General features: G+C 35.6%; 2 protein-coding genes and 2 long non-coding RNA genes across 4 annotated transcripts; all 4 read left to right on the top strand.

Annotated features, from left to right (window-relative positions):
• Nucleotides 1-1,830: 1,830 nt before the first annotated feature.
• LOC140004985 (uncharacterized) lies at nt 1,831-4,882 on the top strand. The gene is made up of 2 exons (XR_011812807.1): nt 1,831-2,070; nt 4,696-4,882. It is a non-coding gene; the product is annotated as an uncharacterized lncRNA (long non-coding RNA).
• Nucleotides 4,883-10,150: 5,268 nt separating this feature from the next.
• Nucleotides 10,151-13,188, top strand: LOC140004986 (uncharacterized). The gene is made up of 2 exons (XR_011812808.1): nt 10,151-10,389; nt 12,992-13,188. It is a non-coding gene; the product is annotated as an uncharacterized lncRNA (long non-coding RNA).
• A 9,254-nt stretch (nt 13,189-22,442) lies between these two features.
• LOC140004567 (uncharacterized) lies at nt 22,443-32,848 on the top strand. The gene is made up of 2 exons (XM_072046247.1): nt 22,443-23,029; nt 28,923-32,848. Exon 2 carries the CDS (start codon nt 29,001-29,003, stop codon nt 32,511-32,513), a length of 3,513 nt encoding a protein of 1,170 aa, XP_071902348.1. The 5' UTR covers nt 22,443-23,029; nt 28,923-29,000; the 3' UTR covers nt 32,514-32,848.
• Nucleotides 23,029-28,695, top strand: LOC140005360 (uncharacterized). Its single transcript, XM_072046248.1, has 2 exons — nt 23,029-24,399; nt 27,148-28,695. The coding sequence occupies exon 2, from the start codon at nt 27,148-27,150 to the stop codon at nt 28,648-28,650; it is 1,503 nt and encodes a 500-aa protein (XP_071902349.1). The 5' UTR covers nt 23,029-24,399; the 3' UTR covers nt 28,651-28,695.
• Nucleotides 32,849-72,089: the final 39,241 nt, after the last annotated feature.

Raw genomic sequence — 72,089 nt, forward strand, 5'->3', positions numbered from 1 at the left:
AGAAGTATTAACAAATAATCTAACCAAATAATGCTAGGGATTTTTCTACTGGGCACTTGCTAATATAGATAAGAAACAACCTACTTAATTAACACACTAATTATTTCATATCTTGGAAAGTTTTTTTTTAAGGGATTCACATACTAAGTATTATACTTAATTTTTTTTACCTAAAAATAAATATCACAAATCTTTTGTTGGCACTTATCTCAAGACTACTATTGTAGTCACACCCCGAGCCTGCATGTGTCCGTTACATGACATCCGCCATACTCCCAAGTCCCACTCAGAAATATAAGGCTAAATTAACTAATTAACTTTGACAGTACGAAATAATTTAACTAAATAAAGTGCGGTACGAATTACATATAAAAGAAAGTCTACGAATAATCAAGACGTTCGTACATTTATTCTCCAATAGAAACAGCGGAAACAAAGGTAAATAAGACCAACAACTGGACGTAGCCAGCCTAGCAACCTCTATTCATCTAAAACTAATAAAAGTCATCCTCAGGGTCTTCTACGTAAACCAATTCATACTCTTCAGAATCTGCAAAAATGGTAAGAAGTGGGTTGAAGGACACATCGCTCAGTAGGTAATATTTACCCCTCTGTTGGACCATGCACTCTCAATTTTATAGATACATATATATATATATATAAGTACAACTCAAATCGTTTGCATATCATTCACATCCGTAATTTTTTTAAAGTAACGCTATTTATAAAGCAATCAGTAGTAAAGAATGACAAGCAATTTAAAAGCATCTTATTGATAGTTGTACATGGGAAATTGTAAAGTCATAAATCATTTCGTCTCAAGTCGCAAATCTCTTCATAACTATTCGTAAATCAACTCATATCAGTTCATAAGTCTCATTTCAAATCAGTTCATAAATCATTCCGTCAGATCAGCTCATAACAAGTGTGAGGACCCGAAAATTTTCTTATTTTTATAGAATATTACTGGAATATTTAAAAGATTATTCACTCATTTTCTTCGAATTATTTATTTCGACCATTTTAAATTCATTTATATGGAATGACGCCTCTTTATAATTTTAAAACATTTTGTTGGAAAATTCACTTTTCAGAAATTCGTTTAGTTCGAAATAACAAGTACACGTTTTCGAGGCTATACTTGAATCAGGAGTGTATTAATATTGGAGAATTAAAGATGATCAATAATAGATTAAGAAATGTTAATTGAGGAATTAGTACTAGACTCCTGTGAGGACTCGCGAAATTTATTATTTTAAATTCCTATTTTCGAGCTCAATTGTAATTTAATTGCCCATTTATTCTGAATAATATTTTCTAGCCTTATTAGACCTAAGTACGTGGTTTTATAGTTTCGTTATATTTTTAAAGCGCCTCATTTCAAAAATTATTTTCTTAAAAGCTTGATTAGCGAAAAAATGAAAACGTGTCTAAACACTTTAGCCAATTGGGAGTACAATAAACTCAAAAATTTGAGACATATACAATGGTCCTAAAATAGGCAATTTTAGGTTTAAGTACTCAAGTGATAACTAGTGGTACGATTGTTATAAGAATTTCTCAAAGGTTTTAATTTTTATTGCGCCTAAATTAGAAATACGTGTTTTCACGTGCGCGCTTAATTGAGGGACTTTGGACCATTATTTTGGGACAATTAAGAATGAATAATATTTATATGAATGTAAGTGCCCTAGAGGTTTAGTGCACTAGTGCAACAAACGTAAGAGAAATCGGACACAAAACGCGCGCGTAGGGTACTAGTTATAATTGATTTGACGTATTTAATATAATAGACGTCAAGCGTCTTTCGTACGCAAAGGAAACCAGAAACCGCATTTCCTTTCCTTCTAGCTTCATGGTCGGCCAGCTGCTGCAGAGGAAACAACCGAAAACTTCTCAAACATTTCCTCTACAAACTTCACCTCAAAAATCTTGCCAAACCTTCATAGATTCACCACACAAGCTCAAGACAACTTGGACAATCACTTGGACAAAGAAAGAGCTGCACATTCACGGATCTTCTTGGAGTTTTAGGGGCACCAAAATCTGACTTTGTAGCACACAAGTAAGGTAACCATGATCCACTCTTCAGATCTTGTTCAATAAAGGCTAACTTACACTTAAGAGCTTGATTATGCTTATGGGTAACTTATTATCGTTGGAAATTGTTAAATGTGGGCTCTATGAACTCCCACTTTGGGTTGATGGCTGTGATGATATTTGATGATGATTTTATTGCTGAAATACTGCTTAAGGAAGTAGATTAAAGGTGCATTATTTCCAGAAACGTTATTGAGTTCTTGAAGCAAAAAGTTCCGATTTTACCCCTGCTCTGTTCGGTCACTTTACTGCAGATAATTGAGGATTTAAAGGCTTGATTATGTTGTTTACATGTTGTAGAAGTTGTGTACAAAATTTCGTTGAAAAATATTGAGTTTTGGTTGCTCAAACGAAATTATTTCGAAAACTGGAAATCTGGAAAACGGTTTCGCCGTAATCCAGACCAGTGGTTGTATTTTGTCCATAACTCCGTGCTCCGACGTCGAAATCAAGTTCCGTCAGCGGCATTTGAAACTAGACATTCCTATGTTTCCAACGGTGTATAATGAACATTCTGGTTCTATGTGTGTGAGCCACACCATTCATCTGAAGTTGGCTGTCCTGTTTCTCCGTTCTGCCGAAATGATTTGATGATGCTGCAAATTGAGGCTTGATTTTGAACCAGTTGCATGCTGAAACTTGTAACGATTTCTTCTGTGAAGTTGTAGCCCTGTGAATGTATTTTCTAACACTATCAACCATTTCCAATTTCGAGTTAAATTGAGGGAGTTATGATCAATACACGGCAACTGCCTCGTTTTTGAAAACCTTAGCTTTGGACAGATTGCTTTAAGGATTTTTCCAAATTTTGGTTGATTGAATGATTACCCTTCCGAGGGTATTTTTCCATGAAATTTGATAGAAAAATAACCTTCATATGGAAGTATTATACTGCAAAATTTGGTGTCAATCCAAGTCCGTTTCGGCACTTAACTAAAGGTCCAAAGTTGGAACCAAATCTGGAAATTTTGTAACAATCCTGAATTTTCCCCAACTTCGAGCTGCCGTATCTCGGTACTCGAAACTCCGATTCTTGAGCCGCTTGTTCCATCCAAAACTTTGCTTGCAGATCTAATTGAGTTATAAGTTTCAAGGGCCGGTTTCCAACGAGTGATTTTTGCCGAATTTCCAAAGTTAGCGAAAAACCAACCCGGCTCAATCCTAGCAATCTAGAACAGCAACTTTAGGCTCATTTTTGAATGCCTTCCACTTAGATTCATGGAACGGTGTCTTCTAAGAACTTTTAGTACTTTCAAAGATGATTCCAACGGTATCAAATTCATCAAGTTTCGATTAGTAGAAAAGAAGTTATGATTTTTCAAAGATTTGACCAAAAATCGAAAATTCTGAAATTTCAAAGGAAATCCGCGAAGGAACAATTTTCCAGAATCCGGCCTTGAATCCGGCCAGAAACTGGCCGGATTGTCGGCCGGATTGGTGGCCAAAATTGAAAAAAAAGGAGGTTAGCCACTGCCTCCAATCCGGCCAGAAATCCGGCCGGATATCCGGCCAGGTTCCGGCCGGATTGTGACGTGGCCAACCTTCCTTCGATTTCGATCGTTCGTTTTGCAATCTTTTCGCTTGTACTTGTTTCCAACCAATGATTTTAAGGATAATAATCCAATTTTTGTACTTAAGTTTTACACCCTTTTGAGAATTCAACTTCAAAGGCAAGTCAAACGAAGTTTCAATTATTTTCGAACCTTACTCGTGTTCAATCTTTCTCACCACTTGGGGACCTACAGTAATTATCTAAAATACGATGTTCAGGCACGCACGAGGACCTCCAAGAGGACCCTACTGTGGAAGTTTGAACTCTCCCTCCAACCTACTAGCTTGCATAACTTGGTGAGTGTCAAGTGTATGCCTACTTGAACTCTAAAGACTTGATTCATGCTTAATTCACCTGATTTCATGCTTAGCTTAACTGATTTTGACAAAATGGAGTCGAGTGTGTACTTGATCGCACTCGTTCTCATTTGAAACGAATGACTCATGCGTAACATAATTTGCTTGATTTACATGACTTGAAATGTCTGCTTAAACCTATCAAATGATTGAATACATGAAATGGTATGCTATGATTGCATACGTCGATGGAGTGAATCTCCTCGACATTTACATGACAAATGGGGGACGCCCAAACTCATAGGCCGACCTTGGAACTCGAGCCGGCATGGGCTTGGTCGGGAACCTCGGTGAGCCATGAGATTCAAATGATAAGCTTGATCTATTGAGAGATCTCGCTTGGCATACTCGTATAGTATCGCCTTATAAATGTAGTGCGGGCCCGAAGTGGTGTATGGTGGACGGATGGGAAGTAAGTGGTGAACTACGGATATGAAAATATCAATCCGGTTGACGGAGAGTCATCACGGAAAGATATATAAATGGTATCGGCAAATGTGGAACTTAGCTCCTGAGAGCTTCTATATCCTTGAATTGTTTCTGGTTACAGTTTATTGGTGTTATTAATTACTTGCAAGCAAATACCTGAATTGTTATTTGTACTTGTTATCTGAACTATGTGTTTGCATGTGTGTTCTTGGCCTCACGAGCGTTTTGCTCACCCTATGGATTTGTTTTCCTTAACAGGTTTGAACTCGGAGGTAAAATGGAAAAGCCCTCCTGATGTATTTTCGTTTTAGGGTTTGCTATTACTTTTGGTTATGCCTTTGATTTTGGGATTGTACTTTTGGTATGGAAATGTAACCTTTGGACGAAATGTATTTTGTATACTGACGTGTGGTTTGGAGAATGGATGACTATTATTAAGTTTGAACATTTCCGCATTTTATTGTATCTAAGTTATTGGCTTGTATTGTGTGGTTCGGCTATAAGTTGAATGGAATTGCTTGAGTCCTGGCGAGAGCTAGGCAGGCGTCCCGCGGATACCCTTTGGTTCGCCTTAGGGAGAAGTGGGGGCGTTACAGTTGGTATCAGAGCCATATGCCGACAGTTGGGACTTTACGTCCTTCGTCTGGAAAAGCCCCGAGCCTCTCGTTCGTGAAGAGTCACGAAGCGAAACTCTCCGTAGGGGATGCCCGCGTGCGGGTGGTAAGCTGATAGGTACCCCGTGATGTGACCCTGAGAACTGTCACAGTTGGTATCAGAGCCTAGGCTTTAGATCTTGTAGTGTATCCTAGGTTTAAAGTTTAGGATGCCTGACTGTGGGATTAATTTGAATATTTTGTGAACTAGAGGGTCTATTGTATCCTACGGGTTAAAGAAATTGGTTACTTGAGAGTTTCTTACTTGGGACTTGTAGAAATAAAAATTGAGGAATTAGCCGATGTTATATTGAAGGAAAATATGGGATGAGAGACTAGTAGTGAAAGATTGGACGAATTTGAATTATTATTACACTTGTAAGTGTGGAAAGAAGTGAGACAATTATTAGTGCTGGCTAAAGCGGATAAGAGACCGAAATTTGATGGTCGAACACTATGTATCGTGATTGTGAACCCAGATAAAAGAGTTTCAAAGGAATAAAATGCGTTTTCCTGCTCATTTACCTCCTAGAGAATTTATGCTTTGAAATTCTAAAGGAAAAATGAGGATGTACTAGTTTTATTTTCAAACGATGATTGGAAATAATATATATATGCTTTAAGTAAGTGTAATTCTTCGATTTTGGTAAATATGTGAATTTTACTTGAATTGCAATTTAAAAATTTGTGAATAACTGATGAGTTTGTTGAAATTTTGTATGTGATGGGTTGATACAAGGTTAAAATTTCCTAAACTAGACTTTCCTTCTTGATTGTCTACTGGTGTATTCTCACACTTGAATTCATCTATGCTTTAAAAAAAATAATAATAATAATAATATTTTGAATTTTCGAAAGAACGGCGAACTTATGTTTTTATAATGAAGATCTTGAACTTGATAAGATTTTTGTTACTTTAAATACTCTTCTTATCTTTTAAAATTCTTGGTTTTCAAGAAGGGTGAGCCTATCTTTAGGTGTATGGATTGAGGGAACTTTGAGATATAGAGTAACTGCATTCAAGAACACGCAGTTAGTGTGAATTGACTTGGTTTCCATTTGACACGTAAGTTAGCAAGTTGTACTTAATTCTTGGGTTTGAACTTGGAGCTTGAGGTTTTAACTATAAAACCCTAAGACTAGTTATTCTTGAAGATGATGGTGCTCTGGTTGGTGGCTTGCTTATTAAAGATTTTGAATTTCGAATGGATAACCTTTGGTTTTCGCTTGTGTTATGGTTTGATTGGATCTAATTTCGTAAAGGCATGTGATCTGATTGGAATTAGTGATATTCGGACCCATTGGTTTAATTAAAGACTTAGGAAGGGTGGTGCACGCCGTGAGACCTTTTGTATCCCGCTTGCATATACTTCTACATTTTGTGACCCTTAATTGCCTATATACAGTATTTGACATATTGGGCCTGTTTTGTGACTTCTTAACTCATACTATAACCTTCGATACATGTAAAGAATCATGTCTTGATTCTAAATATTTTTGCAACTTGTTCATGCATTAAGTTCTTTTATGATTAATTATTCCTTTCTTGCGCTTATAGACTCCTATTAAGTATGGTAGCAGGAATAGGAAAAGGGGTCGTGGCCGAGGATTTAGACAACCTTGTACTCGTGAGAAAAATTGATGGATGGTCTTATATAATTTAATGAGATCCTAGTACTGAATATGAATCGAGAATAAACCAGAAGATTAGATCTACCAGTGTATAATGGATTAACCTAGTTGGGAATTTAGTGAGATTTTCCTGTGTGAAATTTTAATAGCTGCTTTATGCGTATATTATGATTGGTCATGTGGCCATATTTCAACTTTTGTGAAAGTTTGAACTCCAAAAGTATTTCGTGGGTTTGGTGAGATGACTTGAACTCATTACCAATTTGTTCTACTTGAACAAAAGCGCTTTCAATTTTACTTGACTAATACTATACCCAGATTCACTTATTTTACTTTTCACAAAATTTATATATATATATATATATATATATATATATATATATATATATATATATATATGTATACACATTTTGAACTCATTTGAGACTCGAAATTAGATAGAGTTCAAGTTCGAATCTTTCTTAGGAACATGAATGCCTATTTGTTATGAATCAAGTATTAGAAATGATCGGATTTTATGTACCAGTAGAGTTAACTCTTGGTTGGATAAAAGGGTGGTAAAGGTATTGGATCACAGGTTATGCGAATATGAACCTACATGTTTACCTATCTTTCTTAAAGGTATTTTCTAAAATATACGCCTTACTCGAACATAGATTTAACTCGAAACTTTGAGGAAAAGTGTTAGAACACCCTCCATGTATATGTTATGATTATTATGTATATGTTTTAAAAATCATGCACTAAGTTGCATGATTAATATTGTTAAATCTATTTGAGAGATTTTAAATATGTATTGATGATTGTGGTTAAACATTATTTGAAATCTCTTACTAAGAAAATTTAGTTTTGGGTCGTGAAGAAAAATTTGTATCTTTAACTCTAATTTTGAAAATTTTGAATCGCATTTTGCCACAGATACATTCAAAATACATCAAAAGTCTTGACCTTATCTTGTAAGTCATGATTGGGTTGATTTAGACAAAATTTTGAGGAAAGGGATTTTGGTCCTGCTAGTGCGTAACAGTTTTTTTTGTTAGGATTTGGAACTTGTTTCATATGGCGTGTAATTTATGGTTTCACTACACACGGGAGTAAGACCTTAGAATGAAAGTACATATCATTATACCAAGAGGTATTACTTTAGTCGTGTGTGTGGATTTTCTTAAGTATCATTCGAGGAGAAGGAAGAGTAAATATACCTGGATGACTTAGATGCGTGAGAATTTACAGGTTGTGGATAGTTGAGTTTCAAATTCTGATTTGCTACTTATTTAGATGCTTGAGCAGTTGATAAGCTAACAGTCAGGATTAAGAAAATGGATGAATGAAAAGTTTGGAAGAGATGCGTATAGAAATAGAAGTTCTTCACAAGAAGTTGGAATTCCAAACTAAATTGGCTGAATTCTGGGGAAAAAAAAAAAAAAGAAGGTCGAGAACTTAGGGTTGAAAATGGGATCCAATGTTTGATCGCCAACTTGAGATATTAAAAGTTGTGAGATTTGGGTGAGTGAAAGGAAATATTTGATGGCTTGAATGAGTCTAACGATTAAGGACCGGATGTTATATTTGGAATGGACGCTTGAGGCTATATATACATAGATTATTGAGATTTGAACGACGAGACTATTAAGAACAAATGCTCCATAGTCTCACATAAACGAGAATTATAATCAAGGGTCAGGAGCAGTGAATAAGGAATTTAAAGTAGAGTTACTACCAACCGGGAATTCTAGAAACTGATGTGCTTAAAACCACTTCCAATTCAAGATGGGGATGCTTGAATTTTCAGTTATGCCATTTGGGTTGACTAATGTATTAGCAGCAATTATTGCATTAATGCATCAAGGTTTTAAATCGTAATAGGATTAATCTGTGATGGCAGTTATTGATGATGTATTGATATACCCTAAAGTTGAGAAGATCATGAAAAAAATACCTGATGGTAGTTTTACAAACCCCGAGAGAATGCTAACTTTTGTTAAGTCCAATAAATGTGAGTTCGATGGAAAGAAATAGCCTTTCTAAGTTATATAATATCTAAGGAAGAAATTTTTGTTAACTCAACTTAAGTGGAAGCTGTTTAAGAGGAAATGACTAGAAAATCCTACCGAAATTTGGAGTTCTTAGAGGTAGTCGAATATTACCTTGGTTTGATCAGGGACTTCTAAGGATACGAGACTTGGCAAGTTATTTGAGATTCTAAATGTGAGGAAGAATTTGAAGGTGAAAATCGTTTAACCAGTGCACTTGTGTTGGCTTTACCGAGCGGATGAGGTGATTTTGTGATTTATACAGATGGTTCAAAGGATGGTTTAGAATGTATATTAATAATATATGATGAGATGATTGTATATGCCTTCTGAAAGTTAAAATTTCCCGGAAGAAAGTAATCAACTCATGATTTGGAATGAATTGGAAAATGTAAGTCAATGATTGATCTGATAGGCTTAACCATGAAGGGAATGATATTGTTCTAAGTATGAATTTCGAGGACGAAATTCCTTTCAAGGAGGGGAGGATGTGAGGACCCGAAAATTTTCTTATTTTTATAGAATATTACTGGAATATTTAAAAGATTATTCACTCATTTTTTTCGAATTATTTATTTCGACAATTTTAAATTCATTTATATGGAATGACGCCTCTTTATAATTTTAAAACATTTTGTTGGAAAATTCACTTTTCAGAAATTCGTTTAGTTCGAAATAACAAGTACACGTTTTCGAGGCTATACTTGAATCAGGAGTGTATTAATATTGGAGAATTAAAGATGATCAATAATAGATTAAGAAAGGTTAATTGAGGAATTAGTACTAGACTCCTGTGAGGACTCGCGAAATTTATTATTTTAAATTCCTATTTTCGAGCTCAATTGTATATTTAATTGCCCATTTATTCTGAATAATATTTTCTAGCCTTATTAGACCTAAGTACATGGTTTTATAGTTTCGTTATATTTTTAAAACGCCTCATTTCAAAAATTATTTTCTTAAAAGCTTGATTAGCGAAAAAATGAAAACGTGTCTAAACACTTTAGCCAATTGGGAGTACAATAAACTCAAAAATTTGAGACATATACAATGGTCCTAAAATAGGCAATTTTAGGTTTAAGTACTCAAGTGATAACTAGTGGTACGATTATTATAAGAATTTCTCAAAGGTTTTAATTTTTATTGCGCCTAAATTAGAAATACGTGTTTTCACGTGCGCGCTTAATTGAGGGACTTTGGACCATTATTTTGGGACAATTAAGAATGAATAATATTTATATGAATGTAAGTGCCCTAGAGGTTTAGTGCACTAGTGCAACAAACGTAAGAGAAATCGGACACAAAACGCGCGCGTAGGGCACTAGTTATAATTGATTTGACGTATTTAATATAATAGACGTCAAGCGTCTTTCGTACGCAAAGGAAACCAGAAACCGCATTTCCTTTCCTTCTAGCTTCATGGTCGGCCAGCTGCTGCAGAGGAAACAACCGAAAACTTCTCAAACATTTCCTCTACAAACTTCACCTCAAAAATCTTGCCAAACCTTCATAGATTCACCACACAAGCTCAAGACAACTTGGACAATCACTTGGACAAAGAAAGAGCTGCACATTCACGGATCTTCTTGGAGTTTTAGGGGCACCAAAATCTGACTTTTTAGCACACAAGTAAGGTAACCATGATCCACTCTTCAGATCTTGTTCAATAAAGGCTAACTTACACTTAAGAGCTTGATTATGCTTATGGGTAACTTATTATCGTTGGAAATTGTTAAATGTGGGCTCTATGAACTCCCACTTTGGGTTGATGGCTGTGATGATGTTTGATGATGATTTTATTGCTGAAATACTGCTTAAGGAAGTAGATTAAAGGTGCATTATTTCCAGAAACGTTATTGAGTTCTTGAAGCAAAAAGTTCCGATTTTACCCCTGCTCTGTTCGGTCACTTTACTGCAGATAATTGAGGATTTAAAGGCTTGATTATGTTGTTTACATGTTGTAGAAGTTGTGTACAAAATTTCGTTGAAAAATATTGAGTTTTGGTTGCTCAAACGAAATTATTTCGAAAACTGGTAATCTGGAAAATGGTTTCGCTGTAATCCAGACCAGTGGTTGTATTTTGTCCATAACTCCGTGCTTCGACGTCGAAATCAAGTGCCGTCAACGGCATTTGAAACTAGACGTTCCTATGTTTCCAACGGTGTATAATGAACATTCTGGTTCTATGTGTGTGAGCCACACCATTCATCTGAAGTTGGCTGTCCTGTTTCTCCGTTCTGCCGAAATGATTTGATGATGCTGCAACTTGAGGCTTGATTTTGAACCAGTTGCATGCTGAAACTTGTAACGATTTCTTCTGTGAAGTTGTAGCCCTGTGAATGTATTTTCTAACACTATCAACCATTTCCAATTTCGAGTTAAATTGAGGGAGTTATGATCAATACACGGCAACTGCCTCGTTTTTTAAAACCTTAGCTTTGGACAGATTGCTTTAAGGATTTTTCCAAATTTTGGTTGATTGAATGATTACCCTTCCGAGGGTATTTTTCCATGAAATTTGATAGAAAAATAACCTTCATATGGAAGTATTATACTGCAAAATTTGGTGTCAATCCAAGTCCGTTTCGGCACTTAACTAAAGGTCCAAAGTTGGAACCAAATCTGGAAATTTTGTAACAATCCTGAATTTTCCCCAACTTCGAGCTGCCGTATCTCGGTACTCGAAACTCCGATTCTTGATCCGCTTGTTCCATCCAAAACTTTGCTTGCAGATCTAATTGAGTTATAAGTTTCAAGGGCCGGTTTCCAACGAGTGATTTTTGCCGAATTTCCAAAGTTAGCGAAAAACCAACCCGACTCAATCCTAGCAATCTAGAACAGCAACTTTAGGCTCATTTTTGAATGCCTTCCACTTAGATTCATGGAACGGTGTTTTCTAAGAACTTTTAGTACTTTCAAAGATGATTCCAACGGTACCAAATTCATCAAGTTTCGATTAGTAGAAAAGAAGTTATGATTTTTCAAAGATTTGACCAAAAATCGAAAATTCTGAAATTTCAAAGGAAATCCGCGAAGGAACAATTTTCCAGAATCCGGCCTTGAATCCGGCCAGAAACTGGCCGGATTGTCGGCCGGATTGGTGGCCAAAATTGAAAAAAAAGGAGGTTAGCCACTGCCTCCAATCCGGCCAGAAATCCGGCCGGATTGTGACGTGGCCAACCTTCCTTCGATTTCGATCGTTCGTTTTGCAATCTTTTCGCTTGTACTTGTTTCCAACCAATGATTTTAAGGATAATAATTCAATTTTTGTACTTAAGTTTTACACCCTTTTGAGAATTCAACTTCAAAGGCAAGTCAAACGAAGTTTCAATTATTTTCGAACCTTACTCGTGTTCAATCTTTCTCACCACTTGGGGACCTACAGTAATTATCTAAAATACGATGTTCAGGCACGCACGAGAACCTCCAAGAGGACCCTACTGTGGAAGTTTGAACTCTCCCTCCAACCTACTAGCTTGCATAACTTGGTGAGTGTCAAGTGTATGCCTACTTGAACTCTAAAGACTTGATTCATGCTTAATTCACCTGATTTCATGCTTAGCTTAACTGATTTTGACAAAATGGAGTCGAGTGTGTACTTGATCGCACTCGTTCTCATTTGAAACGAATGACTCATGCTTAACATAATTTGCTTGATTTACATGACTTGAAATGTCTGCTTAAACCTATCAAATGATTGAATACATGAAATGGTATGCTATGATTGCATACGTCGATGGAGTGAATCTCCTCGACATTTACATGACAAATGGGGGACGCCCAAACTCATAGGCCGACCTTGGAACTCGAGCCGGCATGGGCTTGGTCGGGAACCTCGGTGAGCCATGAGATTCAAATGATAAGCTTGATCTATTGAGAGATCTCGCTTGGCATACTCGTATAGTATCGCCTTATAAATGTAGTGCGGGCCCGAAGTGGTGTATGGTGGACGGATGGGAAGTAAGTGGTGAACTACGGATATGAAAATATCAATCCGGTTGACGGAGAGTCATCACGGAAAGATATATAAATGGTATCGGCAAATGTGGAACTTAGCTCCTGAGAGCTTCTATATCCTTGAATTGTTTCTGGTTACAGTTTATTGGTGTTATTAATTACTTGCAAGCAAATACCTGAATTGTTATTTGTGCTTGTTATCTGAACTATGTGTTTGCATGTGTGTTCTTGGCCTCACGAGCGTTTTGCTCACCCTATGGATTTGTTTTCCTTAACAGGTTTGAACTCGGAGGTAAAATGGAAAAGCCCTCCTGATGTATTTTCGTTTTAGGGTTTGCTATTACTTTTGGTTATGCCTTTGATTTTGGGATTGTGCTTTTGGTATGGAAATGTAACCTTTGGACGAAATGTATTTTGTATACCGACGTGTGGTTTGGAGAATGGATGACTATTATTAAGTTTGAACGTTTCCGCATTTTATTGTATCTAAGTTATTGGCTTGTATTGTGTGGTCCGGCTATAAGTTGAATGGAATTGCTTGAGTCCTGGCGAGAGCTAGGCAGGCGTCCCGCGGATACCCTTTGGTTCGCCTTAGGGAGAAGTGGGGGCGTTACAACAAGTACATGCAATGACCGGCTACTTAGTACTCAACCTAGAGATTAGACCCCTTCTAGGTGGGCGACCAATAGATTTCATGACTATCGATTGATCTCATTTCATTCTTGGGTCAATCGGCCGGATTTCATACTAGGCTACCATGACCTTGCCAGTCGGCCGGACTTTATACCAGGCTACCATGGCGATTAGACAGGACTATAGCCCATATCATCTATTCCATGACTGCTCTGAGCTTTACTTGTCAAAATTCATTTCATATTTCGTGTACATAAATCTTTGCTTTCATACAAGATTCAGCTCATTTTGTATATAAGAAACATATCAAAACATTTCAAATAAGTCACATGGTCCATTTTTGTATAGTAAAATATAACTTTCATAAATATCCAAGCAAAACATTTAATCAAACACCTTTCGAGTCAACACAACAAAATAGGATTGAAAACAAGAATTTCACGTTGCACATTTGAAATCTCAGAAGGGTAAGTACCACCTACCTCTGTTTGACTGCTCGAGTGGAACTACCTTAGATCCTTGTATCGTACCTATCAAATGCATAAACTTCCTAATTAGTTGTTATTTCCTATAGATGCATAAATATACAAACTCGTTTCATGTCTAAACCATTATATGAACCCTAGCAACCTTTTCCTAAACTGAACAATTTCTATTTTTGGAAAGTTTCCTGAATTGGAAAGTTTCTATTTTAGAAAGTTTCTTAATTCGAAAAGTTCTCCTTTTTGTAAAGTTTCTTAATTTAAAAGAAAATAATTATTCATAATCATGTTTATTATCTTGACTACTATCTTACTATATTTACTTATAATTTATAATTATTCATTATTATTATTATCGTTCTTGTCGTCGCAAATTTATTTTATTACCACTTATATATATGTTAAATAGTTACTATTATCTTTCCCTTTATTTCCACTTTTATGCGTGTGTAGGTGTTATTATTATTTATGTATATATGTACATATATATATTGACTTATTATAATTATTATTGTCTTAGTTTATTCCACTCGTATTTATATTTTTATCTTTGTTTATATCCTTAATTTATTTCCTCCATGCCATATTGTTAATATCCTTACTATTATTGTCTAATAACTATTGTTTACTATTATTATTATTATTAGTGTTATCGTCCGTATTATTATTTACTACTACTACTACTATTCTTATTATTATTTTAAGCATTTCGTTTAACAACTTAGAATTTATCTTACATTATCTAAATTAACCTAGTAAGGCTAGATTAAGATGTTTTCAACTTCCATTTCAGTATCTTAGACTTAGTCAATTAAGTATAATTTTGCCTGACTAAATCTTCAATTCTAACAACTACTATAAGTTGGGTCCTGAATTTTAATACCCATGATAAACTATAAAGATGGCCTAGCTATTTCTAAAATTTATTTACTGTATATTCACTAAGCCCATACTATCTTTCTAATCCAAATATACTCGCCATTATATATAATCGTGTGTGTGTATATATATATATATATATTATTATATTATTACTATTATTATATATATATATTTTTTCCTTGGCCATCCCTGCCAGGCCCTTTTTGTTTCTTACTTCACCTAGCGTTGCCAAGCAGCGCCGCCACTCTTCACTTCAAAATTTTTATTTTGGTCTTCTCGGATTGGCCAAAAGGCCAATCCTTTGCCAATTGCTTCCTGTCGCCAGCCATGTGCTGGCGACTTCCTCTTTTCCTTTTTTTTTTTTTTTTTTTTTTTTTGCATCGCTGAAGCTTGGCTGCGGCAACGACACAGAACAGCAGCGGCTCCCCACCTTTTTTTTTAATAACTTTTCAATAGATTTGGGTAAACCCTATTCATCCCATAAGTAAAATTTAATACCTTAATCATACTAATTCAGATATGAATTCTCCTAAATCTCATATACAAACATATATCTTTATATGCATATAACATAATACATATCCGTTAAATCTTTAGAATAATTAATTCGACTAATAGAACTTAAAAAAGAAGTTTCACGTGAATTTGAGACTTACAGGTTTAGAAGCATGGTCGTCTGATCGATTGACGGTGTCACCTGCTTCTCTTTCTCTATTCTCTGACGGCTTTTGCTCTAGGGGAGGCAAATATGAAGGGTAGGAGAGATGTTATTTTTTTTTTCTCTTTGTTGTTCTGATAGGTATGCTAAACCCTAATAACCACCCACTGGTAGGTGGTTTAGATAGGGGTTTTAACTGTTGTAAACGTTTACTCTTTCTTACCTCATCCTATCCCTTAATTAACCTTTTAACCTAACTTGCAATTATTTTTGCTTTTACCATGGGTAAATTACCATTTAATTTAATTGGGCAAGATAACATGAGCCCAAAAATCGTGGGTTTTACATTCTACCCCCCTTACAAAAAGTTTCGTCATCGAAACTTATGTACCTTGATAAAAAGATGGGGATGTCCATTTCGCATGTTTTCTTCTAACTCCTACATTGCCTCTCATGGTGTATGGTTCGTCCATGGCACCTTCACGTAGGGTATGGTCCTTCTCCTTGGAACTTAATCTCTATGATCCATGATTCTCAAAGGAAATTCCTCCACTGACAAGTTCTCCCTCACCTCAATGGTTTGATTTTCCAATATATGACTCGAGTCTGATACATACTTCCTCAGTTGGGAGAAATGGAACACATTATGTATCCTCGACAAAGCAGGTGGGAGAGCCAGTCGACACGCCAGAGGTCCAACTCTATCCAGTAATTTCGTAAGGTTCCACATATCTCGGACTTAACTTGCCACTTCGTCCAAATCTCATTACTCCTTTGGTAGGGGACACTTTCAAATATATCTTTTCTCCCGATTGGAACTCCAAAGGTCTCCTCTTTAATTCCGCTCAACTCTTGTTTCGGTCTTAAACTATTTTCAGTCTTTCTTGAATAACCTTAATTCTCTCCAAGGTTCTTTCCACCAAATCGGGGTCAGTGATTAGTTTCTCACCTACTTCATCCCAATATAAGAGTGATCTACACTTTCGCCCATACAACGTTTCAAATGGTGCCATACCTATCCCTCTATGATAGCTGTTATTGTACAAAAACTCCATTAATTTCACCAACCTATCCCAACTATCCAAGAAGTCTAGAATACAAACTCTTAGCATATCGTCCAAGGTCTGTACAATCCTTTCTGACTGTCCGTTCATTTGGGGGTGGAAGGTGGTATTTAGTCTTAGGTATCAATTCCTATAATCTTTTGGTAGGTCGACCAAAATCTAGACATGAATTTAGGATCCTAATCCGACACTACTTTCACAATTCATTTTTAGACTGGATATCATATTCTCTTCCCCTTTCAAAGGTTTCGTCCTCGAAACCTAAAAGATATAAACATTAAAATAAATTAACAAAATTCTCGATGTTCTTGCAATTCACCTTGGGAATTATTCTTACAATGTCCAAATCGGATTCCCTTATTTGATTCCATCAAGCTTCTGCTGTGCACTCTTATTTTTGTCAATACCTTCCATCTTCATATTTATATAGCTCAGATGAACATAATATCTCTCACAAATCCAGCGTTCTAAATATCGACTTCTAATGCTCTATAACTATCCACCTATAGAAAAGATACCAGAGACTCTAACAGTATCATTTCTTCTTTTGTCACACATTTTATCACAACTTAGTTATCCACTATCACAAAATAATCCGTATCTCGATATATGGGTTCCTACCCACTGTATTTGTAATTGGTGATGGAAATCCCTTATTTCCCTCAAATTTCATATCTATCTTATTTCAAATTCCAAAGAGATCAATAATATCTCAAATAGCATCACTCCTATTTTCAGATCTTATGACCTAAAAATGTCATGGGAATCTTATTTCCTTTGATCATTTTTTTTCCTAGCTCAATTCAATTTTCGAAAATATTAATATCTCAAATATCATTTCACAAACTTCTTGATGATACAAAAATTTAGAAAATTTTATACAAAAATTATTGTCAAATTCTCATATTTGAATATAATAACTTTATCATAACTTTGGTAAAATATTTATCTATGTATAGAATTTCGAACTCATACAGGTATACATAAGTCAACTAACTATACTTCTTACAGCATTAGAATTTAGAGTACAAAGAGAATTTATCAAGAATTATTGTTAGATTTTTCTATACGATAAGGAAAATTTTTTTTTGTAGAATACTTTTATCTAAAACTCTTTTGAGATTGGGTGAGGATAAAAAAAAATATTTTGCACAAGATTGTAGGATATAATTATTTAATATAGTTATTCTTTTTTTTATATAGATATATACATATATATTTGGAAACTATATTTACCAAGCAACTGTAAGGTAAAGGTACATATTTAAAAATTCTGATTAAAACTATTTGTGCAAATAAAATTTTGGTTTCACCGTTTATTCATTTTTTTAGGTAAAAAGTATGTAAAATTATAAAATATTTATTGCCTGATCATGATGTAATAATACCAAAACTAATGATATCAGCTAGTTTAATAAATGTCTTGAGCATTAGATCTAATTATCGTAAACCTCAAAATAAGTCAACAAAATTCCAAGATCCAACGTGTATTACTTGCATTCGATGACAACATATTGTTGATCATTCGTACTCTCGTTGTGCACTCTAATTTCCTCAATATTTTCAATTTTCTCTATACTAGACTTCAACTAGACATAAGATCATCCATAAATCTGACATATAAATGATAAACTTGAAATGTACTATAGAGATCAAAACTTACAAAAAAAATACCCTAAATACCCTTTTATTATTATTATTATTTTTTTTGGTAAGTGTCAATCATATCTGGCAGGTGGGCTTGGTTACCTTTTCAACTTAACATATACATATAGTCACCACTTACTTACTAAAAGTAATCATCATCTCAACACCTGAGTTCATTCCAGTAAATTTGTAATTTAAAATTCTAATACCATTAAAGGTTATGGAGCCACTAATTTTCTTTTATCCCTTATCCATTTCATTCCAATTCTCAAAATCACAAATATCTTCAGTATCTTTATACCTACTTCCAACAATCACCACTTGAGCTATAATACCACAAAATATCATAGGAATCTCTTGATCTGTTTGGCATCTCCTTTCCATTTCCAAAATCATTAATATCCAAACATCATTTCTCACACTTCCGGATCATAAAACCTAAGCTATGATACAACTAAAAAACCACAGCAATCTCTTATTTCTTTTGATCTATTTTTCCATCTCCTTTTAATTTCCAATAGACAATACTTCAAATACACATAATATTTTCTACACGTCCGACATCTTAAACGTAGAGTGTACTACCAAAATTACATCCAATAAAAGGACATCATAAACACCAATTGTACCATTTCAACTATTCACACATGCAAATTTTCAAGCCTATTTATTTAGTCACTATTAATCATTTCCTATGGTATATTTCCTTTAAAGAATAAATCGTACCTCAAACTCTGTTATCATTAAATATTATGAACATCTCTTATTTCACAATATTCTATCCAACCTCATTCCCATTTTCCAAAATCACTAATATTACAAATATCATTCAACATACATCTAGATCGCATAACCTAAACTTTGATAACATTAAAAATCACATGAATATATTATTTCCTTTAATCCCCTTTTCTTTTCATCTCATTTCAATTCTCAAAACCCCTAATACCTCAAAAATCATTTCACATACTTCCGGACCATATAACTTAGGCTCTGATACCACTAAAAATATCACACCTCGAGCCCGTACGTGTCCGTTACATGACATCCGCCGTACTCCCAAGTCCCACTCAGAAATACAAGGCTACATTAACTAATTAACTTTGACAGTACTAAATAATTTAACTAAATAAAGTGCGGTACGAATTACATATAAAAGGAAGTCTACGAATAATCAAGATGTTCATACATTTATTCTCCAATAGAAACAACGGAAACAAAGGTAAATAAGACCAACAACTAGACGTAGCCAGCCTGCTAACCTCTATTCATCTAAAACTAATAAAAGTCATCATCAGGGTCTTCTACGTAAACCAATTCATACTCTTCAGAATCTGCAAAAATGGTAAGAAGTGGGTTGAGCGACACATCGCTCAGTAGGTAATATTTACCCCTCTGTTGGACCATGCACTCTCAATTTTATAGATACATATAGATATAAGTACAACTCAAATCGTTTGCATATCATTCACATCCATAATTTTTTTAAAGTAATGCTATTTATAAAGCAATCAGTAGTAAAGAATGACAAGCAATTTAAAAGCATCTTATTGATAGTTGTACATGAAAAATCGTAAAGTCATAAATCATTTCGTCTCAAGTCGCAAATCTCTTCATAACTATTCGTAAATCAACTCATATCAATTCATAAGTTTTATTTCAAATTAGTTCATAAATCATTTCGCCAGATCAGCTCATAACATGTACATGCAATGACCGGCTACTGAGTACTCAACCTAGAGATTAGACCCCTTCTAGGTGGGCGACCAATAGATTTCATGACTATCGATTGATCTCATTTCATTCTTGGGTCAATCGACCGGATTTCATACCAGGCTACCATGACTTTGTCAATCGGCCAGATTTTATACCAGGCTACCATGACCTTACCAATCGGCCGGACTTTATACCAGGCTACTATGGCGTTTAGACAGGAATATAGCCCCTACCGTCTATTCCATAACTGTTTTGAGTTTTACTTGTCAAAATTCATTTCATATTTCGTGTACATAAATCTTTGCTTTCATACAAGATTCAGCTCATTTTGTATATAAGAAACATATCAAAACATTTCAAATAAGTCACATGGTCCATTTTTGTATAGTAAAATATAACTTTCATAAATATCCAAACAAAACATTTAATCAAACACCTTTTGAGTCAACACAACAAAATAGGATTGAAAACAAGAATTTCACTTTGAACATTTGAAATCTTAGAAGGGTGAGTACCACCTACCTCTGTTTGGCTGCTCGAGTGGACTTGTATCATACCTATCAAATGCATAAACTTCCTAATTAGTTGTTATTTCCTATAGATGCATAAATATACAAACTCTAAACGAGTCGGAGATTCATGTCTAAACCATTATATGAACCCTAGCAACCTTTTCCTAAATTGAATGATTTCTATTTTTGGAAAGTTTCCTAAATTGGAAAGTTTCTATTTTAGAAAGTTTCCTAAATTGGAAAGTTTCTATTTTAGAAAGTTTCTTAATTCGAAAAGTTCTCCTTTTTGTAAAGTTTCTTAATTTAAAAGAAAATAATTATTCATAATCATGTTTATTATCTTGACTACAATCTTACTATATTTACTTATAATTTATAATTATTCATTATTATTATTATCGTCCTCGTTGTCGCTAATTTATTTTATTACCACTTATATATATGTTAAATAGTTACTATTATCTTTCACTTTATTTCCACTTTTATTCGTTTGTAGGTGTTATTATTATTTATGTATATATGTACATATATATGTATATATTGACTTATTATAATTATTATTGTCTTAGTTTATTCCACTCGTATTTATATTTTTATCTTTGTTTATATCCTTAATTTATTTCCTCTATGCCCATATTGTTAATATCCTTACTATTATTGTCTAATAACTATTATTTACTATTATTATTATTATTAGTGTTATCGTCCGTATTATTATTTACTACTACTACTACTATTCTTATTATTATTTTAAGCGTTTCGTTTAACAACTTAGAATTTATCTTACATTATCTAAATTAACCTAGTAAGGCTAGATTAAGATGTTTTCAACTTCCATTTCAGTATCTTAGACTTAGTCAATTAAGTATAATTTTGCCTGACTAAATCTTCAATACTAACAACTACTATAAGTTGGGTCCTGAATTTTAATACCCATGATAAACTATAAAGATGGCCTAGCTATTTCTAAAATTTATTTACTATATATTCACTAAGCCCATACTATCTTTCTAATCCAAAAATACTCGCCATTATATATAAACGTGTGTGTGTATATATATATTATATTATATTATTACTATTATTACTATTATTATTATATATATATATATTTTTCCTTGGCCATCCCTGCCAGGCCTTTTTTGTTTCTTACTTCACCTGGTGTTGCCAAGCAGCGCCGCAACTCTTAACTTCAAAAATTTTTTTTTGGTCTTCTCGAATTGGCCAAAAGGCCAATCCTTTGGCAATTGCTTCTTGTCACCAGCCATGCGCTGGCGACTTCCTCTTTTCCTTTTTTTTTTGCATCGCTGAAGCGTGGCTGCGGCAATGACACATAACAGCGGCGGCTCCCCACCTTTTTTTTTAATAACTTTTCAATAGATTTGGGTAAACCCTATTCATCCCATAAGTAAAATTTAATACCTTAATCATACTAATTCAGATACGAATCCTCCTAAATCTCATATACAAACATATATCTCTATATACATATAACATAATACATATCCGTAAAATCTTTAAAATAATTAATTCGACTAATAAAACTTAAAAAAGAAGTTTCACGTGAATTTGGGACTTACAGGTTTAGGAGTCTAGTCGTCTGATCGATTGACGGTGTCACCTGCTTCTCTTTCTCTACTCTCTGACGGCTTTTGCTCTAGGGGAGGCAAATATGAAGGGTAGGGGAGATGTTATTTTTTTTTTCTCTTTGTTGTTCTGATAGGTATGCTAAACCCTAATAACCATCCACTGGTAGGTGGTTTAGATAGGGGTTTTAATTGTTGTAAACTTTTACTCTTTCTTATCTCATCATATCCCTTAATTAACCTTTTAACCTAACTTGCAATTATTTTTGCTTTTACCAAGGGTAAATTACCATCTAATTTAATTGGGCAAGATAACATGAGCCCAAAAATCGTGGGTTTTACACTTGGCATCTATGAATAAAATGCTAGATAAATGATGTTTTGTCCATTTTGTCTCTTGAATGACTCATGTAGACACCAAATTTTTGTCAATTTTTAATGTTTTCCTGAATTTTTATCTATTTAATAAGTTATCTATTATTATTATTATTATTAATGTGTAATTTTCTCATTTTTGCAGGTTTATTTTAGAAAAGAAAAAGAGAGAAAAAAAAACAACAAAACAAAAACAAACAAAAAAGGGAGAAAAGTTAAAAACAAAAAAAAAAATCAAAAAATCAAAAAAATCAAAAATCAAATCAAAATCAAATTATTACTAAACTTACACATTTTCATCATTTTCTCTACCAAAACCCCTATTAACCCATTCTACACTCAACTCCCACGGGCTTTTCTTTTCATTTGGCAGAAGCCATCATTTGGAAAAAAACCAAACCCATTTGACTCCTTCTTAGCCATGAGTTTTTTGCTCTGCCAACACTCAACATTTGCAGAGGAGAAAACACGCACAAAAAGCTAATTTGGCGACCCATTTTACTCACTCGGCTCTCTCTGGAAAAATCAGACAGGCCACAAAGAAAAAAAATTCCCAACTCCCTCTCAATATACATCCCTCGGCCCTTTCTTTGACTCTCACCAGAAAACACACAAGAACAAAGCTCCCCATTTTGGCCTTCCTTAAGCTCTCAACGGACAGAAAAGGATAGACGAAGGAAACTTTGGGAGCCAGGGAGATACGCTCAAGGTGTGGAAATTGTATCAAACATTTTGGTTAAGGAACTACCACCTACATTGAGGTATTTTCTAGTTTTCTTTCTACCATATTACAATCCATGTTTCAATGTCTAGTTTCTCTTGTTTTGCTGTTTTATTATTATTATTATTATTGTTGTGGTTGCATATTAATTTTTCTTGTTTGCTGGTTTGTATTGTTGTTGTTGCATTGCTGAAATTTGGGAAAAGGCATGAACTAGATGAGGGAAAAGGAAATGATGTCTGTGAATGCATATTAATTGTTTGAAAAAATGCCAAAAAGATTTTTAGGGACTGTTTTGCCTTAATGTAGTCTTTTGTTATTGTTTTCTGGTTAGTTAAAATCATAGTTGTATTGTAGAGGTTATAAGGAGTATTGTAATATATTTTTTATGATTTTTGGTGAAAGATTTGGGTGTTTTGAAAAATAAAAACTGGACTGTATTTTTGACATTTTGGCCACTTTCAGACCATCTTTTGTAAAAACTAACTCCGAAAATGGAGTCTACTCGAAAAATCGAGTGAAGGGGTGTATTTTGAGAAATTTTGATCACCGGAAAGGTCGCCGGCGGTGGCGGTCCGGTGGCGGCGGCGCCACCGGCGGCCACCATGGCTGCCAGCTGAAGCTTCTTCGGTTAGCCGAAGAAGAAGGAAAGGAAACGTATGGGGAAGAAAAGAGAAAGAAAAGAAAGAAAAGAAAAGAAAGAAAAAAGGGGATTGGGCTAATGTTTATTTTTCGTTGGGCCAAGAGCTAGTCTTGTTAGGTTTTGGGGCTGGGCTTTGGTTGATGTTTCTTTTGGGTTTCGGTTGGGCTAGGAGGTTGGAGCCCACGTGTTTTGGCTGGGTTTGAGTGATAGAAGACGGGCTGGCCTGTGTGTTTTGGCTTGGACTTTCGGATGGGCTTAGGTAGTTTTCGGCCCAAAGAAATAAATAATGGCCCAGTGGCCTGTTTTCTTAAGAAGATCTGATAACGAATTTGCATTTTAGCCCCTGATCTTTGGAGTAGTTTCGTTTCGGCCCATAACATTTTAAATTCTTTTCAACTCGGTCCTTATAGTAATTGCACTTTGGTCCCTGATTTTTATCTTTCATTTAATTTTGACCTCTAAACTTTGAAAAATACAATTTTTGTCCCTCAAAAGTTTTCAATTTTTGCAATTCAGTCCTTGACAAATTTTGACTCTTTTTTATTGTGATTGCTTCTTTTCTTTAAAAGCTAATGATGTTACTTTTGAATATATTTAACTTGCAATTTTTAGATGTTCTTAAATTTCTTTGCGTTTGACATGTTAATGTGAATTTAGTATTTTAACATTATTATCATTTGCAATTAAAGTGGTGCCATGATTCTTTTGTTCATTGTGAGTATAAATAGGATAATTTGACTCCACTTAGTCACCACTTCAAACGGGAGGTACTCCTATTTTATTATTTCAATGTCAATTACGTGTTCTTATGTGCTCCTATGTGCTCCTATGTGTTTATATATTTTTATATGCTTTATTTATTTGATTTAAATATTCATTCAAATTTTCTTATATATGTTTTAGTTAGTTTTTATAATGATTCGAGAGGTATTTAAATACCTCAAAAATGTAATAGATAGGATAATTAGATTTGTTTTATTATATTTTCCCTTCCTAGATTGTGGTTAGGCGCTCCTCGATGTAATAGATAGGTTGCGTGTTTATGTGGCTTATGTGTTAATTGTTTTATCCGCTTTTCTTAGGATTTTGGCATCTAGATATTATGCTTACGTGTTATGTGTTACGTGCTCTTATGTGTTTATTTGTTTTAATTTATGCTTTATTTGCTTCACTATGAATTGTTAATGCATAACGTCACCACACTAGTCCAACGCTAGTTGTGGCTTCTCTCTTCGCTTACTTGCTAGTCCAACGCTAGTAAGAACTATTAGAAATGGGCTAGTCCAACGCTAGACCCTTTAGGTTGTCTTGCGCTAGATTCATCTTTGTGTGCTATTCACTACATTTTCATGCAATATTTTCATTTTTAAGATCTTTTCTCATTTGCATGATATTCCCTATTATATTATCCCTTATCCTCTATATGTGTTAATCATATCATTTAGAATTGCATTTCATTTAGGACATTGTATAATAGGTTAGTTCATTTGCTTGTGCATATTAGGAGAATTATTTTTCAAACATGGGAAATGGGTGATTATAACTTTTTAGTTCAAATACCCCATTAATCCCTGTATAAGAAAATTATGTCACGAGTTTTTGCCTCCCATACCCTTTATGTTGCATTCCCTTTTTCTTTGATCACTTATATCTATGTATATAATTTAATTTACTTTCTTTACTTTTCTTTTTTTCATCATTTGCATACTCGTGACCCTTTCAAGGAAATATTTTGGCTTTCGCAATTAATGCGATTGTTTCAATTAAACCTTTGAATGGATATTTTGACCCTTTCGATATTTTATAAATTTAAATTTGCATTCATGTAGGAAACATCCAAATATGATAAAATTAAGGGTTAGATTAGGAAGATTTTGACTAAATCTCGCGACTAGCTTAGACTAGGTTGAAAGGGTGCCTTAGGTTTGAGTCAATTGAACCTTTGCCTTCCCTTTCTTCAACCGTGACTCCCGAACCCATTTTCTCTTGTTTTCAATGACCTGGAGTTGTCAAAAAAAGGTTTTGATTTATTTTATTTTTGTCAAAAAATATTTTTGGGTGACTTGGTACACCAAAACACCATACCAAGTGGCGACTCCTATTTTTTCTAAAAAGCCCTTTTAGACTGAATTTTTGGACCCAAATTGTCGCATTCTTTTAAGTCCCATTCTAGGTCCTTTTTAATTTATTATTAATAAATCACATCTTTTTATAAAACTCTTTTTCTTTTCCATCGCGAAAAATGGGGCGCGACAACTTGGCGACTCCACTGGGGACCTAAGAGAGTCCAAGCACTTGGTTTAGTCGTCTTTTTCTCTTTTTAACCCTTATATTTATCATATTTGGATGTTTTAGGTTGCATTTTTCTCTTTTAGGATATTTTGCATTTCACCCTCGTATTCGTTTATCGTTCCTCGTATATGTGATGAATGATTTATTTATTTACTTTTGTTTATTTACTTATATGTATCGCGCTTTGCATTTGGGGGTGGGAAATATTACCCTAGAGCTTCGCATTGGTTATCGATCCCTCCCCTCCAAAATGAGCACTGGCATACGTGCATACGTTTTATTTTTTATCCCTTATTTATTTTTCTTTTAGTGGCTTGTCACGCCACTCCACCCTACTAGGATTTTAGGCGACCCACTTGGACATGTGATCGTATCACGACGTGTGCGTAGCATGATCCGAGGGGTCACTCGATCTTCCGCTTCAAACTTTAGGTTGATGACCTATTAGTTTTTAGTCGAAGGTTGAGGATTCTTTTTAGATTCGCCCAGACGGGTAGCCGTAACACGACGTGTGCGTAGCAACGTCTGGGGAATCGCTCGAGCCACCGACAAGGAACCTTGGGAGTGATGACCCTTGGTTTCTAAGTCTGAAGGCTCGGGGACCTATGACTTATCGAGTCTAGATGCATTAGTGAACCCTAACCTCATGCATCCATTTTAGCTTGCCTAGGGTAGAGTCGACCTTACCCTATTAGGGACACTATTCACGAGGGGAGGGGTCCAACCCTTTTCCTCTTTTTATTGCTTTATTTCCTTGTGTTGATTCCGTTGCTACAATGTGTTATGTGTATTTATCTGTTTAAACTAACTTTTCTTGGTTTTTGTGTCCCCATTGCATTCACAAACCCTTAGCAAATAAGAGGTCTGGCATGACCTTCTTTTAGAAGCCCACCCTTGTAGATAGGTTATCGCACGTTTGAAAATTGTGATGCATTTTGTTCATAAATTCATAATGTTATACCATTTTAGGCTTACCCTGGCAAACAAAGGGCTCCTTAGGTCACGTCTCATTTCAAATCGCATTTTTCCCTGCTTTGATAAGAATGGCATCATGCATAAGCCTTAGAAAGGGAATGCCTCTTAGGGAATCCCACATTAGGGACAGGCCAACCTAAATCCCGTGGGTATTTAACCCAATTTTTGGGATTTGCACGTTTAAATTCCTGTTAACCAGAGAAATGGGACCTGTAGGTAAGGTATTTAACTCCGGTTTTGGTTTCTAGATGGAAAGCCCTCGCCGAGTGCAACAGATGTTAGTAGTGCCGCCAGAGGTACAAAGATGGCCCACGTTACTCTCACCCAATGAGGTTAACCAAATAGCCGATCGATTAGGACACATCGGGGATTTCAAGAATATTAAGTCCGATGGATATTTGGTAGAAGCTTTGGTGCATCTATGGGACCCCACTTGTTCTGCTTTTAGATTTGGAAAAAGGGAGATGACCATAACGATTGAGGAAGTCGCCGGATTTCTCAATTTGCCGATTCAAGGAACTGCCGTGGTATTGCCACTAGCATCTAATAAAGTTGAATTTTGCCGTTTCACTGGGTTAAAGGAATCAGTACTACAAGGGGCAGACCAAAATATAGAGGCGAAGTTCTTATTTGATCGATTTGCGCTAAGAGATGGTTTTGAGAGGCATCGAGGGGACTTCTCGTTTACTTCCAAGGAAACGTGGAATCGAAAGAGAGTCTGGGTATACGGTTTAGTCATGACGGGAACCTTCTTTTTTCCTAGGAAAGATAAAAAGATAGCCTTCAAGCTCACTAGAATCCTGTATGACTTGTTTCTTGGAATTAATGATAGGCCGTGTTCCATTATTCCTACCATTTTGGCCGACATCTTCATAGCCTGCACTACCTGTCAGAAAGGGAAAAAGTTTTTTTGTGGTTCAAATTTGATCTTACATATATGGGGAATGGAGCATTTCATGAGACGACCGGCTATTTCATCAAGTCTACCAATGTTCGCATACAACTGGATAATCACACATCACAAGAGGATTAATAGAGACAGTCTGCCGTGCAATGCATCTGAGTTTGTGGATTTCTTGAAGAACGTGACTGATCAAAATATTAGATGGGTGTTGGATTGGACCGATTGTACTAAACCCGTTCTTCGCACCCAGGCATCCGAATTCATTCTCTTACTGGGTACTCAAGGGATTACTGCCTACGCCCCAAAAAGGTTTCTCAGACAATTAGGGCGTACCCAAGAAATACCACCCGTGCTTGACATGAGCGAAGTCACCATTATTTTTAACTGGGGAATGTGCCCAAATCAAATCCCTATGAAAGATCGGATTATTGACGCCTGGGTGACGCTATCTGATGACGTGAGTTTTAGATACATCCCAGAGCTCAAGCAGAAGGGTTTGACGACTTCACAATACGAAGACTGGGTAGGAGGATCCGCTGCGCAAGAAATTCAAGATGAGCCATCTGAGGAGGTGAAAAGGTTGAAAGCCATTATCGAAGCAAAGGATAAGGAAATTCTGCAGTTAAGTAAGTCTGCCGAAGCATACAAAGGGATGGCCGAGCAAAGCAAGCAATTGTATGAAAATGAACGAGGAAGGCGTCAAGAGCTGAAAAGGAAATGTGCAGAATTATATGACCAAACTGAATGTGTTAGAATTTCATATGCTAGGGAAACAAAGGACTCTGTATTAGATAGGTTCAGAAGCTTTGGCAATCTTGTACGGAATCGTCTTCGTGACATGATGTAAATATTGGCAAGTTTATCAATGAAAATGATTTTTCTTCTGCTCTCATTTTGGATTATTGTCAAAAACAGGTTTGTATTACGGGTCCCATTTCGAAGGTGTTGCATCATGCTAGGCCTACCCTTGGCACAAAAAGGGCTCCCCCATAGGACATGCATCCGAATTATTTAAATATTTACTAATTCGTGTTTTTTTTCTTTTCCTTTTTCTTGAATAAATTACAGCAATTTGACAGAGAATTCAATTCTAAATCAGTTTCTTTTCTCCACTATCAGGTATTTTTCACAATTGCTACCCAAAGAAGCCCCATCATCACCAGGTCCCGAAGTAGAGCCTTGAGACAGTCTGTAAACATGAGTTCAGTTCCTGAAGCTTCGGAAAGATCTGCTATGGTTACATCACCGGACTTCACAGCATTGGGAGCTCAGTTAAGTGAGGTACTTGGCAAGTTCAATGAATTAAGTGCTGAAATAGCCGCACAGAAGCGTGTAATTGATCAGTTGGTCGCAAGCAACAATGGTGGTGGTGTCCCAAACGACCAAGAACCTATCGATAATCACCCACCTGCACAAGACTATCAACCACCCCACACATCCAATACCCAAACACCTTTCTTTCCTCCTTTCGCTAACCCCGTTGAAAATACCTTTGCCCGATTAAACTCAGACTTTTCCTATATGCATCCGAATTATGTATTGGTGAACCCAACCAGTAGTCAAATCCCTCAAACTCATCCACAAACCAATCTGAACATTCCTCCCAACCCTCAGGGACCGCACCACCACATTCCGGAGCCTTTTGTAATGGATACGGCATCTCAAGGGAAGGCGGCAATAGAAGAACAACATACACCCGTTGATAAAGACCTGTTAAGAAGGTTGGATCGATTCGATGATTTTATGAGAAAGAATCAAGGATTGAGCAGGCATGGTGGGTTAGATTACGATGAATTGTGTCTTTTCCCGGATATTCAGCTACCATTGGGATTCAAAACCCCTAAATTCAGCAAGTATGATGGAACTGGAAATCCAAAGACGCACCTCAAGATGTTTGCCAACAAGTTAGGTAAACCTGTGGATGATGAGAATTTGCCTATGCGTCTATTTCCGGAAAGCTTGGAGGGAGATGCTCTAGATTGGTATTCAAATTTGAAGTCTGGAGAAGTCAAGACCTGGTTGGATCTATCAACTGCTTTTGTGAAGCAGTATGAATTTAACTGTGAGTTGGCACCAACACGAACCACACTGGAGGGTACGAAAAGAAAGCCGTCGGAAGATCACAAGACCTACGCAAAACGGTGGAGAAAGTTAGCTGCCAAAGTGGAGCCTCCTATGACTGAGGAGGAGATTGTTCGTACTTTCATCAAGGCTCACGATCCACCCTATTTTGAAGAGATCTTCCGCATGACTGGAAGTCCATTTGCTGCTATCATTAACAAATTGGAGGAGTATGATGAATTTGTCAAAGCAGGGAAAATTGTTAATGTGTCTGCATTAAAGTTGCAATTGGATGCTCTACAGAATCAAAACAACAATGGGAAAAGGCCCCAATTCAAGAAAAAAGAAAGTGATACTGCTTTTATATGGGATCAAGGCCCGTCTTTCAGACCCAGAAACCATCCCACCTATTCCTTTCCTTACCCGTATTACACCAATCCTCAACCAGTCTACCACACCACTACCCAATTCCATCATTCCCGGCCAAATCATTTGAATACCTCGCCCTTACCTCCAACTCCACAACCTGTTTTTCAAAATCACTCTCGTCCCATTTACCATTCCAGACCAATCCTGCAAAACAATAACCCTCCTCAAAATCCTTTGCAAACCAGTGGAATTCAAACTCAGAAGCAATTTCGAGCCTTCACCAACTTGGGCCGACCTATTGATCAGTTGTATGAGCAATTAAAAGCAGCTGGGAAAATTGGCACTGTTCCTCCCAAAATCTATCCCAGAGGTCCTCCTGCCGGTTATGATCCGCATGCAATCTGTGCTTATCATTCTGGAAGTCCAGGTCATACCACTGGCAATTGTTGGGCTTTAAAACATAAGATTCAGGACATGATTGACTCTGGAGACATCCTTCTCAGAAGAAAGGGAGAGCAGGGACCGAATGTTAGTAAGAATCCTCTACCTGAGCATGGGAGCACTGTGGGGGTTATCATCGCTGATGAAGATTTTATCGACCCCAGTCAGTACATCGTAGATGAAACTGAAGTGTTTGACGTGATAGAGACTGACCATGCAGAGATGAGGAAAATGCTGTCTGTTGAAAAGTCCATAACTAAGGATAATGCTGAGGAAAAGTTAAAATCTTTTGTGTTTGAGAAAGAGGAGCCGTTTATGATAGAAGGAGGGCCTTCCGAGGCCGACAATTCTGAAGTTCCTTTTATTTTGGATCTACCCTCTTTTGAATGGGATATATCAGAGCCTGCCATTCTCGAATTTCCAGAGCAAATGCCTGTCAATAACTTGCAAGAGGTACCATGGAACTACGAGGAGCCCAGTCTATTAATTGGAGGTAAAGATTGCCTGAAGGAAGATATATCTACTATTACTAGATCTGAAAAAATTGTGGGAAACTCCGATATTGATGTTCAATCCAGGGCCAAGGTTAAATCTCCGACACCCAAGCCTCGTGTGTCTGAAAATGAAGCTGTAGATTTTCTGAAGATGCTGAAAAGAAGCGAGTACAAAATAGTAGAGCAGTTGGATAGGACGCCTGCTCAGATTTCCTTTCTGAATCTTCTCCTGACTTCTGAGCTGCACAGAGAAGCATTGCTCAAAATTCTGAACGACGCTCAAGTCCCTAAAGATATTCCGGTGGATAAATTTTCCAACATTGTGGGGAACGTACTTGCTGCTAATCATATTATCTTCTCCGATGATGATCTGACTGCAGAAGGGATCGGGCATAACAGAGCTTTGTATATATCAGTCCGTTGCAATGGAAAGCTGTTGCCGAGGGTTTTAGTGGATAATGGGTCAGCGTTGAATATCTGTCCATGGAACACTCTCACCAAGCTTGGATTTCTTGATATTAAACTCCGTCCATCTGCAACTGTGGTTCGAGGATTTGATGGTTCAAGGAGGGAATCTATGGGTGAAGCAGATCTGGTATTGGAGATAGGCCCTGCTCAATTCCAAGTTACTTGCCAAGTCATGGACTTCTCCAGTGTTTACAACATTTTACTTGGAAGACCTTGGATACATGCTTCCAATTCAGTGCCATCTTCTCTGCATCAAATGTTGAGATTTATTGTGAATGATCAGCTCATTACTGTATTTGCTGAGGATGACTGTACCATGATCATTGATGCAAAATTCAAAGGTGAAGACAGAAAAGGGACTCCAATTTCATCTCATCATGTTGCTGACATAGTCTCTGTAGGATGGGCATCTAGGGATAAGTCGTTGACTCAATCAGATTTGCCAGAGGCCAGTATTATGATGGCGAGAGAGATGATCCGAGGCGGATATGAAATAGGAAGAGGTCTTGGGCGAGAATTGCAAGGAATTTTAGAGCCGATAGAGATCCCGACGCAAAACGATACATTTGGATTGGGATTTCATCCGACTGCTAAGGATAGGAGGGAAATGCAAGCTCGAAAACAAGCTGAAAAGAAGGGCAAGCAAAATCCCTTAAATGTCCCACCGCTGTATCACACCTTTCCTCGTCCAGCAGAGATGATTATGTCAGAAACAAAGAATCCTGTGGAGGAGATTGAACTGGACCTGTCTCAATTATTTGTCGGGGCCACTTGTGAGGAGGAGCCATCAGAGAATGCAGAATTTTTGCCAATTACCGAAGGAGCTATTCAGAATTGGACTGCTGATTATCTTCCCTCTCGAAGGGAATTTCGGTAAATTTAAGGGGATTGTCTTTTGTCTAGATCATATCCAGATAGGACAGTAGTCTGGATCTTTTGTTAAAAGAAATTGCTTTCATCTTTTAAACCTTTATTCTTGTTTCAGTTAATATAGCTTGCTTTGTTCAAGGAAATTGCTGAAACGAAAATAAAGGTTTGGGTTAAATATGTCTTTAAATAGCAATCATGTCTGTATATTTATCCTTTTGTGAAGTCTCGATGCATTTTGAATTTAATGAAATGAAAGACTTCTTTGGTATTTGCTATTTATTCATTACTTATGTTCTATTTTATTTTCAGATGGCCACAAATAAAATCCTTTGACCCTTTGGATGTCACCATTTTGGAATTCGATGGCTGCAATCTCGATATCTCTCATGAATTTGAAATCATGCAATCTGAAATTCAAAACGAGAGCGATACTGAGGAAGAATTTGAGTCTATTTCAAGGGATTTAAAACAGTATGAAGAGAAACCCAAACCCAACTTAGAAGAAACAGAAATCATCAATATTGGCACTAAGACGGAGGTTAAAGAAGTTAAAGTCAGCATTCATCTGAATAGGAAACAAAAGGAGGAAATGATTGAATTCTTAATGTTTTTTCAAGATGTGTTCGCATGGTCATACGATGATATGTCAGGGATCTCTACGGACATAGTGGTTCACAGGTTGCCAACCAATCCAAATTTTTTACCTGTAAAACAGAAACCACGTAAATTCAAACCAGAAATGAGTCTCAAAATAAAGGAACAAATTGTGAAGCAGCTCAATGCTAAGATAATCATGGTGTCTCATTATCCCATCTGGTTATCGAATCCTGTGCCAGTGCCTAAGAAATCTGGGGAGGTGCGAGTGTGTGTTGATTACAGAGATCTGAATAAGGCCAGTCCGAAAGACGATTTTCCTTTGCCAAACATTCATATTCTTTTGGACAATACTGCTGGACACGAAATTGAATCTTTTGGTGATTGTTTTGCTGGGTATCATCAAATTTTGATGGCAGAAGAAGACAGAGAGAAAACCTCTTTTATCACCCCATGGGGAACATTTTGTTATAGAGTGATGCCTTTCGGGTTGAAGAACGCTGGAGCCACTTATCAGAGGACCATGACTACCCTGTTCCATGACATGATTCACAAAGAGATGGAGGTTTATGTGGATGATATCATAATTAAATCCAAGAAGGTTGAGGACCATTTGGTTGATTTAAAGAAACTGTTTGAAAGATTGAGGAAGTATAATTTGAAGTTGAACCCTGCGAAATGTGCTTTTGGAGCTCCGGCTGGTAAATTATTGGGTTTTATTGTTAGTAAAAAGGGTATAGAGATAGATCCTGCAAAAATAGAAGCAATTCGAGATATGCCCATTCCAAAAAGTCAAAAAGATGTGAAGAGTTTTCTTGGAAAGATCAATTTTATTGGCCGATTCATTGCACAGTTAACCTCTACCTGTGAGCCTTTGTTCAAACTGTTGAAAAAGAATGCGCCGATGGATTGGAATGAAGATTGTCAGCTGGCTTTTGATAAGATCAAGAATTATTTGTTAAATCCTCCGGTCTTAGTGCCACCTCAGCCAGGGAGACCTCTGATTATGTATTTGTCTGTTCTTGATGAGGCTGTCGGATGCGTTCTGGGACAGCATGACGAGTCTGGAAGAAAGGAGCAAGCCATCTACTATCTGAGCAAGAAATTTACAGCATATGAGGCCAACTATTCTTTCCTCGAGAGAAGTTGTTGTGCTTTAGCATGGGCAGCTCAGAAGTTGAGACATTATTTGCTCGGTTATACCACTTACTTGATTTCCCGTTCTGATCCTCTAAAATACCTATTGGAAAAGTCGATGCCCACGGGACGTATGGCTAAGTGGCAAATGATCCTTTCCGAGTTCGATATTGTCTTCACAACACAAAAGGCAGTCAAGGGTCAAGCCATAGCAGATCATTTGGCAGAAAATCCAAGAGATGATGATTACCAGCCGTTGCATACCTACTTTCCTGATGAAGAAATTCTGTTCGTTGGAGCAGTTGAGGACATGAGTGAGCAGTATCCTGGATGGAGGTTATTTTTCGACGGTGCGTCAAACTCTTTTGGAGCTGGAATTGGAGCAGTTTTAGTGTCGCCTGAAGGGAAACATTATCCTGCTACCGCCAAATTACAGTTTCCTTGTACCAACAACATGGCTGAGTATGAAGCCTGTATTTTTGGATTGAAAATGGCATTGGACATGGAAATCAAGGACCTGATAGCATTCAGTGATTCTGATTTACTTGTGCACCAGACGCTTAAACAGTGGGTAACTCGGGATTCAAAAATTATGTTGTATCATTGTAACTTGCTTAGTTTGGCCAGCAAATTCAGGAATTTGGAACTCAGACATATTCCCCGCACTCGTAATGCCTTTGCTGATGCTTTAGCTACTCTGTCTTCAATGATCCAACATCCAGATGAGCTGGTGATTGAACCTATACAGATCCAACTTCAGAATGGGCCAGCGCATTGTCTGGTTACAGAAAGGGTCACTGATGGTCGCTCTTGGTACAAGGATGTTAAGGAATTCATGAAAACGGGATCCTACCCTCCTGATACTGATTCTGTTGCAAAAAGTTTCTTACGCAGAATGTCATCAAGATTCTTCTTGAATGGAGAAGTGCTATACAAGAAAACATCTGATTTGGGCCTTTTGAGATGCATCAATGAAGAGGAAGCCGATTATATGATGAAAGAAGTGCATAGTGGGGTCTGTGGGCCACACATGAATGGGCATCTACTGGCTAAGAAGATCATGAGAACAGGATATTTTTGGCTTACCATGGAGCATGACTGTGTAGATTTTGTTAGAAAGTGTGTTAAATGTCAAATGCATGGTGATGTTATACGTGCTCCTCCTACGGAATTGCATAGTATGACTGCCCCATGGCCATGTTCGATCTGGGGAATGGATGTGATCGGAACTATTGATCCTCCTGCTTCAAATGGGCATCGATTCATTTTAGTGGCGATTGAATATTTCACCAAGTGGGTTGAGGCCGCGTCCTATAAGCATGTGACTAAGAAAGTGGTGGCGGATTTTTTGAGAAATAATATCATCTGTCGTTTTGGGGTACCAGAAACGTTGATCACTGATAATGCCAAAAACCTCAACAATGATATGGTGGATGGATTATGTGAACAGTTCAAGATCAAACATCGAAATTCTGCCATTTATAGGCCTCAGATGAATGGAGCCGTTGAAGCCGCAAATAAAAATTTGAAAAAGATCATTCGTAAGATGACTGAAGCACACCGGGATTGGCATGAGAAGCTGCCTTACGCATTGATGGCCTACAGAACTACCATCAGAACTTCTACTGGTGCAACTCCTTACTCTCTTATGTATGGGATGGAAGCAGTACTACCTGCAGAAGTTGAAATTCCTTCCTTGCGCATTCTGATGGAAGCTCAGATAGAAGAAGCTGAATGGGTCAGAGAACGTCAAGAGCAGTTGTCTCTGATTGATGAAAAGAGGTTGAATGCCGTGTGTCATGGACAATGTTATCAGCAACGAATGGCTCGGGCTTACAACAAAAAAGTCAAACCCCGTTTGTTTGAAGTTGGAGATAAGGTTTTGAAACGGATTCTTCCAATGCAAGATGAGGCTAAAGGGAAGTTTGCTCCCAATTGGCAAGGACCATTCATTGTTAAGAAAGTGCTATCCGGAGGAGCACTTATTCTTATGGAAATGGACGGACAAGTTTTTCCCCAACCAATCAATGCAGACATGTGCAAAAAGTTTTTCATTTGAAAAAAAAAAAAAAAAAAAGAAGAAAAAAAAAAGAAAAAAATCTCTTAAAAAAAAAAAAATACTGCGAGAGATGGATTTCAGGCATGATTCCTCTCATTTTTCCATTTCAATATACTATCCCTAATTTTCCTTCTTTCCTTTTGACTCTTCATAACCATTTTCCTTTTCGCTTGGCTGTCCCTTAAGATCACTAACCCCATATTGGGGCAATTTGTTTCTAAAAAAAAAAAAAAAAAAAAAAAAACAGAAAATAGAAAAAAATATAGAAAAAGAGAGAGAGAAAATAGAGATTCTGTCAGAATTAAACTGGGGCAAATTTTATCTCTTTCTCACCCTAGATCGGGGTAAGTTTTGAAAGAATGCTATCTCAAATGATTGCAAACCCATCATATGATCCGCTGTCAAGCCTTTCAAGCCTTAACCTTTCCTTTGCTACTCTATCCGATCCTAATCACAAGAACCAAAATTGCCGAATTTCGTCTTTTGCAGTACTTTGAAAAGAAAAAAAAAAAAAGTTTCAACTGGCAAATGATGTAAATACAAACTTTTCTGAAACATGTCAGAGAAGATTGTCTCACTGATGCTACTCATTATCAGATTATGACTGCAATGATACAGTTGGGGTTAAACTTGTCTTGTCTATGTCTCTAGGTGAAAACCTGAAAAGGCACCTTCTAAAAAAAAAAAAAAAAAAAAAAAGTCAAAAAAGAGGAAAAAAAAAAAAGAAAAAAAAAGAAAAAAAAAAGAAAGAAAAATGAAAAGGGTGGGGGTAACCTTAGTGAAAACCCGAAAGGGCGCTGAGGTAGGGTTTTGGAATACAAGAGAATCAGCAACAGAGAAGAAGATGTTGAGGTCTGAAAGCTGGTGACTATGTTGATTTGGGTCTCTTTCATACTGTTGTTCTTTTGCCGACAATAAATTCCAAAATGGATGACTACGAAAGGGTCAAATGGAGCATTTTTCCTCAGCAAAGGCCATCCTCTAAACACGAATCCAAATTTTGATCCTTGGGCCTATATTCAAAAACTCAACAATTTTGTTTTACTATTCTATTTGCTATTTCATTTATTTATTGTGTATCATTGTTTATTTCATATTAGCATTATTGCATGATGAATACTATTTTTTGCAATTGTTTATGTTTCCCATTTATTGGGTCTCATTCAAAAGACAATCCCCTATAATTTGTCCCAAAGGGGTCCTGAGATTGAGGATCTTATGGTAACAAAGTCTGGATGACTGACATTTGACGGTTACAAAGATTCTGAAGAGGTTGTCGACCGGACCTAAAGAAGCAGTTTATCGATATTGAAACTCATGTTTACACGGCTCTCAAGGCAAAGGGATCTCATGGTGGTGGCAGTGTTTTCATCACAGTTGTTTCTTTTCCTTTCTTTTCCTTTTTGCAGGAAAGGTTATGTGACATAATACTGGTTTAGTTGAGCATGATTCACACTGGGGCAAATGGTAGAAGGATTGAGCTCCAAGTTTTGCTGCACATTTTCGAAGAAAGAAAGAAAATCATAATTCCCTTTCTTTTAAAGTTCGAAAAAAAAAAAATTAATCAAGAAAGTTGTAAGTCCGCCAAGTACGTTTGTCTTGTTTTATTACTACTTGAGCAACATGCATTTTAATCTTTCAGTTTGATGGTTTTGAACTTGCATTTTCATTTCTTTCAGTGTTTAATTGGGCTCGGGTCAATCCCACCAATCTGTTAAAAAAAAAAAAAAAATCAATCAAAAAGATCAATTTAAATTCCTGTTGGTGAGTCTCAGCGTCCACCGCGCACCCTTCTACCTCCCCTTCTTGACAATTTAATTTTCTGTTGGTGAGTCTCAGCGTCCAAGCGTACCCTTCTATCTCCCCTTCTTGACAATTTAATTTCCTGTTGGAGCGTAATCGCGTTCCTCCGCGCATCTTTTTCCAAAAAGATCAATTTAAATTTCTGTTGGTGAGTTTCAGCGTCCACCGCGCACCCTTCTACCTCTTTTTTTTGACAATTTAAATTCCTGTTGGTGAGTCTCAGCGTCCACCGCGCACCCTTCTACCTTCCCTTCTTGACAATTTAATTTTCTGTTGGTGAGTCTCAGCGTCCACCGCGCACCCTTCTACCTCCCCTTCTTGACAATTTAAATTCCTGTTGGTGAGTTTCAGCGTCCACCGCGCACCCTTTTATCTCCCCTTCTTGACAATTTAAATTCCTGTTGGAGCGTAATCGCGTCCCTCCGCGCATCTTTTTCTAAAAAGATAAATTTAATTTTCTGTTGGTGAGTCTCAGCGTCCACCGCGCACCCTTCTACCCCCTTTCTTGGAGCGTAACCGCGTCCCTCCGCTCATCTTTTTTCTAGTTATGACAAGTTTCTTTTCCTGATTGTTTTGATTAATAATTGTGCTTTCTCATTCATTTTGTGAAGTTCTAAGAGTTCAGACTTTTTCGACTTTGCAAAGATCATAGTTGGTCAATGCACTTGTTTCATTGTGGAGGACTGTAGATTCGAACTACGTTTGACCTGATTCCCATAGTGGGATACGTAGGCAACTCTACATGGGTTCGGTCACATTTTCTGCAATATTATCGCATCATTTTGTCCAATAATTTCAGCCAAGTGTTGGCTTGTTTATTTTGGCTCGGGTACAGCTAGAAGAGATAGGTAAATAATTTGGTGTCTACGTCTTTGTCTTGAGTTTCTTTGAAACTCTAGACAAAGAGGGGCAAGCTGTAGACACCAAATTTTTGTCAATTTTTAATGTTTTCCTGAATTTTTATCTATTTAATAAGTTATCTATTATTATTATTATTATTAATGTGTAATTTTCTCATTTTTGCAGGTTTATTTTAGAAAAGAAAAAGAGAGAAAAAAAAAAACAACAAAACAAAAACAAACAAAAAAGGGAGAAAAGTTAAAAACAAAAAAAAAAAAATCAAAAAATCAAAAAAATCAAAAATCAAATCAAAATCAAATTATTACTAAACTTACACATTTTCATCATTTTCTCTACCAAAACCCCTATTAACCCATTCTACACTCAACTCCCACGGGCTTTTCTTTTCATTTGGCAGAAGCCATCATTTGGAAAAAAACCAAACCCATTTGACTCCTTCTTAGCCATGAGTTTTTTGCTCTGCCAACACTCAACATTTGTAGAGGAGAAAACACGCACAAAAAGCTAATTTGGCGACCCATTTTACTCACTCGGCTCTCTCTGGAAAAATCAGACAGGCCACAAAGAAAAAAAATTCCCAACTCCCTCTCAATATACATCCCTCGGCCCTTTCTTTGACTCTCACCAGAAAACACACAAGAACAAAGCTCCCCATTTTGGCCTTCCTTAAGCTCTCAACGGACAGAAAAGGATAGACGAAGGAAACTTTGGGAGCCAGGGAGATACGCTCAAGGTGTGGAAATTGTATCAAACATTTTGGTTAAGGAACTACCACCTACATTGAGGTATTTTCTAGTTTTCTTTCTACCATATTACAATCCATGTTTCAATGTCTAGTTTCTCTTGTTTTGCTGTTTTATTATTATTATTATTATTGTTGTGGTTGCATATTAATTTTTCTTGTTTGCTGGTTTGTATTGTTGTTGTTGCATTGCTGAAATTTGGGAAAAGGCATGAACTAGATGAGGGAAAAGGAAATGATGTCTGTGAATGCATATTAATTGTTTGAAAAAATGCCAAAAAGATTTTTAGGGACTGTTTTGCCTTAATGTAGTCTTTTGTTATTGTTTTCTGGTTAGTTAAAATCATAGTTGTATTGTAGAGGTTATAAGGAGTATTGTAATATATTTTTTATGATTTTTGGTGAAAGATTTGGGTGTTTTGAAAAATAAAAACTGGACTGTATTTTTGACATTTTGGCCACTTTCAGACCATCTTTTGTAAAAACTAACTCCGAAAATGGAGTCTACTCGAAAAATCGAGTGAAGGGGTGTATTTTGAGAAATTTTGATCACCGGAAAGGTCGCCGGCGGTGGCGGTCCGGTGGCGGCGGCGCCACCGGCGGCCACCATGGCTGCCAGCTGAAGCTTCTTCGGTTAGCCGAAGAAGAAGGAAAGGAAACGTATGGGGAAGAAAAGAGAAAGAAAAGAAAGAAAAGAAAAGAAAGAAAAAAGGGGATTGGGCTAATGTTTATTTTTCGTTGGGCCAAGAGCTAGTCTTGTTAGGTTTTGGGGCTGGGCTTTGGTTGATGTTTCTTTTGGGTTTCGGTTGGGCTAGGAGGTTGGAGCCCACGTGTTTTGGCTGGGTTTGAGTGATAGAAGACGGGCTGGCCTGTGTGTTTTGGCTTGGACTTTCGGATGGGCTTAGGTAGTTTTCGGCCCAAAGAAATAAATAATGGCCCAGTGGCCTGTTTTCTTAAGAAGATCTGATAACGAATTTGCATTTTAGCCCCTGATCTTTGGAGTAGTTTCGTTTCGGCCCATAACATTTTAAATTCTTTTCAACTCGGTCCTTATAGTAATTGCACTTTGGTCCCTGATTTTTATCTTTCATTTAATTTTGACCTCTAAACTTTGAAAAATACAATTTTTGTCCCTCAAAAGTTTTCAATTTTTGCAATTCAGTCCTTGACAAATTTTGACTCTTTTTTATTGTGATTGCTTCTTTTCTTTAAAAGCTAATGATGTTACTTTTGAATATATTTAACTTGCAATTTTTAGATGTTCTTAAATTTCTTTGCGTTTGACATGTTAATGTGAATTTAGTATTTTAACATTATTATCATTTGCAATTAAAGTGGTGCCATGATTCTTTTGTTCATTGTGAGTATAAATAGGATAATTTGACTCCACTTAGTCACCACTTCAAACGGGAGGTACTCCTATTTTATTATTTCAATGTCAATTACGTGTTCTTATGTGCTCCTATGTGCTCCTATGTGTTTATATATTTTTATATGCTTTATTTATTTGATTTAAATATTCATTCAAATTTTCTTATATATGTTTTAGTTAGTTTTTATAATGATTCGAGAGGTATTTAAATACCTCAAAAATGTAATAGATAGGATAATTAGATTTGTTTTATTATATTTTCCCTTCCTAGATTGTGGTTAGGCGCTCCTCGATGTAATAGATAGGTTGCGTGTTTATGTGGCTTATGTGTTAATTGTTTTATCCGCTTTTCTTAGGATTTTGGCATCTAGATATTATGCTTACGTGTTATGTGTTACGTGCTCTTATGTGTTTATTTGTTTTAATTTATGCTTTATTTGCTTCACTATGAATTGTTAATGCATAACGTCACCACACTAGTCCAACGCTAGTTGTGGCTTCTCTCTTCGCTTACTTGCTAGTCCAACGCTAGTAAGGACTATTAGAAATGGGCTAGTCCAACGCTAGACCCTTTAGGTTGTCTTGCGCTAGATTCATCTTTGTGTGCTATTCACTACATTTTCATGCAATATTTTCATTTTTAAGATCTTTTCTCATTTGCATGATATTCCCTATTATATTATCCCTTATCCTCTATATGTGTTAATCATATCATTTAGAATTGCATTTCATTTAGGACATTGTATAATAGGTTAGTTCATTTGCTTGTGCATATTAGGAGAATTATTTTTCAAACATGGGAAATGGGTGATTATAACTTTTTAGTTCAAATACCCCATTAATCCCTGTATAAGAAAATTATGTCACGAGTTTTTGCCTCCCATACCCTTTATGTTGCATTCCCTTTTTCTTTGATCACTTATATCTATGTATATAATTTAATTTACTTTCTTTACTTTTCTTTTTTTCATCATTTGCATACTCGTGACCCTTTCAAGGAAATATTTTGGCTTTCGCAATTAATGCGATTGTTTCAATTAAACCTTTGAATGGATATTTTGACCCTTTCGATATTTTATAAATTTAAATTTGCATTCATGTAGGAAACATCCAAATATGATAAAATTAAGGGTTAGATTAGGAAGATTTTGACTAAATCTCGCGACTAGCTTAGACTAGGTTGAAAGGGTGCCTTAGGTTTGAGTCAATTGAACCTTTGCCTTCCCTTTCTTCAACCGTGACTCCCGAACCCATTTTCTCTTGTTTTCAATGACCTGGAGTTGTCAAAAAAAGGTTTTGATTTATTTTATTTTTGTCAAAAAATATTTTTGGGTGACTTGGTACACCAAAACACCATACCAAGTGGCGACTCCTATTTTTTCTAAAAAGCCCTTTTAGACTGAATTTTTGGACCCAAATTGTCGCATTCTTTTAAGTCCCATTCTAGGTCCTTTTTAATTTATTATTAATAAATCACATCTTTTTATAAAACTCTTTTTCTTTTCCATCGCGAAAAATGGGGCGCGACAACTCATTAGTGTATTCATCTCCGAAACTATTATTTAATAAAATGGTATCGAGAGAGTTTTTGAAAATACTACAGATTAAAACGTTGTTATTCATTCATTCAATTAGAAAGTACTTAAAGTTCAAGTGTATCTTAGTTTGTATCATTATTCATGAATACAAAATTAATGATGTTTTTTCTTTATTTTTCTTTTTTGTCTTTAAAGTACAAAATTGATTGGGGATTTGCAGAAGGTGATCACTAGAAAAATATTGAAAAAGATTTATTTTGTCAATTTTTTTGAATTTATCAATTTTTTTGTATTTTTTAAAAAGTCTTAATCATTTACTATTTTATGTCTTCTTCAAAAATAAATTATATTTTTCCTTTCAATTTGTCATTATGGGGATGTAAAGTTCCAACTCCATAATAGTCTCTCTCTCTCTCTCTTAATAAGCCATAATGGTTTTATTTTGGTTTGGTTTAGAATCCGGGAACCAACTCTCTCTTTGCAATTAAAAAAATAAGATTATAAAAATAAGTCACTTTAGGAAAGTAGATAGTATTATACATCTTTTAGACCAAAAAATATAAAAATAATACCACAAAGTTGGTCATACTTTTGTTCTCAGTTTTACAAAATGAATTATCAGATTTCTAAAATTACTAGTAAATTGATTAAAAGTTATTATAAAAAAGAAAGTAAGAAAGGAAGAGAATTAATTGTTACAAAAAATAGAAAAAGAATAAAAAAGTAGGAACTCAATATGTTGATTAAAATTTGTTATAAATAAGGACATAATGAATTATAGGAAAAAATTTAAAATTACCCAAATTTTAGTAATAGTAATTTCTGATATGTAATCAAGCCAAATATTCTGTATACATTGGATATATATAAGTAGATATATGTATATGTATATAGAAAAAACTGTAAACTGATTGATAAGGGGGGGAGGATTGTGTTGGGTGGTACAGGGGGAGAGAGTGTAAGCAAGAGGTCTCGGGTTTTAGTCCTCTCGCTTACAAAAAAAAAAAAAGATTGATAAAAAAATTTACTAAGACATAATTAATACAAATGCATATAAGGCAAAAACTAATGAATTGAGTGAGAAATAAAGAAGTGAAAAGGGAAGAGAATTAATTGCTATCAAATATAGAAAAAGAATGAAAAAACCTAAACACATAAAAATTAAATATGTCCATTTGCCGAACTGAATAAGTAAGAAATTAATTGTTACAAAAAAAAATTAAAAGTAGGAAATTTGTGTTGATTGAAATTTTTTATAAATGTAAATAACAAATTCTAACAAAAATAAAAATTGCCCAAATTTTTGTAATAGTAACTTCTAATATAAAATTTAGCCAAATAATAAGAATACAAGATATGATTGGAGAGAAATATAATTAAAAAAACTATAGGTTGATTGATACATATATAAGGTAGAAAATAATAAATTGATTGAAAGCTTCTATAAATAAGAAAATGAAAAAAATAAAAGGAATTAATTGTTACCATAAAAGAATAAAAAAAAATGCAAACATTAAACGGTTAATTACATTACCATCCCTTGAGATTTGACCAAACTACCAATCAAACCTCAAGGTTTAACCAAATAACAAATGTCCCCTTATACATAACTTATGTTAAATAAGTTAAAATAAAGCCTGTGAAAAGACCAAATGCCCATAAGTTTAAACTATCTGGTTACAAGAAAGCAGCATTTACACGGATATACCTCTTTTTATTTTCTTTTCTATTTCTTGTTAAGTTTTTTTAATCATTTCTTATGTCATCTCCTTCCTTGCAAATTTTTTTAGAAGCTTTCAAAGTAGCACTATGACTGCAACTATTGACACTATGATACGGATTTAGCGAAGGTCGCACTCAAGAATATTAGACCCTTTTCATATAGATTGCAATTCCGAAATCCAAAATGCCCACAATGCTGCCAAATGAGCCTAGATAAGAAGCCCTGTAGCTCGCCGTTGCCGGCTGCAGCAGTACGATGACAGGTTTTAGCAAGGTTCGCACTCAAGACTAGTTTTTTTATATAGATTGTAATTTTGAATTCCAAAAACGCCTATAATGTTGCCGAATGAGCCTAAATAAAGAGTAAATCATCTAAGAACAAAATCTACAAACTATATATCAAAGTTATTCACATGAAATTCAGAACACAAAAAACCAAGAAAACCCCCCTCACAAACAACAAAGTCTCCCTTGAGATTTGAAATTACAAAAATTACTACATAACTACATGATCTTTACAAATAAAGAGAACTTCACCACAAGAGATGATTCTTTTCTTACCTTTTGGATGCATATAACTTTTAATTGGATTTGAGTTGTATGGATTTAATTTTATTTATCTATGAGTGTAGGTACCCGTACTCCTAGTATTTGACTGATGCATGAATGTGGACATTCCTTTTGATAGTGAAGAAGACCAAGAGCAAAAAATGGAGATAGTGGTCGTGGTTGGAGCAAGTGGGCTGGTAAGCCAAAAAGGGAAGTAGCAACGGTAGAAGAAGGTGATTGTAGTGGACTCGATTAGTTGCTCCATTTTGGTTAAGTTTTGTCGCTGTTTTCTTTTTAGTATTATTGTTTCGTTTGATATAATGAAATTACTGGATATGTTTAAGCAAAAAAACAAGTGCATTTTGGTTTTATTCTTTTAATTTAATTGGAAGACAACGTGCTTAGGTATTTGATTATGTTTTTGCTTTCCCTTTGTGTTTATATAAGAAGTTGAGTTTTTTTCTTTACAATTTGTTACTATTTTTTTTATTCCAGCTATATTTTTGTTAAAATTTTCTAATTTTAAAATTTTTTTATTTTCTAATTTGTTAGAAAAGGGCATTTTTGGCTCTCAAATAAATTCATTGCTGACATTGACAGATTATCTAACCTCTATAGATGCTAGGGGGCTTTTTGTTCAATGTTTGGTCATTCAAAGGGTTAGATTGTTATTTGCTCAAAATTTGAGCTTGATTGGTAATTTGGCTTTACATCAAGGGAGGTAAATGTAATTAACGCAACATTAAATTTGTCCATGTGACGGTAAGATAGATAGTCCACTTGGTGGAATATTAATGTAGCTAACTCATATCTTGCTAAAATCGGAATTCAATATTGTTTTATCATATATTCCTAATAGTTTTATGTCCATGCTATGCATGGAAACTATAACTGCTTAAAAATACTTAAAATTTTTAGAATAATGTAGGGATTTAATCATTTAAATTTATGTCCTTTGCTATGTAGGGATTTAAAAATTTGAATTAAACTATTAGATAATTATTAGATGGCATTGATAAGTGACTAATTTACGTAATAATTGTATGACATTTTATATTATTTTTAGTCCCTTTGGTTATATTATTGGAAGAAAATGAATCATTTTGGCTATAATTGGTGAAAAATGCTTTTAAGTGATTAAATGAGGTTTTTATCACTTTTTACTTGGATTTTGTGCATTTTGATAGTTTTGACACATTTTCGTATTTCGGCTATAACTTGAGGTACAATGATCGGATTGAGATGATTCTTAAACCAATTTGAAGATAAGAGATAGATCTACAACTTTGGTGGAGACATCTGAATTCAGTTTGAAGGTTTTTCAGGTCAAAAAGCCGAATTACAGTAGCTAATTTCTATTGGTTGAAGCTGAAACAGGATAGTGAGTAGTCAAGGGTATTTCGGTCATTTCTCAGCCTACACAGATCCAAATGAGGTGATTCTTGATGCATTAGAAATCTAACTCAAAGGACCATAAGTTTTATGTTTTGGTCAAGAGCTAAATCAGCTTTTATCATCAAGAAAAGTTCAGTTGAAATTGACGCAAAATTGGAGTAGAGCTGGAAATTGAACAAAAGTGCACCAAAATGTCACTGTAGCAATCTGGCCGGAATTTAGTTGGATTTGTGGCCGTATTGTGGTCAGAGAACGCTGCTCTTTACGTGGAAAACTTATTTTCACCTCCAACAAGTCACATGCAATGCCAGACATGTGAGAACTACTTTGCAGCTGTAAAAGGGTGGTGTAGGCCTCATTTTCTTGTCTTCTTTCATCTTCATATAGCCAAAACTTGCAAGGTTGAAGGGAGAATAGAGAGACATACGGGAGAACTTGGAGAGTGCAGAAATGTAGCTCTTTCATTTTCTGAGTGTTAGGTTAGCATTAGTGTAGACTAGTATAATTCATCCATTCTTGTATGTTAGCTAGATTAGGATGAAGATGGAGATGAAGGAGGAGTTGAAGCTCAAGTGACATGGGTTATCTCTTCTCCAACTCTTTATCTTTTGTATCAAATTCTTAAGTATAGTTAATATGCAAGTTCTGGATTTTGTGTTCAATATGTATCTTTAAAGTTTATGCCTTGGGTTTGGTTGAACTTTCTATAATTGTTAGTGTTTATTATTTAGTTATTTGATTGCTATTATTTGAGCAAGTTATTTAGCACTTTGGCCCTTTAAATCATGATTAATCTGGTACCATTAATTGTGATTATTTAAGGTGTTATTTCTGCAATGAAAATTGAGATTTAACACTAGTTCAAGAAGTGCTAAACATTGGAAGTACACTCACGAGAGTAGAGGTGTATCTATGTGGTTTTAGTGATTCATTTCATGTAATTTCACTGAAGAAATGAACTTGTAGCTAATTTTATAACCATGAGAATAGGTATGGATTAGTTATGAGTATAATTGATTCACTACGAAAGTAAGTTTCATATGCATGAGGAAATTACACTATAACTAGCCTAGATAGTAGTATTCAATGACCCAAATATAGCACTTGTATGAGTAGTTAGGGATACGACAACCTAAGGAGCTTTCATTTGTTATTTTCTTGCATAAGTTTAGTAGATTTTACTTGTTATAATTCATTTATAGTCTAAATAATAGAGAAGCTTTAATAGTGCCGGTAATTGCAATCTTCCTTGTAGGATCGACTCTTAATACCCTATATTCGCTCACGATTTGTATACTTGCGATAAATCGCATGTGGGGTATTTAGGAGTTTATAAATGTAAAACTTGATTAGGATGAGTTTAATGTTATATGTATACCCTTATTTAAAAAAATTATTTAAAAAATTTGAAAATAACACATGTTAGATTGTTGGAGACCTTCTAGAACATATCAACTGATGAATGGCATATACAAGCATTATGTCCTATTCTATATGTGAGGACTACAAAATAGTTAAAAGTAATTTAAATTTTAGAATAAAATGTTTAACAATTTTATTACCATAAAAAAACTAATTAATATTTTTATAATTACATGCAATTTAGTCATTCTTTTTAATTTGTAAAAATAAATGATATGGTGCATACTAAACTTTAGAAAAATTTAAAAATAATTGCAAACTCTATAAAATTGTCTTGTTTGTATTACTATTTTTTAAAAACCTTTATAAAAAATGTACCATAGTGATTTGATGTATGTGAAGTAAAAAGGCCATTGACAAATATATTTATGGAAAACATAAAAATTATTAAGAAGATTTGAACTGGTGAAGTACATGGAAATTACAAATTTTCATAATTAATTTACAACTTTTGCAATAAATTGAATAAAACTATATAATAAAAGATCATTTGAGATCCTTGGAGGTTGGGTATAAGATTTTTGTACAAATATGTACATATTAGCGTTTAAAATGTATAGCATTTTGCACTAATTAATCGCAATATATTTGCAACAATGAAATTGATTGTTTTTATATGATTTAAAAGCATTATATTCTTGTTTAAACTCTTTATAATAAGAATTGGTAAAACTCTTTAAGAGGGTTGAGGTAAAAAATTTATCACTTTTATCTTTATCTTTATAAAGTACTCACATGTTGATACCTATTAGTTTGTTAAATTATTAATTGAATTTATAATATCTTATGTACAAAAATATATTGTAAATGACAATATGCATTATTTGCCATTCGCAATTAAAGGAAATGTTAATGTACAAAATTTTACTTCGAAAGGCTTATTGATGAGTTAGTTTAACTAAGGATTTTTTTTTTTTGCTTAAAGGAAATGTTAAAGAAAAAATTTACCTAGATAGACTTTTTGATAATTAGTTTAGCAAAATTTTTTGTCTAAAATATAGAGATTTAAGCATTTGAACTAAATTAATAGATAATCAATATATAACATTAACTGAATTTATTAAAGAATAAAACAATTCACAAATCTTAACAAATGACACATGGCAAAGTATTGGAGAGGTTCTAGAAGATATGGATTGGTGAATAGTATGTATTTGTGTGTATTTTGTGGTCCCTTTTGGGTAGCATTCCCTCAACTTATATTTTTTACTAAAGATAATTGTCTAAATTTTAAATATTTAACAATATTTAATCTAGGGGTCTATAACATTTCTTTCACCATTCAACGATGAATTTTACTTGTAAGTATGATACCCAAAAGGGACTGTAGAATTTATATTTAAAGTGAAAAAAATGAAGGAAATTAATTGTTATTAAAAAAGAAAATGAATAAAAAATAGAAAAAATTCAAACATTAAATACATCCACATAGCGAAAAGATAGATAGCGTTTGAAACTGTGGATTCATGGATAAAAAATCGAGAAAGACAAAATCAATAAATATGTGTATACAGTAGGAAATTCATACATTGATTGAAATTTATTATAAAAAAGGAAGTCATGAATTATAGAAAAAATTAAAAATTGTCCAAATTTTGATGGTTGTAAATTCTAACATATAATCAAACTAAATACTAACAAGACAAAAAATGATTGCAAAGAATTAGAAAATGAAAAAACTATAAGTTTATTAATCATAAATGGTTTAGTAAGTCATAATTAATACAAACATATATAAGGCAAAAATTAATAAATTGATTAAAAGTTGTCATAAATAAAGAAGGGAATTAATTATTACCAAAAAATAAAAAAATGAAGAGATCAATATGTTGATTGAAATTTGTTATAAATGCTTAAGTAATGAATTATAGGAAAAAAATTCCAAAATTTAGTAATAGATCTTCTAATATAAAATCAAGCCAAATAAAAAATTACAAAACATGATTGGAGAGAAAAAACTATTAGTTGATTGATAAAATGATTTTGATAAGGCATAATTAATGCAAACGTATATGAGACGGAAACTTGTAATAAATGAGGAAGTGAAAAATGAAAGGGATTAATTGTTACTAACAAATAGAAAAAGAATAGAAAAACCAAGAGAACGCAAATATTAAGCACATCCACATGGCAAATAGATAGATAGCCCATTTGGCAAAAGATTAGAATAGTTAAGTTAACAACCTTTCAAAATCGAAACTAAACATTGTTCTTTATAAATATAAATATATATCTACATATATGTATATATATGTATGTATATGTATGTATATATATGTGTGTATATATATGTGTATGTATATATGTGTGTGTGTATATATATGTGTATGTATATATAAAACAGTGTTGGAGTAGACATTAAATATGTCCATATGACAAAAAGATAGATAATCCAATTGACAGAAAATTAGAGTAACCAAATCAACAACTTACCAAATTCTGAACTGAATAGTTATACAACTCATCAAAATTGAAAAGTGACGAATTAAATGATATGGGAGAAGTTTGGTAGTATCTACAGCAATCATTTAAGTTCATCAAATGAGCATTTTTAGACAAACTATTAGTTGTTTGATTGTATTATTAGGACAAAATTGTAGTATAACTTTCTAGATCTACTTCACCAGCTTTTTGGCAATCCTGCATCAGGAGGTCATGCTCAATTGCCTTACTTGTTGATACTTTATTAATTGATCTTGGTTAAGTTGTCCCCAACATATTTAGCAATAGAGTACATTAATAAACAGGACACATTATTGGCAATAATAATCAATAAACCATGCCACAAAACACATCTTAGCATGAAGAGTAGAATTATAGCCAATATTCATATTGTACACCAACAAAAATACCAAGGAATGACTGCAAAATAATCATCAAAACGCATATCTCATCATGAAGAGTTGAATTATAGCCAATATTCATATTGCATCCCAACAAAAATACCAAAGAATGTGTTAGAACAATACCAAAAAAATACTATAAAATGGCTACAAAACTAACTAAAAAAGGTTTCAAATCATGATAACAAATCACTTTTCATAAGGGTTTATTCGTCCACTAGAATGTGCAAAAAATCAAGGATGAATTTCTAAGGATAAGATGAAGTTTGGCTGCAAAATTTTACACCAAGTTGTTACAATCCGCAAGAACAAAGGAGAAAAGCAGTGATTTTCTAGAGTTTGTAGGTCTTTTTGTCTATAGCCAAAAGGCCCCAAATTGATCCATATAAATAAGGTTTCATGTCCTCTAAAATATAGTTAATAACCATTAGAAATATGTTTGGAGTTGTATCTCTTCAAATGACGGTTGAAACCTAAAAGGTTGCTAACGAAATGCAGAAAGCTACATCAAGTATTCTGTTTGAATTTTCAATATTTTCAATATTCTAATAATCCCCTGCTATTTTCAACATATTAAAAATTTCTTCATGGATCACCAAAAATTTTGATAATCTATGCATAAACAATGGTATCTTTCGATTGAACCATCATCCTAGTGTTAATGGATTGTAACTATTAATATTATTTGGTAGACAAGCTTTGAACTAGGAGTATATGTAACAAGCCACATAAATTAACATACATAGATTCACTTCTTTTTAATTTGTTTGTACATGTGATACATTAGATCTTGTATCCCTATCCTTCATGAATGTGTTCAAGGTTAAGCCCTAAACTTGTGGATGCCATCAATCAAACATTCATATAGGCAAGCTCTTAATGCCCCCACCATTTGTGGCATTTTGCAAGACTTGTTAAGAACTCTAAGTTCAACCTTCCAATTTCAAAGTAGGGAAAAAATCACAGTACACCTTTTGGGATGTTTTGTAGCGTTCAAATCACTATATTAATGTACTTTTACTCATTGAATTCAATGCTAGTTGTTATAACTAGTGTTGAATCGAGGTTTCATTGTTAACGATTCATGGATTGGATTTTAACTCCATCCTTTGTGATGTTTTAACTATCATTTCCTTTGTTAATCCTGTGGTTAAATGATCAGCCAAGTTCTCTTTTGATCTTACAAAATCTATGGTTATGACACTATTTGTGATCAAATTTCCTACTAGACTATGTCTTAATCCAACGTGTCTAAATTTGCCATCATACACTTGGCTATAAACTTTAGCAAGTGTAGTAGCATTGTCATAGCATATGGAAATTGTTGAAACTATCTTTGGCCACATTGGTATCTCGTGTGGCAAATTTCATAACCATTCAGCTTTTTTGCTAGCTGAAACTAAAGCTATAAATTCAATTACCATGGTGGAGTTGGTTATGCATGTTTGTTTCTTGAATGCCCAAGAAATTGCTCCTCCATCTAACATAAAGACCCAACCACTTGTAGAAGAATAATCATCTTTATTTGTCATCCAACTAGCATCCGAATAATCATCTAATACTGAAGGGCAGCCACTATAGCAAATGCCATAGTCTTTGATATGTTTTAGATACCTCGAGGCTGTAGTTAACCTAACCAATGCTATTTTCTTGGATTGCTTGTTTATCTACTTAATACGTCTATAGCAAAAGCAATATTTGGCCTTGTACATGTCATTGTATGCATCAAACATCTAATCACTTTGGCATAATCCAATTTGAGACATAAGATTACCAATATTTTTAACAGACTCAATCTTTGGATCAATGGGAGTTAAGGTAGGTTTACACTCTTGATTATTGAAACTACTCACAATCTTTTGAATGTAATGAGATTGTGAAAGCAAAATTTGTCCTTGCTCTCTCTTAATTCTTATTCTTAGGATAATATTAGCCACTCCTATATCCTTTATTTCAAACTCATATACTAGCAACTTTTTGGTGTCACCGATTTGTTCTAAGTCAGTACCAAAGATTAACATATTGTCCACATACAAGCAACTAATGACACCTTAACCACTCATATACTTACTATATATACATTTGTCTCACTCATTAAGCTTGAATCCACTAGCAAGTATTATTTGGTCAAATTTTTGGTGCCATTGTTTTGGAGCTTGTTTTAATTCATATAAGGACATTATAAGTCAACGCACTTTGTGCTCTTGCCCAGGTACTACAAACCCTTTGGGTTGTTTCATGTACACTTCTTTATCCAATTCACCATTAAGAAATGCTATCTTGACATCCATTTGGTGAATTACTCCTTTTGGATTGAAGCTATCACAAGTAGCACTTTTATGGTAGCTATTCTGGCTATCGGTGAGTATATGTCAAAATAATCAATCCTATGTTTTTGAGTAAACTTCTTGACAATTAATATGACCTTAAACTTGTCTATGGTTCCATCTATCTTCAATTTCTTCTTGAAGATCCCTTTGCAATCAATTGGTTTACAACTTGGTGGTAAATCCACTATCTCCCAAGTTTTATTAGCCATAATTGAGTCCATCTCATCATTTATAGCCTCCTGCCAAAATGAAACATCATGCGACTTCATTGCTTCATCAAATGTTTTAGAATTGGCATCGGTATTAAAGCACTAAGGGATAGTGTTACTTGTTTCATTCCTTGTCCCTTCAACAAGGTGAATAACAAAATCTGAACCAAAAGACTTCACCTTTTGGTTCTTTTGCTTCTTCTTGGTTCAATGATTTTATTTTCATCGTTTAAGCTATCTTTAGGTGATTCATTTTAATTTAGTGCTTTGTCAATTTCTTTAGATATAGAGTTGAATCTTTTCTCATAAAAAATAGCATCTTTTGATTCAATAATCGTGTTAACTGATATTGAATCATTAGGCTCTATTACTATGAATCTACAGGTCTTGCTATTTTGTGCATATCCTAAGAAACTACTCTCAACACCTCTTTCATCTAATTTCCTTTTCTTAGGTTCAAGAACTTTGACAATGAAGTTAAACAATTCCAAACTCCCAAATGTTTGAGATTCAGCTTTCGATTATACCAAAGTTCATAAGTAGTTATAGAGTTCCTTTTATTTGGAGCTCTATGTAATATGTAACAAGTTGTAAGTATAGCTTCTCCCCAAAAATCTTGACTTTAACTAGAACTTGATAGCACTGCATTTACCATTTCCATAAGTACTCTATTTTTTCCTTTCAACCACACCATTTTGCTGAAGTGTGTATGGAGCGGTGACTTGATACTTAATACCATTGGATTCAAAAAATTTCTTTTGATAATACTACCGCCACGGTCGGTTCTTAAACATTTAATTAGATTGCCACATATATATCTTAAACATATGCATGACTTCATCTATTGAGTGTAACAAATATACAAAATAAAATATACTGCAATCATCAATAAATGTGGCAATATACTTACTTGTTTCCCCCTAAAGATATAATGCCATGCAAATCACAAATATCACTATAAACAAGATCTAATTTGTTTATTTTCATTTCAATTTTTGGAAATGGCTTTTTAGTGATTTTAGTTAACATGCATGCTCTACATTTACCGTTTTTGTTTTGTACATATTTAGGCAACAAATCAAATTTGATCATATCATAAATCCTTCTATAGTTAACATTTCCAAGTCTATTATGCCACAAAGTAGTGGAAGACTCAAGCACATAAGTGAAAGATGTACTCTTATTCATCTTATTAATTGATATGACATTTAGTTTGAACATGCCATTACAAGGATAGCCCTTTCCAACAAATATACTACCCTAAAAGAATACAAACTTATCAACCTCAAATACAAGTTTAAATCCAAACTTATTCATCAAATTACCCGAAACTAGATTCTTTCTTACTTCCAAAACAAATAGTAAATTCGTGAGAGTAACAATATGTCCAGATGTAATGTGACGCCCCCACATCTTCCTAAGGTGAACCAAAGGGTATCCGCGGAACGTCTACCCAACTCTCGCCAGAACTCAAGCAATTTCTGTTCAAGCTTATAGCGGTGCTAGATGTCAACAATCGGATAATATAAATACAATTAATGCGAAAGCATTCAAGTTTAACGATATATAACAATCCTCCAATCCTTACATCAGATTTCCATAATACAGTCCAAAATATACAAAAGCCAAAAGTCTACACAAAAGAGTTGGAACCCTATTACAAGAGTACTCAAAAGAGAATTTCCTCCAAATCTCAATCCAAGCTCAAATCCTGTTAAGGAAAACAAATTTACAGGGTGAGCAAAACGCTCGTGAGGTCAAGAACACACATGCAATCACGTTGTTCAAGTAACAATCCCAATTTAATAAATAGAGCAATAATATTGCATTAAATAACAATTCGAGCGGAAAAAGAAAACAGAAACAATTCAAGGATATCGGAGCTCTCAGGAGTTAATTTTCACTTGCTTTGCCAATATCATTCGTATACCTTCCCGCGATGACACTCCGTCAACCGGGTTGGTATTTCCATTCCGTAGATCACCACCTACTTCCCTCCGTCCACCGTGCACTTCCCCGACCTGCAAGACATTTATAAGGCGATACTTCACGAGTATGCCAAGTAAGACTTCTCATTAGGTCGGGCTTAATTATCTCATGGCTCGCCAAGATTCCCGACCAAACTCATGCTGGCTCGAGTCCAAAGTCGGCCTATGAGTTTGGGCGTCCCCCATGTACATTTGAGAGTCGAGGAGATTCACTCCAACGACATATGCAGCTATAGCATACCCTTTCATTTCATTCAAACATTCAATCATCTTATTTCATTCAATTAAGTCATTCATAATTCATTCATTTCATTTTAATCATGAGTCATTCATTTCAAATAAGAATGAGTGCGGTAAAGTACGCACTCGTCTACATTTTCAAAATCTCCAAGCAATTATAACAATTAAGCATGTATCAAGTATTCATACACTTGACACTCACCAATATAGGTAATGAGGAAGAAATGTCAGTCGGAGCTTTAGGCGTTCATTGGGGGATCTTCTTGAACGTCCTCTTGTGTGTCTGAACAATCAATAATGAACAATCACTTATAAACCACAATTATTAAGAACGATTGCACACTTATGCGATCTCAGAAAATTTCACGAAAATGAGTCTTAATTATTCGTAAATCGAGACTCAAGTGAGATTTTAAAACACAAGCAAAATCTAATTTCCATCTTTGAAATCGAGGGTAAAACGATCAATGATATCAAAGGAAACGAGAAAATTCGAAAGAACTCCATTTCCTTAAGATTCGAAAATTTCAGTTTTGATATGAGATATTTGAAAAATCGTATCTCACTCTTTACAAGTTCAAAATTGGAAAACTTGGTACCGTTGGAAACATCTTTCAAAGTACTAAAAGTTTTTAGAAAATATTTTTCTATGATTCCAAATGGAAGGTATTCAAAATTTGGCTCAAAGTCACTTTTTTGGACTATCGAGACAGTTTCGAGGTTGGATTTTCGCCAATTTTGGAAATTCGAAAAAATTCACAGAATTGGAGCTAACCCCTCAAATTTGAAACTCAATTAGACTCGCAATCAAAATTTAAAACACAATAAGCGGAATAAGAATCAGAGTTTTGAGCACCAAGATATAGTAGCTCAAAATTGCTGGATATTTGAGGCAGTTATGAAATTTCCAAGTTTAAAGCACCAATTTTGGGATTTTGTTCGAGTATCAAAATGGACTCGGAATGGCACCAAATTTGGTATGAATATACTACCATATAAGAGCCACTCCTTTGCCAAATTTCATAGAAAAATATGTACGAAAATCGGTTAACGAGACCATTGAAATCACAAAAAATTCTAAGACTAAGCTGCCATTGAACTTCCGTTTTGCCGTTTCCAAACATTTGGTCAAGGAACATCTTAAACATGGTCAATTCTAGTAGGTAATGTCTAAGATATGTCCAAGGTACATTCGATAGGTGATTTACACTAAGAAACTTCGGATAACAAGTCCCAAATCATTGTTAGTTTCAAATCTGTCCAAATGCATGGTATTCCTTCACAAGACTAGATTCGAATTTTGATCATAAATCACTCAATTCAACTCGGAATTGAACATGGTTGGTGCCGTTGGAAAAAGACTCATAAGGCTACATTTTCTCAGAAGAAACCGTTTTCAAAATCTGTCAATAACTACCTCGTTCATGAGCATCAAGTTACAGCTCATGTGCTGCCTTCCAGGAAGCAACGAAACAGGATAGCTAATTTCAAACGAATGGTTTGGCTTGTTCAAGTGGAACCAGGACAAGCATTTCATACCAACGGAAAGCTAGGAATGTCTAGTTCCAGTGCCCCAAACAGCACTTGATTCCGACATCGGAGCGATGAGTTATAGCCAAAACAAGATGACTGCCTGGGTAGTGACGGGAACCAATTCAAGATTTCTAAGCTTCCGAAATTCCAACATTTGGGGTGACCAAATCAAGTTATTTTTCAATGAAACTTTTTACACACTCAATATAACATGTAAACAACATAAAAAAGCCATTAGAACCTCAAAATTTCGCATCAAAGGTCACGAACATGGCAGGGATAAAATGGTCACTTTTTGCTCAATGCACCATTCTTGAGTTTTTATCAACAACCCAACATTAAACTAATATTAATTTCATCATCAATGACCAAGTCAGTCCATCCAACCAAAGTAGGAGTTCATAGAGTCCACAAAATAATTTTCAACATAAACAAGTTACTCATATGCATGCATGAGTTTAAATGAGCTTTACTACTTTTATAAATCAAGAATTGAAGAGTTGATCGTCACTTACTCTCCTAGAGGTGTAAGTTAGAAATTTTTGGCCTTCTTTGCTTAAAAAAAACTACGGACAGTAGCTCCTTTTCTTAACTAGATGAACTCTCCAAGTATTAAGCTAAATGTGGGTAAAATTTGAAGTGAATTGGAGGAAGTTTTGGTGAAGAATTGGAGATGAAAGTTGAAGAACTCTTGGCTGTTTTTCCAAGCTTGATGGCCGGCCAAATGAGAGAGAAGAGAGAGAGTGTTTGTCCAAAAGTAGCTTCCAAGAGAAGCTTTAATGTGTGGCCCATGTGTTTGTCCAAAAGTCAACTCTCCCTCGTGCGCGGACACGCGCATTTTGTGCTCGATTTCTCTCGAGTTTATTTCATTAGTACACTAAACCTCTAATGCACTTATATTCATATAAATATTATTCACTTTTAATTGTCCCAAAATAAGGGTCTAGAGTCCCTCAATTAAATCGCGCGTGTGAAAACGTGTATTTCCAATTTAAGCGCGATAAAGCGAAACCTACAAGAATTTCTTATAACGATAATACTAATAACTATCACTTGAGTATTTAAACATAAAATTACCTATTTTAGAACCATTGTGTAAGTTTCCAATTTTTCGAAACTTATTGTATTCTCGAATCGATTATTGACTCCAATCGCGTATTCGCTATTTTCACTTAATGAACTTCCCAAAATTAAATTTTTAAACGAATCACTTTAAAAATATAACGAAACTATAAATCCAAGTAATTAGGTCTAAAGAGATTAGAAAATAATATTCGAAATAAATAGGCAATTAAATATTTAAATAACCTCGAAATGGAATTTAAAATATTAAAATTTTGTGAGTCCTCGCATCCTCTCCCTCTTAAGAAAATTTCGTCCTCAAAATTTATAATTGATTGGTGAATAGGTCTGGATACTTTTTTTGGATTGCTTCTTCAACCTCCCAAGTCGCTTCCTCTAATCCATAGTTCTTCCAGAGAACTTTTACTGGTGGTATCTGTTTATTTCTCAATTCCTTCACCTTCCTATCCAAAAGCTTCACTGGTTTCTTCTCATAGGTCAAGGCCTCATTAATCTCAATATTCTCCGGTTGCAAAATGTGAAAAGGGTCTGGATGATACTTTTTAAGTATAGATACATGGAACACATTATGGATTCGGGGTAAACTTGGCGGTAGCTCCAATTTGTACGCTACCTGTCCCACGCGCTGGATAACGTTATAAGACCCTACAAACCTCGGTTGTAGTTTCTTTCTCTTTCCAAACATCAAACTTGTTTTCAAAGGTATAATCTTAAGAAAAACTAGATCTCCAACCGAAAATTCCAAATCTTTTCTCTGATTATCTGCATAGCTCTTTTGACGACTCTGTGCGATTTGGATTCTCTAGCGGACTAACTTCACTTTCTCATTAGCTTCTTCAATCCACGACACCGTAGTCGGGTCTAAAATCTTCCGTTCACGTACTTCATTCCAACAAATCGGAGACCTACAGTTTCGACCATAAAGTGCTTCATACGGAACCATTTGAATAGAAGAGTGGAAACTATTGTTATAGGCAAATTTCACCAAAATTAAAAATTTACTCAAATTCTCCCCAAAATCCAGAATACAAGTGCTCAACATATTCTCAAGGGTCTGAATTATCCTCTCAGACTATCCATCGGTCTGATGATGATAAGTAGTATTAAAATTTAATTTAGTCCCCAATATCTCTTGCATCTTTTGCCAGAATTTCGAAACAAATCTTAGATCTCTATCCGACACAATACTTACAGGTATATCATGTAGTCTGATGATCTCATCCAAATATAACTTAGCTAATTTTTCTAATAGGTACTTCATGTTAATTAGTAGAAAATGAGCCGATTTGATCAATCTATCCACTATTACCCAAATAGCATCACGGATTTTTTGTGTCCTCGATAAGTCTGATACAAAATTCATGGTGATATTCTCCTATTTCCATTCAGTTATCTCCAACGGTTGTAAAAGTCCCGATGGTTTCTGATGTTCAGTCTTAATTTGTTGACAAACTAAACAAGTCTGGACGAAATGGGCAATTTCTCTCTACATATTATCCCACCAATACAGACTCTTCAAATCTTGGTACATTTTATTTCCTTCAGGGCGTATCGTAAATTTCGATCGGTGTGCCTCTTCTAAAATTTCCTTCTTAAGCTCCTCATCTTTTGGCACCATTATCTAATTCTGAAATCTCAATACACCATTTGATGCTAAGTTAAAATCCGACTTGTCTCCCTTTTTGAATTTTTCCAACCAATTCTGTACTTCGGCATCCTTTTTTTGGGATTCCTTGATACGTTCCATCAGAGTGGAATTCACTACAATATTTTTCAAAATTACTTTTCTCGGTTCCAGTTGAGAATTCCAATAACTAATTTCTTCTAACCTATGAAATTCCTTGATCATCAATCTAGCCATTTGTACTTGACGACTCAAAGCATCGGCCACTACGTTGGCCTTTCCTGGATGGTATTTAATTGTACAATCATAGTCTTCCAAAAATTTCATCCACCTATATTGCCTCAAATTTAGCTCTTTTTAAGAAAACAAATACTTAACGCTTTTGTGATCAGTAAAAACCTCAAATGTCACTCCATACAGGTAATGTCTCCATTTTTTAAAGCAAATACCACCGCTGTCAACTCCAAGTCATGAGTTGGATAATTTCCCTCATGTGGTTTCAATTTTCTTAAGGCATATGCTATCACCTTGTCATTTTGTATTAAAATACATCCCAATCCTTCCTTAGAGGCATCTGTATAAACCACAAAACTATTCGTTGTATTTGGTAGAGCTAATACCGGGGCTCTGGTAAAACGTCTTTTCAATTCCTGAAAACTCTCTTCGCACTTAGAACTCCAAATAAACTTTTCACTTTTCTTAGTCAACTCGGTCGTGGGTGTGACGCCCCCACTTCTCCCTAAGGCGAACCAAAGGGTATCCGCGGAACGCCTGCCTAACTCTCGCCAGAACTCAAGCAATTCCATTTCAACTTATAGCCGGACCACACAATACAAGCCAATAACTTAGATATAATAAATACGGAAGCGTTCAAACTTAATAATCGTCATCCATTATTCAATCCACACGTCGGTATACAAAATACATTTCGCCCCAAAAGTTACATTTCTATACCCAAAAGTACAATCCAAAACCAAAGGCATAACCAAGAGTAATAGCAAACCCTAAACAAAAGTACATCAGGAGGGTTTCTCCATTTCACCTCCGAGTTCACACCTGTTAAGGAAAACAAATCTACAGAGTGAGCAAAAACGCTCGTGAGGCCAAGAACACACATGCAGACACGTAGTCCAGATAACAACCAAATAACAATTCAAGTAATAGTTTGCAAGTAATTATGTGAGAACCCGTAACTTTTCCATTTTCTAGGTTTTATTATTTTTCTATGGCTTGTTTTCTGCACTTTCTGTATCCGGAAAATTTTCTGGATAATTTTTGTGAGTAAATATAGTTTTTAGATGATTTTTCTAATATCGAATAGATTTTGAGAAATTAAGAACGTATACCGGACGTGGGACCCACTAGTGCGAAAAGTTCAAAAAAATTCGGCCAATTAGGTTAAGTTTTGGATACTGGATTTAATTTATCTGGTGCTAAGAGATAAGTAGAGGTTGTAATTTGGATTGATGTGAGAGGAAACAAAGTGATAGACTTGCATTAAATGAGGTGACAAGTGTCACCATTTAAGTGGTTGAACCTTAAGACTTTCTTACCATTGACTTAAATAACCAAAAATGACCCAAAAATCTTCAAAAAATCCTCAAGAACAGCCGGCTCTCTCTCTCTCTCTCTTTCTCTCTCTCTTACTCCAAGTACAAGGAAGAAAACACTTCAATCTTGCTTCAAATCAGCAAAACCAACCATCCAACCTTGATTTTTCTCCATAAAACACCTTCAAGTAGTGGTTGTGAGTTGTTGTGTGAATTTTTGTGAAAAGTAAGGTGACCAATAGCTCTCTCTCTCTTGTTCTTAAGGTAAGTGGTGAAGAACCACCCTCCTCCTTTAATTGATGCTTAAATCATGCTTAGTGGTAGTATAAGATGTAAATTTATGGATTAATTCTTGATTTGTGGTTGAGTTGATGAAGTTTTATATTTTTGGGGATTTTCTGTTTTCATATGAATATGATTATGTGGTCATATATGATGATTGGAAATGATGTATAATGACTATAGGAGGTGGGAAAGGTGAACAATTGCAATCAATTTCTGGTTTGGAAGAATTTCAGCAAGTTAGGGTTTTTGGTTGGAACATTCTGCCTGTTTTTTTTTCTCCTAGATAGAGGCCGAATTGGCCTTGGCCTAAAACATTAAAGTTGTAGGTATTGATGTGTTTGAGGTGCCTGTAAAATTTCAGGTCATTTGGAGTAGTGTAGAGTGAGATATGGCATTTTTACTGTTGCTGTTCTGGGTTGATCAGAATGCGAAAACTGCACTAGTAATTGGCCATTTTGACTGGAATTGGTTTAGATTTTGTTGTTGGTGTCTTCTGATGAAATGTAGCTGAATGTCTTAGCTACCATATGCCTTTGGAATCAATGCATTTGGACCTATATAGACCGAGTTGTACTGATTACAGTTTTGTGTGATTTGTAAACCTGCAATTACGGTTCAGGTTGTGGTATTCTGCATTTTCGACCTAGTTGTGCTAGGATTTGGACTGAGTGGCCTTCTACATTGTAGCCCTGTTTCATAGCTTCGAAACGGTGGGTCTTGCACCCCCATCCGATAACCGTAGTGAAAGTGGTGTCATTACCGTATTATGAGGTCAAATACGTTTTTTTTGTTAAGGCCTAAGTTAAAGCCATTTCTTAATTTCTGGTTACCTATGATACTTATTTATGCATATGAAACCCTATTAGGGTTATAATTGGTATGGCTATATGACTCGTTATCGACTCTCTTTTAGGGCTTGCTTTCATTTCGGTTGTTTCCTAGCTAACTTTTGTACTTGTACCACTTTGAGCCTAGCGAACGGCTTTTGGGAAATGAGATGAATTTTGTGTGAGATGTTGGGACTGATTTGAGGATATAATGAAGCCTTAATGGCTGGAAAAGTAAGAAATTTAGGGGAAGTGCTGCCCGATTTTCTAGGCCGTTTGGTTCCTTTAAGTTGGATTTGCCTTTTGGTAGAATGAAAGGCTTTTGGGTTGTTTGCGCCTAGGTCTTCATGCTACCTTTTCGTTTCCAAGGGAATCATGTTTTTGCATTCTTGCACTAGTATTTATTTGGCAAGGCGTACGACGTGTAGTCGAGCCTCACATGTGCATTCTGTTTACTCGATTTTGGAAGTAAAACCTTCAATTGGTTTATTTTGATTATTTTAGGGTTTCTTGGCGATTAAGGCCAATCTGAAGTGAAAACTTTTGAAGTTGAGCCGGTGAGTGTTCCACTACCTGCTACCCATTATGTGAAATATCTGAATATCTGAATACTTGATTTATGATTATTGAAGCCAAATACTGTTTTGATAAAATGGAGGCGAGGGTGTACTTTATCACACTCGTTCTTCTATCTGTTCATATGCCAATTTTGAGTGCCTATCTGAATTTGCCGTCTGAATCTGCTATCCTGTATCTGTATCTGAATCTGTTATCTGTGGCTGCATCTGTTCGGATTTCTATGACCTATGAGCTCAATCCTGTGGCTAAGTTATTCGACTCGAGCCGGCAAGGGCCTGCACGATTAGATAACGAACCACGGTAGTCTGTTCAGGGATTTTGGGTATTGAGACCCTTGATTCCGGGTATACTCGAGTATTACCATTTCTGTTCGGTTGAGGTGAGCGGGCCCGGTAAAGGGGTGTTTGGTAGACGGAATTCGGTGTAAAGAGGGGTCTACGGACGCGTTGGTTCTATATGCGTTGACGGAGAGTCAACCGGTTTAGATCAAGTACTGCACTGGAAATTTGGCTCCTGAGAGCCACCCGTATCCTTCTGATTTGAATCATTGGTTCTTTTGCTTTATATCTGGCATGTGTACTTGATTTGATTTGCTAAACGTGAAATGCCATGATTTTATTGCTATCTGTTTGGTACCTCATTGAGCGCAAGCTCACCCCGTTCCGTTCCTTTTGTTTTCCTTACAGGAAAATAAACCCTTTTGGTCTGGATTTGACAAATAGCTGCCAAATTGAGCTAGATGAACATATCTTTTGTATAGCTCATGTATTAAAACCCTAAGTGTACTTTTGGGGCGTTTCTCTTTTGGATTTGGCAAACCGTGTATATGTATTAACTTTTGAAAGCTTTTGTATGTCATTTTGGATTGTAATCGCTAAAGTTCAGATGTGAATGTTTGCGTGCTCTTTCGATTGGGTTCTGACGGGTCGGTTACTATTCGTGGCCGGTTCCGGATTTCATTTCATTTTATTTTGGGTTATTTTACTATTTGGATGTGTTTACGCGAGTTTGTAAGTTCCGGATTGAAGCACATAGCTCTAATCTGATCCGTAGTCCTGGCGAGAGTTGGGCAGGTAGCCCGCTAACCCCTTTGGTTCGCCTTAGGGGAAAGTGGGGCTGTTACAAATTAATAATGCCAACAAAATGTAACCAGAAACAATTCAAGGATATGGAAGCTCTCATGAGCTAAGTTCCACATTTTGCCGATGTCATTTGTATATCTCCCCGTGATGACTCTCCGTCAACCGGGTTGATATTTTCATATCCGTAGTTCACCACTTACTTCTCATCCGTCCACCATACACCGCTTCGGGCCCGCACGACACTTATAAGGCGATATTTCACGAGTATGCCAAGTGAGATCTCTCAAATAGATCAAGCTTATCATGTAATTCTCATGGCTCACCAAGGTTCCCGACCAAGCCCATGCCGGCTCGAGTTCCAAGGTCGGCCTATGAGTTTGGGCGTCCCCCATGTATCATGTAAATGTCGAGGAGATTCACTCCATCGACGTATGCAATCATAGCATACCATGTCATATATTCAAGCATTTGACAGGTTTAAACATGTATTTCAGGTCATATAAATCAGGCAAAGCATGTCAGGCATGAGTCATTTGTTTCAAATGAGGACGAGTACGATTAAGTACACACTCGACTCCATTTTTTTTCAAAATCAGATAGGCTAAACATGTAATCAGGTAAGTCAAGCATGAATCAAGTCTTTAGAGTTCAAGTAGGCATACACTTGACACTCACCAGTTATGCAAGCAAATAGGTTGGAGAGAGAGTTCAAACTCCACGGTAGGGTCCTCTTGGAGGTTCTCGTGTGTGCCTGAACATCGAATATTAGATAATTACTATAGGTCCCCAAGTGGTGAGAAAGATTGGACACGAGTAAGGTTCGAAAATATTTGAAAACTTCGTTTGACCTGTCTTTGAAGTTGGATTCTCAAAAGGGTGCAGGACTCGAGTAAAATCGAATTATTATCCTTGAAATCATTGGTTGGAAACGAGTACGAACGAAACGATTGCAAAACGAACGATCGAAATCGGAAGTGGACTGGCCACGTCACAATCCGGCCGGAACCTGGCCGGATATCCGGCCGGAACCTGGCCGGATATCCGGCCGGAACCTGGCCGGATTGGAGGCAGTGGATAACCTCCTTTTTTTTTTGCAAATTTCACCACCAATCCGGCCGATAATCCGGTCAGAAACTGGCCGGATTCAAGACCGGATTCTGGTAGAATAGTTCCCACGCGGATTTCCTTTGAAATTTCAGAATTTTTCGATTTTTGGTCAAATTTTTGAAAAATCATAACTTCTTTTTTACTAGTCAAAAATTGATAAAATGGGTACCGTTGGAATCGTCTTTGAAAGTACTAAAAGTTCCTAGAAGACACTGTTCCACGAATCTAAATGAAAAGTATTCAAAAATGAGCCTAAAGTTGCTGTTCTAGATTACCAAGATTGAGCCGGGGTTGGTTTTTCGCTAACTTTGGAAATTCGGCAAAAATCACTCATTGCAAACCGGCCCTTGAAACTTATAACTCAATTAGAAGTGCAAGTAAAGTTTTGGACAGAACAAGCGGCTCAAGAATCGGAGTTTCGAGCACCAAGATATGGTAGTTCAAAGTTGGGAAAAATTCAAGACTGTTACAAAATTTCCAGATTTGGTTCCGACTTTGGACCTTTTATTAAGTGTCGAAACGGACTTGGATTGACACTAAATTTTGCAGTATAATACTCCCATATGAAGGGTATCTCTCTATCAAATTTCATGGAAAAATACCCTCGAAAAGGTGGTTAATCAATCAACCAAAGTTTGGAAAAATCCTTAAGGCAATCTGTCCAAATCTAAGATTTTCAAAAATGAGGCAGTCGCTATATTTTGATCATAACTCCCTCAATTTAACTCAGAATTGGGAATGGTTGATAGTGTTAGAAAATACATTCACAGGGTAAAATTTCACAGAAGAAATCGTTTCAAGTTTCAGCATGCAACTGGTTCGAAATTAAGCCTAAAGTTGCAGCATCATCAAATCATTTCGGCAGAACGGAGAAACAGGACAGCTGAATTCAGATGAATGGTGCAGTTCACACACATGGAACCAGAATGTGCATTATACACCGTTGGAAACATGGGAATGTCTAGTTTCAAATGCCGCTAACGGCACTCGATTTTGACGTCGGAGTACGGAGTTATGGATGAAACACGAACACTGGTCTGGTTACGACGGCAACCGTTTCCAGATTACTAGCTTTGGAAAATAAATTCTTTTGATCAACCAAAACTCAATATTTTTCAACGAAATTTTGTACACAACTTCTACAACATGTAAACAACACAATCAAGCCATTAAATCCTCAAATATCTGCAGTAAAATGGCCGAACAAACAGGGGCAAAATGGTCAAACTTGGCCATTGCACTCAACGTGAGTTTCCAGCAGTTTTCCTTCAACAAATCACTAACTTACACACTGATCCGATATCATAAACTTCATCAAGCACAAAATCAGCAACAACCCAAGAGTGGGAATTCATAGAGCCCACTTTTTTTTCCAACAATACAAGCTACTAAAGTGAAGATTTCAGCTCAAATGCATAAATCAACATCCATAAGACAAATTTAAGGTAGTTGATCATTACCTACTTTGATGGTTGTTCAAATCAGAAAATTTCGGTCCCTTTGAAGCCTGAAGAAAACCGTGAAGCTCCTCCCTTTTTCAGCTTAAAGTGTTGTCCAAGTGTAGAGTTAAGTGTAGGTGAAATTTGGTTGAATTTGGTGGAGGTTTGATGGTGATTTTATTGAGCTTTGTAGAGGAGATGGTGAAAAGCTTTCGGTTGTTTCTCTGCAGCTACTAGCCGACCCTGAAGCTTGAAGAAATGAAATGTGGTTTTGATTCCTTTGCGTACAAATGAAGCTTGCCGTCTAATATTTTAAGTACGTCAAATCAATTACAACTAGTGCCCTACGCGCGCGTTTTGTGTTCGATTTCTCTTACGTTTGTTGCACTAGTGCACTAAACCTCTAGGGCACTTACATTCATATAATATTATTCATTCTTAATTGTCCCAAAATAATGGTCCAAAGTCCCTCAATTAAGCGCGCACGTGAAAACACATATTTCTAATTTAGGCGCAATAAAATTGAAACCTTTGAGAAATTCTTATAACGATCGTACCACTAGCTATTACTTGTGTGTTTAAACCTAAAATTGTCTATTTTAGGACCATTGTATAGGTCTCAAATTTTTGAGTTTATTGTACTCCCAATTGACTAAAGTATTTAGACACGTTTTCACTTTTTCGCTAAACAAGCTTATAAGAAAATATTTGTTTATTTATTTATATTTATATTTTATTTATTTTTAAAATGAGACACTTTAGAAATATAACGAAACTATAAAACCATGTACTTAGGTCTGAAAAGGCTAGAAAATATTATTCGTGGCAAAAATCCAAATAGATAATTAATTGAGCCAAAATTAGGGGTTTAAAAATAATAATTTTATGAGTCCTCGCGTGAATTGAGTATTAGTTCCTCAATTAACCTTTCTTAATCTATTATTGATCATTCTTAATTCTCTAATATTAATACACTCCCGATTCAAGTATAGCCTAGAAAACGTGCACCCGTCGTTCCGGACTAAACAAATTTTCGAAAAGCGAATTTTCCAACAAAACGCTTTATAAATATAAAGAGGCGTCGTTCCATATAAATGGATTTAAAATGGTCGAAATAAATAATTCAGAGAAAATGAGTGAATAATTATTTAAATATTCCAGTAATATTCTATAAAAATAAGAAAATTTTCGGGTCCTCACAGTGGGTTCAGCAATTCTAGAAAAGTCCTTGATGAATCTCCGGTAATACATTGCTAATCTAATAAAATTTCGAATCTCAGTAGGATTTTCCGGTCGTTTTCACTTCAAAATAGTTTCAACTTTAGTTGGATCCACTTTAATCCCATCCTTAGAAATTGTGTCCCAAGAATATCATTTCTTTTAACCAAAACTCACACTTGCTAAACTTAGCATATAACTGGTGTTCCCTCAGCGTTTGTAAAATAATTCTCAAATGTTTCTCATGGTCTTTCACATTCTTAGAATACACAAAAATGTCATCAATGAAAACCACCACAAATTAGTCCAGATAAGGCTTAAAGATCCTATGCATTAAATCCATAAAAGTTGCAGGATCATTCGTTAACCCAAATGGCATCACGGCAAATTCAAAGTGCGCATACCTTGAGTTAAAAACAGTTTTGGATATATCCTTCTCCAAAATCCTCAATTGGTAATAACCCTGTCTCAAATCCAATTTCGAGAATACTACTGCCCCTTACAATTGGTCAAATAGCTCATTAATGTGGGACAACGGGTACTTATTCTTAACGGTAACATCATTCAAGCCTCTATAGTCTATACATAATCTCAAACTCCCATCATTTTTTTTAACGAACAAAATCGGGGCTCTCCACGGAAAATTACTCTCTTTTATGAAACCCCTTTCCAACAAGTCTTGCAATTGTAATTTCAACTCTTTTAATTCAGCTGGTGTCATGAGATATGGTGTCTTAAAGATAGGTGCTATTTCGAGAGTTACATCAATTTTAAAAGTTATTTTCCATTTCGGGGGGTAAAGACTCTAACTCTTCGAGAAAAATATCTAAAAAGTTTTTCACTAGAGGCACGTCTTCCAAATTCACCTTATCACTAGGGGTGTTAATAAGAAAAGTCAAATACCCTTGATCTCCTTTGTTTAATAATTTTCTAGTTTGAATCCCTAAGATAAGTGCAGACGAAGCCAATTTACCCCTTACATCCAACTTCGGAGTTGCCTCCTTTGGAATGCACAATTCTACAATTTTTGTTCGGCAGTTCAACTGGGCATTATAACGGGTTAGTCAATCCATTCCTAAAATCACATCATATCTCTTAATTGCTAAACCTATCAGATCGACCAATAATTTTTGCTCCCCAACACAGACTTCGCAGTCTCTATACACCAGGTTAGCAATTAAACTTTGATCTCCAGTAGGTGTTTTAACCTCTAAATCATACGGTAACTTAATTGGCTTCAAATCTATCACATTCATGAAATTAGGGTTTATAAAAGAATGTGTTGCACCCGGATCAATTAAAACTCTAACTAAACGATGAAAGATTGGAATGGTACCTTCAATCACTTCAGTCGCTTCAGGGATTTGTTGATAATCTAGTGCATAAACCCTAACCGGTACTTTCGGTCGACTTCCTCCGACACTGGTCTGCTTAGAGGTTGACTTTTCTGGTCTCTGAGGGTTACTTCCTGTCTTTGGCGATCTCGGATAGTTGGCGATTTGATGTTCAACACTACCACAAAACAAGCATTTCCCTAACTTTCCCAGCAGTCATTTTTAGAGTGGTTAGATTTACCACAGTATCCACATGCAACTTGAGGAGTCACCGCCGAACCAATAGAAGGCGCTCCTCTAGCCTGAGTCGGTCCACCATGGTCTCCTCTAGATAAATCTCTCCTAGAAACTCCAGTGGTCCTTATTCTTCCTATTCCTTTTCCTATTTTGGAAGGCTATGCGTTCTTACTAGCCTGTCCAGAAGTGTGGCCAGAAAGTTCCTTTTTCTATTGTGAAAGTCTCTCACTTGCAGTCTTGCACTCTCAATCCTTTGTGCCTTCTCTAAAGCCTCAGTAAAGGTAGAAATTTGGGCAGCGGCCAAACCCTCTTGAATTTCCACATTAAGTCCTTGCACAAACCGTCTAATTCTCTTCCGTTCATTGACTACCAACTCAGAAGCATATTTAGAAAGTTTAGTGAATTTTCCTTCATATTCCGCCACACTAAAGGCTCCTTGCTTCAACTTGATAAATTCATCCTCTCTCTTTTCTTGAATCAAGGGTGGAAGAAATTTTTCATTGAATTTCCTCATGAAATTCTCCCAGGTCTAAGGGATTTGAACTCTCTCCCATTTTCCTTTTATCATATCCCACCAAGTATGAGCTACTCCCTTAAATTGAAAAGCAGCAAAATTCACTCGCCTATCCTCAGTGTAGTGTAAAATGGCGAATATGTTGGTCATCCTTTCTAACCAATTCTCCACTATTTCAGGGTCGGGTTTTTCAAGAAATTTAGGCGGGTTGAATTTTAAGAACCTCTCTAAGACTCTATCCTCTCATCTTTCCTGACCCCTAAGTTGGTTGAACGATCCAGAACCTTATCTATCAGTTAAGCGTTCTAGGATATCAGTCATCCTATTAATGGCAGTAGCTACTTGATTACCCTTAATGTTTTCTTGGTTTTGAGTCGGTCCAGTTGCTGATCCTTGGTCATCACCATGAGGTGGGGCTTGTCTAGTCCCTCGCCCACGGCCTCGACCACCTCTTAGTCCTCCCATAACCTAGGCGTGCCTAGTGCAAGAAATAAATCAATTATGCGATGCAAAAAAGAAAGCAAGAACCAATCAAGAAAACATTGAAAATGATAATAATTTACATTCATTAACATGTCAAATTCATACAATTAACAAGTCATGGGGCAGTCACAAAAATATAGCACACAGGTGCCACAAAAGTAGTTTTAGTCACATAAGACTAAAGTAAAAGCAAGTGCCTCAAAAGTAAGCCATACAGTTATGTAAAATACAATGGTCTCAGCACTTAGTATCACCCCTGTTAATCCTAACTGTACTAGTCAAAAGGGTCAAAAGAAAGGTCAATCAGTTTAGATCTAGTCCATAGTAGGACTATCAAAAGGAATCTCCTCTTCAGGATCCTCCTCCTCCTCTGGACTCTGGACTATATCCATCACCTCATCCACTAGTCTAGTAGCATTAGCCAAGATCCTGGAAACCCTATCACGGATCTCTTCCCTCAAGCTAGTAAGTCGAGCCCTAGTACTCTAGAATTCCTCACGAACTACAGCAGATGTAACCACCTCGCCCTCTAATACCTCCTCGAATTCAGTGATCCTCTCGCCCTGAGCACCTGCCATCTGTGTAAGCTTATCTACCTCAGCCTGTAATCCCAATTAAGATCCACCAACTGACGACGTTCGTCGTCCAAGGTCAGCACAACATAGTTTGGGTAAGCAAAGGTTACCCTACAAGCACATCGGAGGAATCGAGTAGCAGGCGAGTAGCGTACACGAGTTTTCCCACCTAGGGATTGATAGTAAATAGGCCTAGGAGCCTCTACGTGACCATTAGCATGGCCATTCCCGTTAGCTGTCGGGGTTCCATTTCCGTTTTCCATCCCTGCAAAATAATCAGACTTTTTTGGGTTAGAAATTAAATCACTTTCTAGTTCAGAAGTCGCTTATGCATGCCTAACCCAATCACTAGTTTGCCCCAAGTACCTCTTAAGGTATAACTTAATTATCCGGTCTCAAGTCTTAAGCGTAGAATATCTAATATGTCTCCCATATAGATATCTAACCTAGTACTCTGATACCAACTGTAACGCCCCCACTTCTCCCTAAGGCGAACCAAAGGGTATCCGCAGAACATCTGCCCAACTCTCGCCAAGACTCAAGCAATTTCTGTTCAAACTTATAGCGATGCTAGATGTCAACAACCAGATAATATAAATACAATTAGTGCGGAAGCGTTCAAGTTTAACGGTATATAACAATCCCCCAATCCTTACATCGGATTTCTATAATATAGCCCAAAATATACAATAGCCAAAAGTCTACACAAAAGAGTTGGAACCCTATTACAAGAGTACTCAAAAGAGAATTTCCTCCGAATCTCAATCCAAACTCAAATTCTGTTAAGGAAAACAAATCTACAGGGTGAGCAAAATACTCGTGAGGCCAAGAACACACATGCAAGCACGTTGTTCAAATAACAATCTTAATTTAACAAGTAGAGCAATAATATTGCATTAAATAATAATTCGAGCGGGAAAAGTAAACAAAAATAATTCAAGGATATCGAAACTCTCAGGAGCTAATTTCTACTTGCTTTGCCAATGACATTTGTATACATTCCCGCGATGACACTCCGTTAATCGGGTCGGTATTTTCATTCCGTAGATCACCACTTACTTTGTGAGAACCCGTAAATTTCTCAATTTCTAAGCCTTATTTTATTTATTTGCATGCCTTTTCCGCATTTTCTTTAGTAGGAAAATTTTCTAGATAATTTTTATGGGTAATATAGTTTTTAAATGATTTTTCTAGTATCGGTTAGTTTTTGAGAAAATAAGAGCGTATACCGGGCGTGGGACCCGCTAGTGTGGAAAGTTCGGTAATATTCGGTCAATTAGGTTAAGTTGTATACAGGATTTAATTTACT

The sequence above is a fragment of the Coffea arabica genome, chromosome 4c, assembly GCF_036785885.1.
Source record: "Coffea arabica cultivar ET-39 chromosome 4c, Coffea Arabica ET-39 HiFi, whole genome shotgun sequence".
Classification (NCBI taxonomy): domain Eukaryota; kingdom Viridiplantae; phylum Streptophyta; class Magnoliopsida; order Gentianales; family Rubiaceae; genus Coffea; species Coffea arabica.

Bases quoted from the DNA above. Each gene is read 5' to 3' on its own strand.
- LOC140005360 (XM_072046248.1), top strand. From the start codon at position 27,148: ATGGAAAGCCCTCGCCGAGTGCAACAGATGTTAGTAGTGCCGCCAGAG.
- LOC140004567 (XM_072046247.1), top strand. From the start codon at position 29,001: ATGAGTTCAGTTCCTGAAGCTTCGGAAAGATCTGCTATGGTTACATCA.